The sequence below is a fragment of the Phoenix dactylifera genome, chromosome 8, assembly GCF_051530095.1.
Source record: "Phoenix dactylifera cultivar Ajwa chromosome 8, Ajwa_hap1_PhDact_Kaust_v1.1, whole genome shotgun sequence".
Lineage (NCBI taxonomy): Eukaryota > Viridiplantae > Streptophyta > Magnoliopsida > Arecales > Arecaceae > Phoenix > Phoenix dactylifera.
In genome coordinates, this window is record NC_143197.1 from 15,140,712 (window position 1) to 15,212,800 (window position 72,089).

The following is a 72,089-nucleotide window of genomic DNA, read 5'->3' on the forward strand; positions in this document are numbered from 1 at the left end:
ATTGTATTATATTACATTACATTATAATACATTAATATGTTATTTTAAATAATTTAATATTATGTTATATTATGAGAAATTAATTTATACTAATAATTATAATATTTTATACTTTTATTATTGTATTATACTATAAATATAATATACATTACATTTTATCATAATACATTAATATGTTATGTTAAATAATTTAATATTATGTTATATTACCAAATATTAATTTACTCTAATAATTACATTACTATTATGCTATATTAACATAATATTATTTTATATTAGAATAATATTATACTATATCATATATTTATGTATTAATTTATGTTATGTTTTATTATATTCTGTTGTATAATACTATGCATGTTCTTTATGGTAATTTTATCATATAAAAGTACTTTCTCAGTTTGTTTATCAAACACAAAACAAAGTACCACAGCACTTTACGAATGTAGTTACTAAACAGCAAACAGCTTTTTATAATAGCTCGACTTCCAACAGCTCTACTTCCAACAGCTCTACTGCCAACAGCTCCCCCAAACAGGGTTGGGGAAGCTTTTGGAAGGCCAAAAAGCACTTTCTAGCACTCCAAAAGTACTTTTAGATAAAAAATGATGTTTGGTAAAATTTTTAGAAAGCTGTTTCGGCTTTTGCGGGAAGCTGAAAACAGCTTTTGGGGAGAAGCTCAAATTTGGAGCTTTCCGAAAATACTGTTGTCAGTTTTGTCGAGAAGCTGTTTTTTGAACTGAAATATCCCCATTTAAATCACACTTTTTTCTCCCAAAACCCTTATCCCGCCTCTTCCTTTCTCCCTTTCCCTCTCAATCTTCTTCTTCCTTTCTCTCTATTTGTTAGAGAGATAAATGGTCATTAAAAGGATGAAAAATTAATTTATACTAATAATTATAATATTTTATATATTTATTATTATATTATACTATAAATATAATATTATATTACATTATATCATAATACATTGATATGTTATTTAAATAATTTAATATTATATTAAATTATTATTCTATAATATATAATGTTATAATATTATATTATAATAATATTATACTACATTACATTAATATTATACTATATCATATATTTATATATTAATACATATTATATTTTATTATATTTGTTATATAATACTGGTAATGTCCTTTATGGTCATTTTGTCACACAAAAGTACTTTCTCAAATTGTTTACCAAACACATATTAAAGTGCTGCAGCACTTTACAAATGTAATTACCAAACAGCAAACAACTTTTTATAAATGCTCTACTTCAAATAGCTCTACTTGTAACAGCTCTACTTCGAAAAGCTCTACTACTAACAGCTCCCCAAACAGGGTCTAAGCAATCTCCAAGTGAGATGAGATAAAATATAAGAGAAAAATATTAGCTTAATGTTGTTGAATTGTATAGATGGACATTTATAACTCTTGCAAGCAATTTGTGTTGAATTATAATTGCCAACTCATTAGGATTAGAGCGGCAAACATGCTATCATCATGGAAATTGAAAAGTTGAGAAAGTCAGACACTTTTAGATTTGGGATAATTTAATAATAATTTTAATTCTAAAAAATAAAACAATTAATTTATAATTAACCTTTTCTTATATCATTTTCTCCTCATTTAAAAGATTTTAGAAGTTTCTAATTTCTTTTTTTCTTTCTTGCTAATCATATTTTTCAAAGTCCAAATACAGTTATACTAAATACAGTTATACTCTCTTTTCCAATGAAAGTGAACTTCGATGGGTGTGTCTTGGATAGTGGTAGGAGAAATGGCACTGGCTCTGTCATCATAGACCTGGATTTTAGATAGGTCGCTACGAGCGAGTGCCAGATGTTCGCATGTTCAGATCCTGAGGCAAAGTTGAGGGCTAGTTGGGCTAGCCTCAGTCATGCACGGAGCAAGATCAACTCTGTGACAGTGATTGGCTAGTTCTAGGGTCGAGTTAGGGAAGCAAGGCCCCCCCCCCCCCCCCCCCCCGAACCAAGATATCTGGCGCTTGGTTAGCGGTCGTACCTCTTTTTGAAGCGAGGCCCGTTTTTCGTGAGGCAAAATAGAGCTGTAGGTTGGATGGCTTTGTATATGGCAGATCATTCCAGTGGACTTTTTTGGTCTTCTGAGGGTCATGTTCTTGCACTTTTTAGAGTCATCTTATTTTTTGATTTTTTTTTGGCTATATTCATACTTGGATGGTACAGTTCGCCATCACAGCCCAACAAAAAAAAAAAAAGTCTCAGCACGTTTTAAACCAGTTAAGAGATAATTTTAATTAAAGTTACTATAATAATATTGTAAATCTTAATAAAATAATCTAATTAGGGCTATTTTTAAATTTAAAAATTAAGAGATTAAGTCACTATTATGTGTCTAATTTGATTAGTTTAATTAATACTAATTTTAATATAAATATTTGTAATAAATACAAATCAGAAACAAGCTGTGAGTTCTCTGGGCGCACCATCTGTTTCTTATATAAGCAAAGATGCTCCGCTCCTGGCCCCATGGAATGTTTAGGTGAGTAGTCTCTGGGCGCACCATCTGTTTCTTATATAAGCAAAGATGCTCCGCTCCTGGCCCCATGGAATGTTTAGGTGATAGTTGAGTTGTGATCCCGTGAAGAAGGGTTTGGTGTGGGCTCTGGGTTTGCAGGTCTGGTGACGAGAGGTTAGGACGGTGGCAGCCGGCAACCACTCTTTTATGAGAACTGGCTCTAGATTTTAAAGGGCAACTTGTCTTTTTTTTTTTGATGAAGTTTAAAGGGCAACCTGTCAAAAGGTTTTCTTCTTAGTGATTTCAGCGTTTGGAAGTCCAACGGAATTATATTATAAAAAACATGATTTGAGTGATGGACTGTCCTCAATCAGCTCAACGTAGCATGGACAAAGGGATTAATTAGCATAGAAGAAATCTGAATAAAATAATCTTAATAAAATAATCTAATTAGGGCTATTTTTAAATTTAAAAATTAAGAGATTAAGTCACTATTATGTGTCTAATTTGATTAGTTTAATTAATACTAATTTTAATATAAATATTTGTAATAAATACAAGGTCTCATCCAAAATGACTAGTTAAAAAGTATTATTTGGATTTCTTGATCCATAGAAGCATCCAAGATATATCCAAAGAATAACTGATATGGGATTAAACACACGCATGCATGAGTCCATCTATTCAAATCTAATCATAAGCACCACGATCGTGGTTAGCCCCAGTAAATTTGTGCTGCAGTATCTTCTAGTCTATATAAATTATAGGCCGGATTCGCTCTAATACCATTTGTAACAATACATAACTTCATTCAAAATGGCTAGTCAAAAAGTATTATTTGATTTTCTTGATCTTATATAAGTATTAAGATCTATCCGACGAATAATTGACATGGGACTAAATATATCTCCGTACGAGTTCTTATAAAATTAATGTAGTGTCTCTTCTCCTTCGTAGCAAAAAAAGAAAAAAAATAAAAAAATAAAGAAGTATTCAGGACCCACGTGGGGTCCATCAATTTGAACGGGGCGATACCAGTCCGGACGCATGTGGGCCTGGTCCGACTTTTGCAGCAGTTCCGTGAGATGTGCATACACCGGATTCCAGGACCAACGATACCTGGCGCCATCAGCCGGCTCGGATGGTTTCGGAGACAATATGGCCCACGCTGCATGCACCATGTGCACATCATCAGCTACAGCCGCTCGTTTCTAAAACGGTGCATTAGGATGCGCGCTTGATGATGGGTCTACAGAAACTAACGGTTGTGATTGGTAGCGTGTACGGCAACGTGATGCAGAATATAATTTCTCGTCGGGTTCGGGTGGGCGAGCCGGGAGCGCCGCTCCGTAACCTAATGAAAGCCCTAAATAGCCTTTTACCAAAAAAAAAAAAAAAAGCCCTAAATAGCCCCCGACGCCTCCCCTATATAAGCGCTCGCGAGCCCTCCAAACCCTCTCCAAAGCCCTAATTCCTCTTCGACTAGGGTTTTGCCGTCCCCTCTCCATTCTCCCCTCTCTTCTTCTCTTCGACCTTTTCTCTCAAGAGAAACCCTAAGCCGCTCAAGGTAAGAGAAACCCTAAGTGTTAGTTTTCTCCTTGTGGCTTTTTCGTATCCCTGGCAAATCTTATCTCTTGCTCTTCTTCTTTCGGTTATGTATTGTTGATTTCGATTTAGTTTTTGTTTCATTTTTCTTTGTCTCCGGTATCGAATTTCTGGGTTCAACTGATTGCACTAGAGGTGTAGTTAAATTTCAAGAGGTTTAGTTTAGCGGTTGAGAAAGAATATTTTCTAGTGGTATTGCTCCGCAGCATAAAAGATCGTCTCATTATGTCGATGTTTTTTATTTTTTTAAGAATATTTTGTGCCAGTTGAAGATAATATTTGCTTTTTTAATTTTTTCTAATAACCGGATTAGCAGGATCATGCATATTTTATGTTTGTTTGAGTGTCTATTAAAATATTGATCATATATTTTATTTGAAGGCTGGTTCGCATCTTCTCCATGAAGGTGGAACTCTGGATACGACTTTGTGAGAAAGTTACAGTTTTCATATTGTATAGTTGTATTTTTTTTAATACTTATGTTGATTTCTACGACGAGCAAACAGCATCACTATTACATTTTTTTTTGTTAATGGTAGATTTTTTTTGCTTTTTTTCTCTCTCACTAGAAAATGTTTTTTCTTTCTTTTTTTAGCCAGTAACTTGATGATGCATGAAAGAAAAATATATTTTCAATTTCTCATGTATCTTCTTTGTTTTGTTTCTCAGGGTGGTTCATCTACATTCTAATATCATTAAAATGGGCAAGTCAAGCAAGAAATCCAACGTTGAGGTATTGACAACCATCATTCAGAGCTATTCTCTACGTAGGCAATATTTGATTCTGCTCGAGTTTCTAAGAATGCATTTCTGTCATGCAGGTTGCTGCAGCTCATGCGTCGGTTCCTCCTGCAAAATCTGCCAAAAAAGGTGTTTTTCTTCTTTCATAATGTATCTATATATTTATCTTACCAGGTTTTGTTGTTTTGGTTATCTTTGTTCTTTTTGAATTCTTAAGAGATCTGTTGTTCTTGACAATCAGGCAAGAGGGATGCTGAGGAAGCAATAGAAAAACCAGTTAGCTCAAAGAAGCAAAAAAGAGAAGTTGAGGAGGTGGTTCTGAAGAAGGGGGACAATAAGAAGTCAAAGAAAGTCTCACAAAAGCCTCTGCGAAAGAAGAAAGCTGAAAGCAGCAGTTCTGAGGATCAGACTTCTTCAGAATCTGAAGAAGAGGTAATTTATTTTATTGACCTTTTTTCTGTTGTTAACCAGTAGGTTGAGGAAATTGATTGTACTGACGTTCTTGCGCCTGTTAAATATTTTCCATGGTAATATTTAATGATCCACAACTTGTAGGGCAAATAGTAATCTTGCTGACCGATAGAGTTGCTGTTTGATGCTTCAAAGCTTGCTGCAGTTTTAAATAGCTATTGTTAGTAATGGTTGTGTAAGTGAAGAATCTGTAGTTGTAGTGTCCTGGTAACGTCAGAGCAGATCAATAGAGTTTAGCAATCATACTAACTTTCAGTAAATCTGTAGTTGTAGTGTCCTGGTAATGTCAGAGCAGATCAATAGAGTTTAGCAATCGTACTAACTTTCAGTAAATTTGACTATCTTGGCCTGTCTGAGCTTTCAGAGCTTGACTCTATGTGGAAGGGTGGTTGTTATTATTGTTATGCAAACATGCTATAAAATTTGCATGATAGTAAAAGTAACATGTTAATATCAAGGTAGGGCTGCGCCCTAGGGTTTACCAATTGTTCTAGTTAACGATTATCATATGCGATCATACGGGCGTCTGCTTTTGCTTAGATGGGGCTTGGATCATCTCTCATGAGCTTGTTGTACATGAAACTTCTTCTGCAAATTAGCAAGAACCATGCCAACATAATAATTTTTGAGTTTTATCATCTATGTTTGATATAAATTTATGGATCCTTTTTGTTTATTCATAGTTCATGCCTGTTAAGATCTAATTGCTTTAGCCAAAGCAAGCCTGACAAATATCTATTCACATCCATTAAATTTTGTGTTTTGCCTATTTTTCTCCGTCACTGATTCTTTCAAGCATTCATAATATCCTATATTGATAAAAGATTATGAAATATCTTCTGTTGTCTTTCTAATTAGTTTGAGGGTTACTGGTTCATTTCAATGCTTCGTGATATTTTGAAACCTTTTACTGTTGCTACTTCCCCCCCTCGTGGTCTTTGTAATGTGATCATTCTGTTTTGATGATGTGCATTTGTTTGTTATTAACGCTTATGCATGTGCTGGATGCTAGACATTTCTGAAACTTGAATATGGAATAATTGTGTTGCAGGTTAAAGTTCCACTTAAGAAGACCATTAAACCTGTCAAAGCGCCTGCAAAGGAATCTAGCAGCAGCAGCAGTGAAGAATCATCTTCTGATGATGTAAGGAGGATTTGCATCTTCTACGTTGGCTGTTGAAAGTCCCTTTCTTGTTGCTTTCTAGATACCTCATAGTGGTCTGATGGTTGTCTGTTTTCTTATTCTGGATGCATTTTACTATATACCTCATACTGGTGACAGGAACCTGTAAAAAAAGCTGCCGCTCCTGCTAAAAAGATCGCACCTACTGTTACTAAGAACGGTTTAGATGGTGTGTTAGCTAAGAAAGGAAAGCCAGAGAGCAGTTCTGGAAGTGATTCTGATGATGAAGATGTGAGTCTGCACTCTGATCTTCTGTGTTTCTTTTCAAATCCTTGGTACCTTCTATTTTTCAATATAAATAAAGTTCAACATTGGAAACCATTTTCTATTTGAACATGAGCAGCAATTACTTATCTCAGATGAACTCCTTTACCTATTTCCATTGTAGTTTTAATTAAATTTTGTCAACAACATTTATCACAAGTTTCAAAAAAATGTGGCATATTTAGTTGATGAAATCCCTGATGATGCAATTTCAGGAACCTACTAAGGTGATTGCCCCATCAAAGAAGTTGCCAGCAACTGGAGCTAAGAATGGCGCACCTGCAAGATCTAAAGAGGAAGAATCAAGTGACAGTTCAGATTCAGATAGCAGTTCAGATGAGGATGCTGTAAGTAACTCGATTGCTCACTGATTCTATGTTATCTGAAGGCTAGAAGGGATTTTAGGCTTGTCATTCCCAATTCTACTTTTGCAGCTCTTTTGATGAAACTTGCTGCTTCAATAAAGAACCTCGTATAGCTTGATCTTTCTCCTTGAGGAAGAAGAAATACCTAAAAATAGAGTAGCAAGATAGGAGGAAGAAGCAACAAGAAAGAACTCTCATAGAAATATGGAGACTAGAACTAGAAATCAATCAATTCAAGATGCTCTTTACAATGGCTAGACATCCTTATTTACAGTTGTAGGACCCTTGAATTTTCCTAAAAATGTGTCCACATTCATTTCTTGTAAATAGGAAACAATATTCTCTATAATATGCCTCTAGATGAGATTTATGACTCATCTTGACATACCTGATTGGAGATGATCTCTGACTTATCTTAATATCGCTTGATTGGATAAGATCTCTAGGCTTATATTCTATAGTAGCAGCCTTATATAACTGATTTAGGCTTGTACCCAATGTAAACCCTTTTTTCCTTTGGTAGCCTTTGACATATATTAGTTCATGTATATGTCAGCCAAGTCCATGACATGTGCATCAGAGAGGAGATTACTAAGCTCTATAGTGGATATGAGCATTGGGGTGGCTAGATTTAAGCAGTATTTGCTAGATCGAAGTCTCTAGTTTCCCTTCCTCTCTTTCTCCTTTATATCTTTCCCCTCACATGCAAAAAAAAAAAAGAGAGCCACTTGGGACTCTTCTTTCACTCTTCTTTCTCACTTGTCTAATATTGGTGGATGGTGGCTCACCTCGTCCCTAGCTTTTTCATACTGGCCTGTAACAACCAAGGCAACTAAATTTTACATGTAGTAAAGCCCTAGACCTATCCCAGTACTTGCTATCTTACTGGTCTGATCCAGGACAAGCTAGATGGACCAATACCAATCAAAATATTAACCCATGGTTAGCATTGATACTTTTAATGAATATGAAAATATATTTATGCTTCCTGGAGATATTAGTCATCCTACTTTCCTCTAGACAATTCAATTTGAAGATAATTTCCTCCGTGTCCAAGAAGAAACCTGAATCAAGTGATAGCTCTTCCGAGAGTGATTCTGACAAGGATGATGAGGTACACAAGCTATTGTTTTAAAATAATTTTAGAATAAATTTGTTGACCCTAAAGGCAGCATTTGGTGAGGTAGTAAAGCCCTTATGCTTGTCAAACAGCATCCTACAAACTGGCATAAACAAGGAATAGGTATTGCTGGTCAAACTTGCTTACTCCAGGCCTATTATGTTTCAAAGGGCTATTACTGTCATACAATCATACCTTGTGCTTGCCCCTCCTATTTGTTTCTTCTGGACAAAACCACCATCAACCAAATGCTATTCCAGACATTGGAGGCAAGTGAAAAATAGAATTAGGTTATGACATAACTTTTAGCTGTTCCAGTGTGCATAACTCTCAGTCCCTTCCTACTCCCTCGTCCATATTCTGGAGCTAAATTCATCTGAAGTGTGCTGTCTATTTCCAATTGTCATTATTTGATGAGTGTTATCACTCAATTTTTGCAGGGAGTCACAGCCAAAGCTGGTGCACCTGCAAACAAACCACTTGCATCATCAAAGAATGGAACTCTTGGTGCCTTAAATACTGAAGAAACATCCAGTGAGACATCAGAGAGTGAATCTGATGGTGAAGAGGTAATGGTCTATCCTTTTCTGTAAAGGGAATATAAATCATTTCCTAAATCAAGTGTCTGACGTTGGAGAGAGTTCCTGATAAATGACAATCTTATAATTCAAATAAGTCCTGCAACTAAATTACCATCTAAGAACTTTTAGTATTTACCACACATTAACAATTTTTTTCTTATGATGTATATTTTTCGACATAGTAGAAACATCCCACTTCTAGCTGGAGATATGATTTTTCGGTTTTAAGATCCGATGGAATTCTTGTGTTATTGCTTCCTTCAATTTCTGTTCTACTTTGTAAATCTGAATCTCATTCTAAATGTATATTTGATGCAGGAAACACCGGCAAAGGTTCCTGCCAAAAAGCAGGCTGTCACTGTGAAGAAAGATGTTCAGCCAGTAATGTTCATCTATCCTGTCTTGCCATTTTATATATTTGGCCTTGTTTATTGCATTATGATATGGATCTTCTCGTTGCTGGATAGGGCGTTCTCTTTTCTTTTATAGTCAAATCATAACCCTTCTGCAACAGCTGGTTACCCAACTTGTTCTTGAAGTTCCTGTTTAATATTGTCTTGCGCAACAATCTGGAAAAATTAGGACTCGGTCGCGATGTCTATTTATGCAATTCTTGTGAACATAATTTATTTTTAACCTGTCTATCAGGTTATTATATGTGCAAGTGAAATCAAATGAGATACGGAAGGATGGAGAGAAAATTGGCTGTTTGAAAAGTGAGAACCACAATGCATGAAACACTGTTTGAATGTTAGGGTGTGGATGTAGGAATGCTGTTGTCATCAGTCATCCCTTGCCTAAAGGACGCTGATATATTAAGATTAAGACATTTCCTTGTTATTTCCCACTTTTATGTCTTTTGTTCCATAATTTTTTTTGCAACCTTTTCAGATTAATGTAATTTGATTTCCTGTGAATTGCTTCCTGTGGTCCTCGAGTCCATAGATGTTTGGTGGTGACATCTATGATTTGTCCTACTTATAGTTTTGTTCTTTAAATGACCATATTTGTCATTGTATGTTCATGTAAATATCATGCTTTTTATGTTTACTTTTCTGATTTTATTCTATTTTACTTGATGCAAGCATCTGTTTCTAGATTGAGAACTTGTGGTGAAAATTTTTCTGGTACTACTTAAATTGAAGCCTTGGTTTACCTTTTCATAATTAGTAGTTCTTAGACATGTTTTTTACATTCTACTCCAGTTCAGTTGCTTCTACATGACATAAATTGAACTCTGTGGTAATTCACATATATTATCATATTCAGTTGCCTCTACATGACATAAAATCTTAACATTATTTTTAACCATCTGGATCCAGAAATCACAGCATAAAACCAAAGTAGATCAAAGATCTGAAGAGAGTTCCGATGAGAGTTCTGATGAGAGCGGTGAAGAACCACAAAAAAAGAAGCTGAAGGTTCCGGTAGTGTTTAGTTTTTGATTGGTCGTGATCTATTCTTTTGTAGCAGCTCTGGCTTTCCATGCGCATTCTTGTTATCCTGACTATTATTCATATTTAGGGTACCGTTCCTGGAAATGTCAACAAGCCAACTGCAAAGCCTGTTAAAAAAGAAAGTAGCAGTGATGAAGATGAGGATGACAGCTCTGAAGAAATTTCAGATGAGGAGCCTTCAAAACCAGAACAAAATAAAAAGGTAATTGCCATAAAACTGTTGTTGCAATTGAAAAATAAAAAAGAGATTTTTAGTACTTGTTTCCTGATTATTTGTTGTCTGTTGCCTGTATCTCTGGATGCTAGGCAATGAAAGCATCTGCAGAGAGCAGCAGTTCTGAAGAGGAGGATTCTTCTGATGAGGAGAGTGAAGATGAACAGCCGATGAAGACTCTGCAGAAGAAGGTAATATTGTTATGTTATGTGATCTGTTGATCAATATTTGTTGCTTTATGTGAAGGTAATATGTTCATATTATATTTGTTGCAAAATGAATATATTTGAAGTACTTGTTTGCTTATAATTTGTTGTCTGTTGCCTGTATCTCTTTGAATGCTAGCCAACCAAAGCATCTGCAGATAGCAGTAGTTCTGAGGAGGAGGATTCTTCCGATGAGGAGAGTGAAGATGAACAGCCGATGAAGACTCCACAGAAGAAGGTAATGTTGTTGTTTTATGTGAAGTCTTGGTTAATATTTAATGTGAAGTGAAACTATGAGAAGTTGGTGCACTGGTCAGAGAACCTATTGGTTTGGTTTTTTCATTAAGTAAAAGATAAAGATTGATTGATGATGGTTGCAGGTTTTTTCCCTGTACTGAGCTGGTTCAGTTGGATTGTTAACACATGATGTTTGGGTGGGTCATGTATTTAGTTAATCTGAGTAATTATTTTATGGCCATTATGAAGTGACAGGCAACAAATGTCATACCTGTCTAGGTGCTCGCTTTCAATGTAAGAAGGTTTTTATTTGTAGACTAGCATGCTTTATCTTTTTGGGAAAAAATATTTGAAAAATCTTGACCAGTTTTAAAATTTTGATATCAGTTAGTCTAAATCTATAGCAAAATTTTTGTTTTGTAACTTGGAAATCATTAACATTCTCTTCACATGATTCTGGTGCACTTATCACTCTTCTTTGATGAAATCATATTGCATTCTGCAGTCTGTAATCATTCTCATGAGAGCCTGTTGTATACCTAGAGACTAGAGTAGAAAAATTTAAGTGTGCCACCATTTGATAATTCCCAGGTCTTTCACTCAGACAATGGCAAAACGCCGTCCAAATTGATTCTCTTATAGTATTTGTTTATTTCAACACTAATATCAATGCTTGACTATCAGTTGCTAGTGTACTTTGGGATTTCTGTTCTTGGTTGTTGACATTTGGTTAAATTTTGTTTTGCAACGTGGGTCTTAAATTCTATCTTTTTGTGCAGCACAAGCATAATCCATTTGTACTGCTTAATTCTGTATGTTGAGCAATTTCTTATCCTGATTTTGAATGGATGGCAAGAGGTGTTGGACAATCTCAATGCTGTCATATAATATTTTTCAAGCAGAGTGCTCTCCCATTTATTTGGCATTGCAAATTATTAGTGTTGTTTTTTCCTTTTGGGCTTGCCAATTTTTGTTGGTGTCAACATTTAATATTTCACTTGGAGTTACTGGATTTGAACTTCTTTTACCCCTTCTTTCATGTATGCTTTTTTAATTAATCCAAGGTATGCTTCCAACAATATGGACTTTAATTAGATTATTAAAGTTTGATCAATGGCTGCAATAACAGTCATCAAGCCCTTTTTCGTTTAATTTGGGTTTAGCATTATTTTTGTGTCTATATTTTCTGTATCGTGCGCTTCAACATCTGTGAAGTACTGTCTTTTATTTATTTATTATTTTCTCTAAATGTTAAAACATGCAGGACTCGGATGTGAAGATGAAAGATGTACCATCAGCAAATGCAACAGCAAAACTGACGGCTACAAAATCTGACAAGAAGGCGGTAATTTACTCATCCAAGTTGTTTTAGTGGTGTGTTGGTTTTCCAAATGTGCAAAACTGATTTTAATGCTATTCAATGTAGCCTAAAACTCCTAGCAGTCAGATATCTGGATCAAAAACAATATTTGTTGGAAACCTGTCCTATGATGCTGGACAAGATGATGTGTATGTATCACCTTTGAGTCATTTGCATATTTTTACTTGTGCACATGTTTGATATACTTTTTTCATTTCAGGGCTGAATTCTTCAAAGAGGCAGGGGAGATTGCTGAAGTTCGTTTGGCTGTCGCTGATGATGGACGCTTCAGAGGATTTGGTCATGTTGAATTCACCACTGAAGATGGAGCTCAGAAAGTAATCTTTTTTTGTTCTATTTTTGTAGTAGTGAATTAATTCTTTAGCACCTAATGTAGATTGCATGGATTTTCTTCTTTAACCTGCTATGTTTAAATTTTTCACAATTCACATATTTTTTTTAAATAATCGCCTTCAGAAAGTTCTTGTTAAAAAGCTTTGCCGTTAGGAGATTACCTCAATTTTTTCCCTTCATCTGGAAATTATTTGATGTCAGGTTCTCCAAATTTTGTCTCTGAACCAGGGCCATCATGAGTACATGAAGTTGTTCATTGTCTTCTACATTTAGCACTAATAAAACTCATCTCTGATCCTTTTATAGGCACTTGAAATGAATGGCATGGAACTATTGGGACGTGCAGTAAGACTTGATGTGGCCAATGGAAGGGGCGCATATACCCCTTACAGCGGGTATTGGTCTTTCCTTATTTTCTTTAGGATTTTTTTGTTCTTATACTGCTGATTGTCATATGGGTCATGTGAAGAAAAACCTGTTTATTGGTAAATGTAATATAACCCTGTAAATAAGTTGGGTTACATTATCTTTAACTGCTTCATGTTTTGAAACATTTATGCAGATGAGTTTTATGCTTACTCTAATTAACCTATTCAAGCCTTTTGTTTTTTTCCTGGTGTTTTAGAGGTCAAAAGTTTCTAGGTGAATTGACGTCTATTGAGATGATTAATAATCCTATCTCTTATAGTCAGACAAAAAGTCAATCATGTGTGCTAGTGCATGCATGTTCATATGCATGTCTACTGATACACACTATTCCTTTGCACTTATGACTATTAACTAATTGTTAGGTGCCCTATTTTTTCAAGGCATGGCATAGAAGTTTATGTTTTGGCACCTACTCTTCTTATAGCTCAATGTCTGAAAAAAGGACTTCCAGAAAAAAAATGCACAGTATATGCCCCACTTTTTTTATTATTGCAGATGCCAACTTGTTGCATTCTTTTGTGTGTATTTGCAGGAAGGATGGTAATTCTTACGAAAAAGCTGGGAAAGGTCCAAGCTATACTATATTCGTAAAGGGTTTTGATAAATCCCCTGAAGAGGATCAGGTTTTGTTTTAATTTAATCAATCTAATCTTGAATCTCTGTGTGCTGTATTTAATTTTTGAACTTATTGCAGATCCGGAGCTCCCTTCAAGAGCATTTTGGGTCTTGTGGAGAGATTACTCGTGTTTCCTTACCAAAGGACTACGAAACTGGTGCTTTCAAGGGGTCCGTTTATATTGTATTTAGTTTTGAAATCTGCTTGTATCTTTATATGTTTGGACTGCAAAGTTTTCTTCTTTTTGAAAATATATTTCTTTTATTTGGTTAGAGATATGTGCATCTATTTGCAAGCTCTTTTGCTTCTGCTAAATTTCTCTCATGTAATCCATGCCAAGGCATATCAGCTGATCATTTCTTTTATTCTCTTTGTTTTTTTAGCTTTCTATCTTACTGAAGAGTGGCGAGGGCTACGGGGTTCAGGAGAGTTTATTATTTTTATGTTTTTGTAAAATGAATATGACACTTCACTAAAAATTCAATCTACAATTTACATCTTCAGCTGGCCCTCTAATACAAGGTATAGTTTAGTTGGGCACTCCAGAGTGTATAATGTGGTGGGTATAAAACGATAAATTTTAGAATGGGAGCTGTATCTTCATGCAGAAATCAGATGTCTATTTTTGTACTTTGTCAATCATTTCTGTATGCTCATATTTGTTGATACTCCAACTATATGGAACTTGTGAAATGTCATTGGACAAATAGCCAAACTTGTATCGGGTAAGAGATAAGAAGTGTTGGAGAGTGGGGAGGCCTTTTTTTCTGTTCTGCTGCATCCTTTGGCTCTTTGATTTGTAGTTGCTTTGCCTGATTATCTTGCTTGTATTAAGGGGCAGCTTTTGGTTGCAGGATGGCATACATGGATTTTGGGGAGCAAGATGCCTTTTCGAAGGCTCTGGAACTCGATGGGTCTGAACTTGGGGGCTACTCATTAACAGTGGATGAAGCTAAGCCAAGAGGTGACAGCCGTGATGGTAGCTGGAGTGGTGGCAGGGATAGCTCAGGAAGGGGTGGTGGCAGATTTGGAGGCCAACGTGGTGGACGTGGTGGTAGAGGTGGCAGTGGCAGGGGACGGTTTGGAGGTGGCGGTGGCAGGGGACGGTTTGGAGGTGGTGGTGGCAGGGGACGAGGAGGAACCCCTAACAAGCAAAGTTTTGCTGCAGCCAGTACAGGTTAGTGATCCTGCTCTTAATAGCTATTACTTCTATGTCAGAAAAATTGTTGACAATCAGCACCAGCAATAGCAGAAGCATTATATTGATGCGGTTACTTTTTTACAGGGAAGAAGACGACCTTCAGTGATGACTAGAGGGAGCACTTCTTCGTGAATTTTCCGCTAGTGCAGATCCCAGTTTCATCCCCTACCTAGTGAAATATAGCTTTAGCGGAGTATCGTTATTCTGTCTTTAAGATTTGTCTGTTGAATTGGTTTTGTAACTCACCGGCAACTTTTGACATTGGTGGTTGTCTACTTTTTGTGATTTTGAAACTTGGAATTCAACTGTGGGAAGTAGTTAATATTTTGGATTCAGTTTTGTGGCTTTCCTGCGATTTGATTTTACCAAAGTGATATCGACATTTGTGACTCCATCTTCGTGTTTATTTGGTCGACAGGAGACCACCATTTAGAGGGATGTCATGTGCTTTTTCCATTACCAGTGTGATCGGTGCATGGAGTTAGTTGATATATTTCTAATAGTTAAAGAAAAGTAGATAGTAATTTGGAGTTGTTTGATAAAAATATATACTTTTACTATGGTGCTCCCTATATATGGTATAATAATGCTTGCCTAACAATTGATGTCTAATTATTAGGCAAGCATAATTGCACTCATCTACCTGTATTCTCACATTGTCTCTATGGATGTAAGTCTTATCTTGCTATCCATGTAATATGTGATTTCTTGGTGGTTTATCGGCAAAGAGGTACAATATGTATTGCCGCATCACGGTTTTGGTCTTGAATAGTGTATGAACAGGAGGTTGACGTTTGATCAATGCAGTACTCTCTAATCTGCCTGCATGCTCCACTTATTGGATGTTAGGATGCCCTATCAAGAGGATAGATAATTTTCAATGGTTTTTTCTGGGGAAAGTACGGAAAGATGGATGGACACCCAGCTTAGCAGAAATTTTGGGGTTCAAACGGGCCCAGCTGATCCGTCACTGCCCCTGATCTCGCCCCGAACCTGAAGAGAACTAAATTTTTTAAGTTGGGATGGGGTTATACATGGATTGACTTCCATTGGCTCCGAAGGGTCGGGGTCCAAAATTAGAACTAGAACAACAAATTGGGTTAGATTGGGATCATTTATGATCCGGTTTGATCTAACCCATTTATATCTCCAAGTATGATGACAAGAAAGTAGATATGATAGGAGACAAAAGTCAAGCTATTCATTCATTTGAGCTTATAAAATAGGAGCATGAGAATGATAAATGCTTCTGGTTCTTTATATGACACCTTTATGAGAGTATGTGAGGGGGCAAAAGCCAGTTGAAGATGGTTATGCTACCTTGTATAGTACAATGAAAGAAGCTAGGATGGCAGGTGGGGAAGGAAGAAAACAGACAGGAGACAAAGTAAGATCAAATATGCGGAGGATTCGAAAAGAATCGAATGCTCGGGTGTTAATTTTGAAGCAAAATACGCCATTTGTTATTTTCGAAGATTGTTAATTGCTGTCCTATTTAGATGCATGTTATTTTAAGTCTACTTGCTAGACCTTATTTCATGAGTCAATGTAGTGGGGCAACACGAATCCTCTGAAATTTTCACAGGAGGGTTAGCTGGCGACAATAAAAATAAATCTATGTTGACCGTGATGCCTTACTAAAAATGAGTTTTAATGGGAACTTAATTGTGAGAAGATCCATGCGTATACCCTCTCATTAAGTGATGGTTTGGGTGTAAAGAAGGGTGTTTATTGAATTCCCATTAAAAATATAAAAAGAATGTCTCGACTCCGTTGCAACTGAAACTCTCCCCTCTCCAAACAACCTTAACTACAGTGCATGGTTTCTATGGCTTCTAACATGAAGCATGGTGAGGTAGTATGGCTTGAGGAAAAAGCAGATGGCAGGTCCTTCCACCGATAAGACTACTATTGTGTGATTTGTTGACATGCGCCTCTCATGTTAAAATGACAATCTTAGCTAAAATTTTCTCGCTTTTCGTTTAAGTCAGCCTGACCTAATGTACAGGGAGGGCTTGGTTTGGCTAACATGGGTTTAGCTTAAGTCGATAGGTTTTAATATCGAAGCAGCTAACTTACTTACCTTTTCGAGGCTTGTGTTTTTCGACCTAACACAAATTCAAATTAGTTACCTAATCTTATTTGAACTCGTATCTCTATCTATTCTAACTTAATTTCCAACAAATATCTAATTGAGTATGCCAAGGTGGCACAAAAGATGAAATGCTTTTTTATCTTATTTGAAAAGTTTCCAAAGAAGCGCTGCTAGATTCCGATTTGATAGAATATACCTAGAATCTTCCTCTCTCAAAAGCATATTAAAAAAAGGGTATATATGGAATATAATCAAATTAAGAATTTGGTGCAGCCAGCAGAGAAGAGAAGGGTGACGTAATATATACATAATCACGGTAATCAATTCGTTAAAGACTATAATAACTTGGATGTGTACATTGACTCATCCTCGATAAAGCTTGTGTTTCCTTCCCTTTCTAGCGCTCCCGGGGTAAAAAAAAGTCCAATACGTGCACAGGCAGAGAGAGAAAAAGATGATCTTGATCTTAAGAAAGGAAAGGAAGGGAAACAGACAGGCGCCAGCAGCACGTTGCCCTCGGCTTCCCCTACTCAGCGACCCTACTACTCTGTCCAAAGCCCATCCGGCAATTCCGACGACCATGGCGCGGGAAGGCAACCAGGAAGCCCGTCTACTTTGACCCCGGTCGACCTCCGGGTTCCTACAGTGGAGAAGAGGGGACAGACTCGTGGTGCCCCACTCCCCCAACCCGTTGTGCCATGGGCGACCGATCCCTTTCCCACTCCTCGGTGGGGAGCAACTCGTCGGTGTGGTCTCCAAGGTGGAGGACCAACCGATTCCAAGATGATGAAGACGACGCTTACGACGATGATGATGAAAATTAAGAAGGGTGCTCCTTACAGGCGCTACTTTATATGGATCTTAGTTTTCCTTATCGCCATTGGCGTAGCAGCCTTGGTTTATTGGAGCATAAGTCTCTCTCACGGTCCCAAGATTACCATGAAGGTGAATTCCCTATCCTCTTCAGCATGTTTGTTCCCTCTTTTTGCTTCAACCGGAAATAACATAATAAACTTCTATGTTTTTTTCCCTTTATCTTAGAAAATTTTTGAAACAAGTATATATTCATGGTTTGTTACTTTCGTTGTTGTGTTTGAGATATAACCATTCTCCGAGTTGTGTTTTTATGGATGGTTCATTATGGATTTTTCTGTTCTCTTCGTATATGGACCATCACGTACGTTTGAAGACTTCCTCGTCCATACCGGATTGCATGCAACTTCTGGGCCGACCATGATGTTGGTGCTGAACTCCACGGTGGAGTTGCCTGCGCCATCGACGCCAATGGATCTCAAATTCCTTGAACTCACATTGGCCAGAGGGAAAGTATGCACCATCGCTCCATATTCAATCTCTCCAAAGTTTTCTTCCTCCTAGATGTTGGATGAATTCCTTGTTCTGTGACTGATTTGGCACTCCTTTATATATTATGATTCTTTTATAGATGGATGATATCTACCTATCTAAGGGGAGCCAGAGGAACGTCAACGTGGCAGCGACAACAAACGACATCTCTGTCTATGGTGCTACGACAACGTGGCCGGATAACATTTTTCTCATATTTGTGAGGTAAGCATTTGTCAATCTAAATTTAAAATTTAAACCAGGCTGATTTGCACACCGTGAAGTAGGCACTTCAGAGCCTTTTGCACTTGTTCTCGTGCCTTTATGAGGTGCCAGCGCGGTAGACATTTAAGACCTTCATGAAATAGCCATTAAGGCCAATATGGGCCTACCTAGACCGAGCCTATAAAAAGGCTCGAAAGTCCAGGGTCTCGGCCATAAGAGACAGGTCAAACCTCTGCTAGTTGTGCTTAGACTAGTTTTGCTTTTCTTCTAAAGGAGGTGTTTCAAACCCTTACACGCGTGTTGCTGAGCCTTTATGAAGCGCCAGTCTAAGGCCTTTATGAGAGCTGGTGTAATTATTATGGGCCTCGCCGAGAGTTACCAGGGCTGGTGCCCCAAATCCTATTCTTAGACAAAACAGATAGATCAGGCCTGTGCTAGTTGTGTGAATTCTACTTTTATTCTCATTCCTCTTTAGAGCTTTGTTACTCTTCTCCTCTCTCGACCATTGCGTTTTAGAGATTTTTGCATGTATTATTGGGCCTTTTTGAGGTGCCAGTGCAGGCAGCATGGCTTTAAGGATTCTAGGAGACAGCTATTCAAGCTGTTATGGGCCTCTCCTACGGTTATCTAGACCAAATCTCTAAAATGGCCCTAGGGTTAGAGCTGATCAAAATTCGGGCCGGGCTCGGGCCGGGCTCTACAACAGAAATTAGGCCCGATGGCTATGCCCAGGTTCGGCCCGGCCCGACTGTCAGGCTTAAATTTTTGTCCAAGCCCGACCCGACTTTATAAATCTGGTCCTAGGCCCGTCTAGCCCGGCCCGACCCGATAGGCCCGACACGACATGCCCGATTTTTTCTTTGTTTGGAATCTAAAAATGGGCCAGAATGGCCCGACCAGGCCCGGCCCGATTTTTTTGGTCGGGCCGCTTTTCCTGCCCAGGCCCGACCCATGGGTCTTTTTTTAATGCCCAAGCCCGAAAAATTTCGGGCCGGGCTGGGCGGGCCAGAAGACCCATGATCAGCTCTACCTAGGGTCTAGTATCTTGAATATAAGAGACTGAACAAACAAGTTGGTTCTGTTGTAATTGAGGCAATGAACAAAGACTTTCTTTCTCAGTCCGCCCCTTTGTTGCTTTTATTTCTTTCATCTTCATGGTGCATGTGTAAGTTGTGGCCATATCCTCCATTGCACGATTCTTTCGTTTTTTGCAGGGGATGAAACTCTGTGCTCGGCATCGAAAATGACTATTAGCAGAATCCACGTATCGCCATCATCAGGAAAGCCACTAACTCGGCTGGGGAAAGCTGCTAGTAAGGTTGGCGCCTCAGTATCGGTAGTTTGATGGAAACCTCTGGAGATACTATAGGGATTGGCATTTCTGCTTGAATTATTTCGACCAAGAGATCGGTTAGCTCATCATGCCTTTAGCGCTAGGGCTGATATTGTTCCTCTAAGAAGGAAGTTCAGGCTAGTGAAGGCAAAATAGAGTATAAGTTTGTCATATGGGAGAAGATGAATTAATTATGAGCCTTTTGTAGCTGCCGAACTTTGTTATATGTCCTTATCAAAATTATATTCCTTATCTTGGCCCATGTATGCTTTTCCAGTAGTATGTTTAGAAAAATAGTAGTTGATGTATTCTAACAAATTTATGAGATATCACTGCTGAATAAAAAGGATTAGTATAGATGTAATTCTTTTCTACTAAAAAAATTTAAAAAAGTACTGCATACATGAACAGAAAATTTTTCTTATAGCTAATAAAATTGTGCCTATCATTATTAGGTTAGTTTGTAATAGTATTAATTTTTAATGCTTAGGCACTTTTACTTGTACAGTCTTGCATAACTTGCTTTTTGTAGTTTTCATTCATTGCAAAAGAAACCAAGTACAGAGATCCAACCCAATCCTGATCTAGACTTGACTAGGGCTCGACCAAATCTGAATTTTTTGGTTTGGGGCCAGATTACACATGGACCTAAGAATGATCAATTGAGATAGAAATTTTAACCATGGATCCAATTTGATCCGACTTGATCTTCTATTAAGTTAAGTTTGGGTCCAACATTAGGACCCGAACAAGGAACCAGGTTGGGTCGGAATCACTTATGATCCGATCCAACCCGACCCATTCACACCCCTTTGGCTACCAAAGGGGGTATATAAGGTCGATATACGACCTGAATTAAGAGCCATTTGATGTTTAATCTGACCTGATCATTAAGAATTTTATTTTCACTAGCGATTTTATTGACACAATCATGTGTAACTGCGCGTAAAATTTATCATTATGCATAGTGTGTAACTATGTCCAACTCATTGGCCTGACTGCATGGAGGACTACGCAAAAAGTGTACAGTGGTAGTCATAGGACCACCTGTTATGTTTGTCATGACGAAAAACAGCCCCTTAGGGGCCGTAGTGGAGTTGATTGGAGTCGAGATGCCTTCAAAGTATTACTGCCATATTTAGATGTGTGAAATATATGAGAGATAGAACAACAAAAGTTCACAACCATCAAATAATCTTGATTCATGAAATACGGAATAAACATTAAACTGGATTTGCAATCCACCCAACCACCCCTTCTCCCATCAAAAAGGGGGGTGGCAACAATAAATTCAAATATGCAACTCCTTTTCAAAGTATTACTGCCACACTTTGTCCCCCCTTTTTGATGGGAGTTGCATATTTGAATTTATTAGTTTAGCTTATGATACATGCATAATAAAGTGTGGCAACAATAAATATCTGAGTTGCAAAGGGTTTTTGTGTTCATGTAAAATGGAGATAGATGTTTGCATGGGAGTTCATGTAATTGAATTGTTAATGACTTGGAATTTTCATGGTTAGTCAGTGATCATGTTGCATGAGAAAAGTAAATGGCCACGATTGCTACCTAACTGGGAATCGTTGTCCTATATAGAAGTAGAGATGTGGTTTTGATTGTTTCGATAAATCATATGTGCACAGAGATGGTTGCGGACAAGTGGATGCTAACAATTAGATGATGAATTGATGACCTCGCTAGGGGGATGAAGTGGTTACAAAGATGGAGACATTACTTCCATGCCTAATGTCTAATGTAATTTGATAATGAATTCCCAGCCATATTTGGTTTACATCTCAACTTGTGGCATATAATTGTGTGTATTTATGTCCATTGTACACATTTAAGCCTATTTGGCTACTCTTGTCCAATTTCTCCACATTTGCATCTTGTTCGGTATATAGATTATTACTTACAAACCAGATAGGTAATTAAATAGTTTACAAAGTTATGCTTAGCCCCATGTAAGGTTGCCAAGTCCATCTATCACATTGATCCTATTCTAAATAGGTCCCTTACTTCTAGGCAAAAGGCTTATGAGTCAAAATTCATGGTGGACCATTTAAAATGAATTTCTAAACATATGAATATTATCTAAACTGCAAAATTCTTTTATTTTGGAGGTCTTCAATGTAAGCATCAATTCGAAGCCTAAATGAATACTTTAATAGCATGACAGAATGATTTACTATGATCTAACAATCAAAACTTAATGATATTACATCTAGCGATATTTTAAAATATCTAAAGAATGAAGCTGATTTTTAATTTTTATATTCTATGATATGTATTTAGCACACTACTGTTGAAAATGCGCGTATGTCCTAAAAACCATTTGTATATTTAACACAAAGAATAGTTAATTGGAGGGTATCATTAGTTTTGGATGCCTTCAATCAGATGTTGAAATCATCTGATATGAAGCCCAATGATGCAACTCCTTTTATGGCATTGTCTGTCTGCTGTAGGTTGGGGCTCTCAATTGGGGAAGATGGGCTCATGTCTATGCTGAAGAAAATGGCTTCAAAGAAAATGTATATATAGGAAATGGACTTATCAATATGGATGCAAAACGAGGTTGCATAGAGGATGCAGTCTCCATGTTTGATGGCATGCAAACAAGGGATCTCATTACTTGGAATTCAATGATTGGAGACTTGGCGGTGCATGGATGCAGCATGGAGACATAGGAGCTTTTTGATAGGATGAAGGATATGGGAGAAAGACCCAACAGTGTCACACTTGTTGGAGTGCCACCTGCATGGATTGAACATTATGGATGCAAGGCGGACCTCCTTGGCCGGGATGGCTTAATGAGGCATTGGATTTTGTAAGGAAGATGCCAACTGAACCTGGTTGTGTAATATGAAATGCTTTGCTTGGAGCATGTCAGGTTTTCAGAAATGCTGGGTTGGGTGAGCTTGCAATGAATCAGCTTGTAGGCCTTTGGCCACAAGATGCAACTAATTATGTGGTTCTCTCCAACAATCATGGAAATATCTAATTAGAGAAGGTAAGAGGAGAGAAGCAGATTGTCACGCCCCCGACCTAAGATCGCAAACCAATGGTCACGGCACCGTATACTCATAGAGGACTCTCTCTACAAGCATCAAGACATCTCAACATGATATCATAAAGCAAACAGTGAAATAAATTTAAATAACTAATGTTCAAATTTTAATTTAAATAATTAGAATCAAATTTTATATTTTAAAGAATCAATAATATTTAGAAGATTTTACATCAAAATTTAGTCAAAACCTGATCTAAATTTAAGGATATCAAATTTCGCCTCTAGTCATTCTCTCGTTCATAACACCATGCAATCTTAATGCTCAGAATCTAAAAGAAGAAATAATTAGCTCAACAGGCTAATAAGTAATGAATATCTTAACTAAATAATTTATGTAATAATATAAGATACAATAGTAAAATATAAATCACCATGAATTAGTATAAAGACAGCCAATTCTGCTTTAAAACATAAATCCATTAAAATCCATATCTTTCAAATATTAAGATATATAATCATAAGTATGATTCGAAACAAACACATTCAACTCAACAGTTTTTAATTATGGCCATATTTATATTATGTGGCTAGATTAGAAACAGAATTGCACTTATATCCGACGAAATAGGTTGAAATATCGCACTTATACCTTGTGGAGTGGGCCATAATACCGCACTAATATTCTGCAGAGTGGGCCGGAATACCATATTTATACCTTGTGACAGGGCTAAATAAAGAATCAATGAGCTCAATAATAGTCAGAGTGCCAATGTATAAGCTCCAATTGGCAGAGTCCAGTACATAGTCAGGCTGAGAATTCAAATCTGATACATGTCAAATTTTTTTTTACAAAATAATATATTATCATAATTCAATCAAAATATGCATATACGATGTACAATCAGTAAACAATATAACAATAGTTTGAAAAATATTACTCCAAATAACATATATATTTTTTATTCAAAACATCATCTTATAAAATATATAAATCACATATAAATTGATTAATAATTTCTTCGATGTAAAAATAATATTATATAAGTGAAGAATCTAGAAAATGCAAATTATTACTTACCTTGCGAGCGAAACTAAACTACAAATTCAAATAATTTCGAAAATATCTCTCAGAATCTAAGACTTTGGCGAGCGCTCAACTGAAAGCTTTAGTGAGCACTATGAACCAAGACCGTTGGAAGTTAAAAAAAGGAGAAAGAACTAATAATGGTCTAGTGGTGGTGATCGACAAAACTTATTGGCGGTGAGGTGACAGTGGGCATGAGAGTTTTTAAATAGCCGTTGGAGACTAGGTTCCCTAGCTTTCATACGAAATTAAGATGGAGGAGTCTGTCTCCTAGTCAAAGTCAAACAGGGCTCTATCTTCTTTTTTTTTTTTTTTCATCTCCTACTCCAAGCTAAACAGGGCTCTATCTTTTTTTTTTCTTTTTTCCATATCCTACTCTAACTCTTATATCTGTGCTGGTCAAGTGAACTAGGCCTAGTTTCTTATTAGTTGGGCCGGGTATTACACAGATGATGAAAAGAAAGGACTAGAGGAATTTTCCTGGCTGCAGCTTGACTGAAATTGATTCTGTGGTGGCTGAGTTCTTTTCATCAGATACAAGGCATTCAAAAACATAGAAGACATAAGGATTATTGGAGGCATTAAGAAAGCTATCGACATCAAAAGGATATGAGCTTGATGATCCATGTGAAGTACCAGGGTATGAGACTGAGCTTGATGATCTATGTTAAGTAATTATGCTTGAACAACTTATCAAGCTCTAGAAAATAATTCTGGTCATGCAATCTGATTCTATTTTACCCTCTATACTAAAATTAGTCATGGAGCTGACTCTGATTCTATTGGGTTCTAGATGCCATCACTTGGCTATAATCCTCAGTAAATCCTCATGTGAAATTCTATGGGTCAGAAAATCGCTCGCTAGGATGATTGAAGAAATCAGTGTGTACTTCTAGAGCTAATATGTTTTCGATGAAATAGAGCAGTGTGTATATGATTGAGGAGATAATTTTAATGTTAATTTTCTTTTCTCCTCCCTCCAAGGACCTCTAAAATAGTGGGGCGGGATTAGCTTCTTGTGAAACATTGATTTGAGATTGAAGAGCTGTAGCTAGATTGGAATAGATATTAAGGTGGTTGAGTTCTTTTCATCAAATATGGAAGATCTATGCTATGTTGAATGGATGAAGAAAGGTCTCAAAGTTAACTGAGTATAAAAGCCATGAAAGGAAACCACCATGATAAATTGTAAGAACCAGGAGATTGTTTAAGTCATGCAATCCTTTTTTTTTTTGTGTTAACTCTTTACATTCAAACAATTCAGAGTAGATTCCGATTTTATCAGAATTCCTGATGTTACAAGTTATTTACGGATGCTCAAGCGATTTTCAACATATTTTTCACATGATGCTGGGGTAATCAACCTTTGCCTTCTCAAACCTAGTCTTTCTCCATAACATATATTCAAGGGTTACCCAATAGGCAGGTGCTTGCAGATCAATTTTCATGGAGAAATCAAAAGCAATGACAAGGGAGGTTAGCACTCAAACCAGCAGGCGCCTTGCCTTCTCGACTGTTGATAAAACATGGCCTTGGTGGAGTTACTGGGAGCTTGGCGGGAGTACCGTTTGCAATCAGAGTCCTTCAGGCTGATTCTATATTGCTCAAGGGGGATTCCTCGACGATCATAGCTTGGATTAACAACAGTTTTGTATCCCACCTTCCTTGGTTATGTAATTGAAAAGACCTGGCCATCTGGACTCAAATAGTTCAAATGTTCCCGTATTTGCCGTCGTTGCAAGTAACAGGGCATACATTGCAAACTGTTTTGCAGCAACCTATTTTACAGACAGCAGCATTTCCTAATGGAATGCATTTTGGCTGTAGCAGACGCAATAGGTTCTGCTCGTGAGTGCATCGAACAATCATGTTTACAGTAGTGCTGTGCACCCAAAAAATAAAAGAAATAAAAGAATGATACCACAGTCATGATGGGGCTATATAAAACAATAGTTCCATTTATTCCATATAAAAATGATTTGTTCAGAAATTGGATGTAAGAATTTAGAAATCAAAAAAGCCAGCAGCATTTAAAGTTTTATCTTGCATTACCAGAACCCCTGTAAGCTCCAATACAAGTTTGTCGAAGGAATATATGTTGAAATGGTTTGATAAAATTATCAAAGGAAAAAAAAATGAAAATTTAATATGGTACATGATTTGAACTTGTCGATGTACCTTCAGAATCTAGCAACTGACTCGCAAATGCTAGTTCCTGTTTCTCTTCAAAACAACCAAAATTAGAATCATCATCTTCTACTTCCTGATAATTAGGATCTAAGTCACTTGACATGCTGGAATTTAGTTCTGTGGGTTCACCAGCGCCTAGTTTTGTTTCAAAAGATTTTGGCTCTGCACCAGACAACTCATCATCGTCCTCAATTTCACTGTCAGACTCAGCAAAGTCACTAGCCTTTGGTTCAGCAGTGTCCGGGAGACTACCAACAACGTTACCTACCAGCTCATTAGCTTCTTTCTGTTCCTCAGGCCTCTTAGCCAGAGACAGAAGAATATTCTTTGCCTTCTGATCAGGTGGATATCCACGAGCACCCATCTCTTTAAACCAAATAACAGCACTTCCAAAATCCGAGTTCTTACCATGGGCATCCATGATGGTGGTATAGATGGTTTGGTTGGCTTCAACACCTTGCATCTGCATTCTCTCATAAACCCGCATTACTTTCTCAAGATTATTTAATTTTGCATACCCTTTCATCAGTGTTCCATAGACAACAGCATTAGGTTTCAAACCATCTTCTTTCAGGCGTCTGAAGAATCTCTCTGCACCGTCCATATCAGATGCATTGACATAAGCAGATACCATTGTTGCATAAGAGCATAGGTCAGGTTGACACCTGTGAAAGGAAAACAACATATATTTTATGACAACCTTGATAACTATTTTCCGGCATAAATTTAGATGGACAAAGGAAAAGATTATACTTGTCCCTTCTCATACTCTTGAACACTGTCCGAGCTTCCTCCACCATTCCAGAAATTGCAAAGGCATCGAGCAAAATATTATAAGCTTTGCGTGTTGGTCTGAGAACATAATAAATCAATGATGTCAAATCCACAGGTTGGAAGAGTATTTACAATTTACTACAATAAAGAATAAAATAGGCCAGTGTGCATAACAAACACAAAGTGACACTTTATGTTAGCATAATGACAAAGAGACATGGCCACTCGTACCCAGAAATGTTACCACCTCTCTCTCAAGGATATGGAGGAAAGAAGATATCTGGACGTAATGTTTTCCACAACTTTTTTCCCTTGATGTCAACCAAACATTTTGCTTAATCCCCTCCCCTCCCCACCCAATCATCTGTCAAATCATTCAAATCATTTTTCATAATCTCAAATATTCTTCTATATAAAGTTAGTGCAATTGCATTTCCATTAATAGGAAATAAAACTGAAATTATCTCCTTCGATTACATATATAATGTTCATTGTCTTTAAAATCTACTTCTGGAGTCTTCCTGCATTGGTCCCTGAGTAAGCTTTGATGCCTCCATATTGTCCTCCATTGTGTGGGAGATCCAGGATAGCCAACTAAGAAATTATTACAATTATTTCTCTTCTGTGGGCCCCTGTTTGTTTGATCTTTGGTCCTGGTAGCTCTTTATTTTATCATAGCAAATGTTTGGTTAACTATTTTGGCAGTGGGAAGAGTTCCGAAAGCCCTATCTAATCATAGACTGAGTTGTAGGGGTCCTAGAATAGTTAGGATTATCTCCTAAGAATAGTTTGGGCCTTTGTAGTTTCTTTATGTAGGGAACTTGATCCAAAGTTTGAAACTAAAATATATTATAGCATAAAAAACAACCTTGATTTGTATAGGGCTTAGTTTAAACTTCCTCTATTTTACAACAAAAAACATCTACAAATAACAAAGGTTGCATATAGTTCAGGCATAAAGTGGGCATAAAGGCTTGGAATAAGCCTTCTGTCTACGAGTGAGGAGGCATAACCACAGAATGTTTAGGCTGGTTCAACCTGCATATGTCCAGCACAAACATTGCAAGGGGAAGCTGCCGTAAGCAATTTCTTGGCATAAAGGCAACTCTTATGCCTACTTTTTACTTTTTTTATGCATAAAAAGGTCATCATTCAAAAGTTATTCCAAAAAGGTGCCCTTTGCATTCAAAAGTGGAGCCAAATAAAAGCTGACAACTATTTCCACAGGCATAACTTTACTATTCTCAATTTTCTTATTCCTGAATCAAATTCAGCCAAAGTATTCGTACGAAAAGATAACATGAACATTCTTGATAAAATGGACCTTTTTTTCAGCAAAAATTTCACTGAAGTCATGTTTCCTTTTTTAATTTGGAATTATCATTCCTCTCTTTATCCCTCTCTTTACACCATGAAGTAGGATGTGTTTGGTCATTGTACTGATTCAAAGAGTTACCAACTGGAGAAACACTCAATCTAACCAATTCTATAGTATGCTGTTTGCAAAAGACAGATATTACAGAACCAAGAGTATTTTCACTTCCAATAATTATGAGAGATCTATAAGATGATTGAATTAAAAAACAGTTTGCAATTAAATATAATAAATCATATATTGCATAGGCAAAATATTCAATAAGGAACAATAACCACCCACCTGACACCAGCATCAAGCATCTCCTCAAAAACTGCCAGTGCTTCATCTTCTCTCCTCGCTTTCCCATAAGCACTGATGAGCAGTGCATAGCTCACAACATCTGGTTTATGTCCAGCTCTTTGCATCTATAAGGGCGTTCATTTCAGAATTTCAAAGTTACCAAAAGATTAAGAAAAGTTTAAACAGATCTGCAGAGCCCACTCTCTCCCATCTCTGTAATTACATTACAATATATCCACTTCAAATTTGTGAATGTGCATGGGTTGTCAATTTTGGATTCCAATATAAAGTATCACTTATTCTTCCAATTTCAAATTATGTTAAGTAACCACACTCTAAAAGTTTCTTCTTTAGCAATAATATAGACGATTAAAACAGAAACAATAGTGTACCCAAAGATATTGCGGACAACCACCCATAAATTTGTTCCAAAGGTGCAGAACCAAATGCATATGAATATGCCTAGAATATGAAGATTGATTATTGTTTAATTTTTCTTGTTTGAGCTATTCCTGCTAAATCCTTTTCATATTTAATCCACATAAGGATGTTCTAACACAAGAATTTTGCATGCTACTCCTTAAGAATTGTTGCATGAAACCAGATGTTTTCATTTAACAATCTAAATAATCAGTAAAATGCAAGTTGTAACGATATCTTTTTTTATCACACAGAAAACAATCTTGAAAGATTAATTATGATTTACCTGGTCATAGATACTCGAAACCTCCTTGTAATTTGTTTCAAAGGACATTAGGCTATTAAACGTGACAGTGGATTGAGGGATTCCCCTCTTAGCCATCTGTGCAAATATTTTACGAGCCTGATCATAATTGTTGGCTTTCTTGTACATATAAATCATCATATGGAATGTTTTCTGATCTGCCTTGAACGGAGCTCTCTCTTCTTTCAAAAGGCTCTCAAAAACTTCCTCGGCTTCCTTAAATTTGTCTCCCTGCCATATGCTATTAGTATGAGTTATGAACAGAAATTTAGCAGAGAAATGATCAAAGGTATCTGTAGCAGAAAGAAGACTTCTTGAGGTGCGGTGTGCTAGTTGCATGGAAGTAAATAAGGAATATGACAATGACACTATACAGATAAACTGATACAGCAAAACTTGAAAATAGGATATGATACAGCTTGGATTATACTATATATATGTGCAAATTTTATTAAACATACATGTAAAAAAGAATCCAGAAATCTTAATGGACTATTGCAATAGTCCATACTACATATGACAATATCACACCAACATTTTGTCATTATTAAATCCACAGACCACACTCCATATTTTGGATTTATCTGCAACATATCCCAGCTATACTTGGGAAGTATCAATATCCTTCTTTTTAATTTTATAAATTAGGAGATTTTGGAATAAGTATTCATGCTTCCTAGGTAGTGTGTGGGGCAAAATGCAAGTAAAATAATATCTATTTAGAAGCTTGCTCCATGGAAGTCTCATCTCAAACAGATGACTCAAGTGAGCTGGTTAAAAGAATCAAATGAAAGCATTTTTGATTGATGGTCTCTAGTCCATTGATGTGGTTTTATTTTCCCAGGAGTGATTACATTGTAACCATTTTTTTGATGGCTTTTGGAAAAGACATATAGATGCAAAATTTATCACATACCTACTTAAGTTGTTTCAATATTTACTTTCTATTGGATTGTACAACTGCTCTTTCATTAGTATTCATGCCATAAAAAACACAATCCATAATATTAAACTTTGTGCTATTATCTTTTCATCTAACATTTTGCAACCTCGGGTAGGGGTGTACATGAGTCCGGTGGATTCGTGTTCGAGGCTAACCTAGAACTAACCCACTCTCAATTGGTTCTCAATTTTTGAACCGGAACCAAACCAATCAATGTCAAAACCAACCCAACCCAATCCAATCAAAATCGGGTAGGTTCTCAGGTAATCCAAAATTTTTAGAAAAAGTAAATGAACTATTGATATTATTCAAGAAAACATATCAAAAAAATTAGCAAATGAAAACAAATTCCATGCCCATCAAGTTAACTACAAATTTGTATTTGGTATACCAAATCATATAAAGAGAACCTACATCAAGTTTTATGTTTCTAGTTTTAATGAAGTCTTAGATGATCATAATTTTTGGAACCGCACTACTAGTTAAGGTAGGAAAGTAATCAACATAGAGGACAACACTCACAGGAGCGAGGAAGAAGTGTAGAGGTGGGAGCCACTTATATGGTGAGAGGACTGCAAGGTACAGTATGTGTGGGTGATGGGGGCTGAGTTGGATGAGTGGCATGTACCGGTTGGGGGATGTGTTGAGCTGGGTGGTGGTGGACATGTATAACATACCAAATATATATATGTATATACAGTACATATGAGATACATACTATTTATAAATTGGTTCGAGTCAAGTTAGGTTACCCGAACCCCTAACATAGAGTTGAACGAATCTATTCAGTTTCGAAAAATCAAAACCATGACCGTTTGAATCCTCTTTGGAACCCAGACTAAACCAACTCAACCATTCAGCAAGATTCTTAGGTTGACCCAAACCCATGTGCACCTTAAATTATGAACCCTCATTGCACGAACACATCATCCAAGAATAAGGAGAGTTTTCCCTCAAACTGATTGGCCTTCTATGTTTCATGGCATCTTTCTAGATTTTCTTTGGATAGGAACTCTACATCAATTTTTTTAGGCTTGATATTTTATTGCACCATCTATTCTATTTTATAATGCAAACTCCCGATGTGCCTGTGTGTAAGGCATGTCTAACTATCCATGTTTGCTCACCATTTCCCACCTTACATTTTTCTTATCCCGTGAGATTAGTTGCTTACAATGTGTGGTTAACCATAAGTCGAAGGTTCAAGTCCTTTCTCTAGACATTTGTGGTTTATTCGGATAAATTTTATTATTTTATTAAAATTTTAGAAAACACATGCATCACACATGTCACACTAGTGAAATATTTAACTCAACTCTATGAAGATGGAAGAAGATTTGTAGGTGAAGGTTTTCGACACCCATTCCTTACCACCCAATTAGATGGCGAAAACAGTCTCTTGTATCTTGCATACTATTTTTCTTCATTAGTCTTGCTATAATGAAACAATATTACAACCCCTCAGAACTTGAAAACTTAGATCTCCAACACTCATCAACAAGACATAAAGTTTGTTTCCTTTTTTATTTTTATTCCTAGTTTTGCAAGGTAAAAGAAAAAGGTTTTTACAGCCCGTCAATATTCTCGGCCATTAAAATCACCTCCATTTGTTGATAATAGCATAATCTGTATTGGAAAAGAATAGCTAGGAATGGTCATTTACTCATTTCTTTTATTTAATCTATTTCATCCAAAAAGTAAAATTGTCTAAAATCTCTAGCATATACACAATACTGGAAGTATTTTATGCACTGGGTTAAATTTCTTCAAAACCTACAAAGATCTTCAACCAGGACATGCTAATTGGTTGGAACTAAATATAACTTCTTGAGGACTTGGTAGGATTCCTTGAACAATGAGCCTAAAAATGCTGGCACTATGATATATGGCAGTTATTCTTCCATCTGTCACATTCTCTATATCTTCTTGTTGCACAAATTGGAGAAAGTGCTGTATTAGTGTAATTCGTCCTCATATTGGATCCTATTTTTGCGCACTATTTATAATTATTTTGCCTAAATCACTATCTTTATTCTCCATCTTACTACTCTTTTTTCTATTAGTTGAGAGCTAAAGAGAGTAAAAAGCCTTCCATTTAAAGTAGAATTAGTATTCATGTTCCAAGAGGAGGGTTTCTTCTCCCCTTATAGGGTGAAAGGCAATAATGAAAATGGAAAGTGCAAACAAACCTTTCTTGGTAGTTTCAAAACATGTGTTTTTCAAAATTACCTGTTCTAGGACCTGGTGGATCAAAAACAAACTTGATCATCTCAGTGAGTAGTTGAAAACATGTTACCAACAAGTAAAATTGTGAAGAACACATCAAGAAGGATTTAAGTGTTAACATAAAACTTTAAAACAAAACATGAAGCCTTCTTGAATTGATTCTCAAAGTTTTCCATTTTGTATTTTTTTGATCCTGATCATGGGTCTTGATATGTTTCAAAATAACTGAAGTTTGTATTTAGGTAACTAAGTAAGGTAACATTACATTTTTGAAACAGATTTCTGTTGAGATAATCAACCAAATTAGTCAAATTTATATCAGGATAAAAATCAGTATAAGAAAACCACTGATCTCCTTTATCATCCATAACTAAGAGGTAATGATGCATAAAGCACAGATTTGACTGGTCGAGATGATAAGTTTCTCCAAATAATCATATAAGTAGAAATGCACATCCTTGATTAAAATGAGAGGTATAAGTAGTAAAATTGAGATCATGTATAAAGGCACCATAGGAAGGGACTACTGGTGATATTGGTTTTGTAATACAAAAAGAATTCATGCCAAATCTTAACTCGAATTATGGGAGATAGAGGTGGTTGGAGATTCGAAATTAAGGTGTCTAGACACCAACAAGGAAGTTATTGCTTCAGCATCAGATTAATGTTTATGGGGAAAAGAGAGAGCATGAAAAATGTGGATAGATATTTAGCATGGGGACCAGCTCTAAAATTAGAACCTTCATTTTCCAGTTTTTTCACTATGATTTTAGACATTGAAGTAGAACAAGATTTCCTTTAATAAGGTAGATGTTAATTGTTGGACGTGTGACAAGGAGGTGATACATTTAGTTGTAGATTCATTCTTTGATATTTGAAATAGGTGTTTCTTGCCTTATGCTAAAAAGGTATTTAATAATATATTGCCACCAAGACTTAACCATTTTGTTGGATTGCATTACATAGCAAAGTCATGATTAAGGATATCTTTTGATGTATGTGACCATGAACTCTCTTAAAGATTATTTGTTCATATAATTGATATTAGAACCATAGAACTCCACTCATATCTAGTCAGGTCTATGTTAGACAATGGGCATCCCACATTGATAATCAGAACCATTAGATATGACTACCTTTAAACTGCTTATATACCAAAATTCTTGTGATTTGGAGACTCCAAGCCTATACATTAAGTGGTCAAAAAATTGGATAGCTAAAAAACATGAAACTATATATGTTTTTTTGAGTACTTGGTGAATAGAATAGAAGTCTCCAAATCGCATGATTTTTGGTGTGCAAGTAGTTTAGAGCTAGTAAACCATATTCAATGGCTTGGATCATCGACATGGGACCTATCATCCAATGTATGCCTAGCCGGATCTGAGTGGAGATCCACTCTAGTATAGCCAAGTCAAGCTCTCTCTCTCTCTCTCTCTCTCTCTCTCTCTCTCTCTCTATATATATATATATATATATATATATATATATATATTGGTTGAACTCGTTCAATATATTGTCATCCAAACATCCTAGTAGTTTTAAGGATTTTAGCAAAATGATAACTTCTAAACTTATTTTAGTATGTACATTCTTAACCAATCCCTAAAAAACTACTAGGATGTACCAAACTAATTATGGAAGAAGTCAGCTCTTTAACAATTCCTAAAAATTAAAATTAACAAATTTTGATAAGTATCCAAGTGTCCAATGCATGTCCAACTCATATGCATAACTAGGATGGATTCTAGGAGCTAGATGCAAGTGTCCAGATAACAAAGTTCTTATCTTTTCTTAGAGAAATAATAAATCAAAATTCCAGTCCTTGAGTATTCAACACGCTCTAATAGCTCAAAGATTTCCTTTTTCCTTTTCCCATCTTCTTCATATATTTACATAGCACTTTTATGTTATTAAACGTTGCCTGTTTTGCCCAAGAGTATGAGCTAGTTGTTTGTCAAAACATTATTTTGAACCACTATTTGTTAACCATGATGTATGTGAGTTGTTGAGTTAAAATTTGCCTTGGTTTATAGGAGGCTAGGAACCCTTCAATTTGTTAATAATTACCATAACTTTTATTAGCAAATTCCAAGATTCAAATTAAGGTTTTTTTAGATCTTCAAAGCAAGAAACACCCATAGGGCATTATACCTGAATTGAAATTTGTTTGCAAACTCACTCTAAATTTGCTTCCCAAGAACTTGTTCTTGGAAAGATCTGCTTTCCTACACCTACAACAGAACCAGCTCCTGATTTAGGTAACTAATCTTTGGATGAACAAGGAAACCCATAATTGCAATTTGCTAGACAATTTTTAAGTGTTGGCATACTTGCATCTTGAGTCTTTAGATTGGTTAGTTGAGATTTATCTTTATATGCTCTTAGAGATTCATGCCTTACATTCTCCACAATCACTGGAAGACAAAAGCTATTTTCTTTCTCCACCTCATGAAAATAATCAATATCCCTAGAATTATAAAGTAATATCTAACACTTCAACCAGTATTTATAAAGTAACATCCAACACTTCACCTAGTACTGCCAAAGAAATTCCAACATAATATGTTCTTCATGAAATGGATGATAAGCTGATATGTAGAAAGTTTACCAAAACAAAACCAAAATGAGGAATTATTGAAAGCCATTGAACTTATTTGAAATGATCTAAGAGGACCCCCCAACTCGATGTGAACCACTTTGGCCACTACAGGGAGGACTAGTGAGATCCAAGAGCAAAATCTGCAATATCGGAAAGCCCACTTATGCACCAAACTTTCAAAGTCTTAACTTGCCCGTAAAGCATCCAATTGAGGTGATCTTTTTTATTTTTTGAAATTAAGTAACTTTTCGAGCTTTACGTCGTTGCATCATCCATTAAGGGTGCAATCCACAAAAAGATCAAAGCCAAATTCCATCATTGGGCCCAAAAACAGGCTAGTCTATGCAAAAATTTTCTTTTCGGTAAAACTTTGATTGGGCATATCTCCCAAATTGGAAAGAATTAGGCAAATATGCTAAAGACAAGGCTGATATAGAAGTCAAGATCTACCTTCTATAGGATTTTAGCATTTCATAATTATTTTTACTAGTCATATCTATTTTTGTATCTCCAATTCTAATTTAGTAGGAGCCAAATCCTCTAAGCAAGAAAAGTCCTGATGCAGGAAGATCACAAGACTCGATGTAAATCACTTTGACCACTACAGAGGAAATTGGATTGGGTCTAGAATCGAGATCCATCATATCAAGAAGCCGAATCGCATGTCAAATTTTCGAAGGCTATAACTTGATCATATGACATCCAATTGAGATGGTTTTATTCTTAAAATAGATAATTTTTCAAGCTTTACAATCGCACCACGCTTTAAGGATGCGATGCATCATGCGATTTGGATCAAATCCTATCATTTAAGCCTCAAAACGGCCTAGTGCAAAAGTTTCTTTTTTGAAAAAGACTTTAATCGGGCATATCTCCCAAACTAGAAAAAAATTAGATGAAGCAACTGAAGACAAGGTTGATGTAGAACTCAAAATCTATTGCATATAAGATTTTAGCTTTTCCATGATTATTTCTACTAGTCATATCTACTTTGGGAAAGACGTATCCTCTTTGAAATGGAGAAGAAATCTGACCTAAATTATGAAATGACTGACCTTACTAATATAAATAGAGAATATGCAACTCAGTTTATTAATAGTTAATGAAAAAAAGGAACCTAAACCCTATTTTCACTATTTTTTTTCTTAATTTTTTTTAAGAGATTCAAGTTGAGCATGTTGAGGAAATTACTGCCTTTCTCCCCAATCAGATCATACAGACTTGGCAATGATTGCAAATATTAATATCCAATGAAAGATAGTAAAAGTAGAAAGGTATAATGACAACTACATAAGCAACCTTGGGTTGTCATTTGTATAGTTTCTATAAGGAGGAAGGCCCTCAATTTATGCTCATATATCTCAAAGTAACAAAGTAATATGCATGAATGGAAGATAAAATGACATGTTTTATTATCTACATACAAACTCTTTGAAATAAATCACCCATAGGAGTGATGCAACTTAACTTAAATACTTGATGATCATATATTCTTAATTTAATATACATTTTCGGATTGCACCTACTTTTATAGCTAATATAAGCTTTGAATTGTTATGATCATGGTCAATTTGTACCAAAATTCACCACCCTTAAGCTTACTAATCAGGAGATTGCTCTTGATACATGAATTATTTCTTTATGATAAAGCATCAAGTACTCAAGCACTGACAAGCAAAAGATTCACCAAAGTATCATTTAAATCGTAATCAATACCTATTTAGAGTAAGTCAATTCAATGAAATCTTGGGCCACAAGCTCCAATTTAAAACAAACACATAGAGCAAAAGGTTTGCTTATACTCAAGATTGGAGATCTAATATGATATCAAACAATATGTGTTGATCAAGAGGACAAACTATAATGTGACAACTAAAAATATATAAATGAAGAAAAGATGATTACCTCAACAAAAGTTTTAAGGATAATCTGATATGTTAGTGGCGATGGTTCCGGGCCTGATGATTGCATCCTATGGAATATTGTTTTGGCCTTGCTGTACTGCCGAGCTCTTCCATATGCTTCCATAAGGGCAGTATGAGATATTACACTTGGAGTGTAACCTTTCTTGTTCATATACCTTAACACTCTCTCTGCCTTGTTGAAATCTCCTAGCTTCCCATAGGCTGTAATAAGCATCAAAAAATCCATCTCGCTAAAGTCCCACCAGTGCTGGGTTCTAAGCCATTCAAGAATCTGACCAATAATAATAACAATAACTATCATTATTTCTATAATAAATATTCTACAATCAACAAAGTTTGCAGACATCACACACTGATTTTATCATGAATCAGAAAGGTCATATAAATAGCAGTGCTCCCTCAAACCACTCCCAAAGCATAAGAATTCCCTCAATGATGATGATGATTGTTCATATGTTTGATAGATACACAATCAATGCAACCACATAGCAGAATCTAGTCTTGTTAGTAATCAAGCAATTGTCAAAATTATTTTCAACATCTTCAAAGATCAGTGATATGTCATCTTTTTCTCTTTCAGCCAAAAAGAAAGAGTTAGGATTTAATACTTACAAATGGAAGTGAAGTAGTGGAGTTACCTCGCTAACAATTTTCCATTTCTTTAGGTGCTTAAACCTCACTAAGGTACCCAGAACTAAATCTCTTGAAAGTGCCTCCCCTTCCGCTCTTTGGGTTCTCAGAGCTGACACTGCTGAACCCGACTGTTCGATGTCTGTCATTAACCTCCGCCATTTCTTCTGCTCAGCTTCGTCCGCAGCATCCTTAAAAACCACCACTTTCTTCCTCCTCTGCATGAACTTTCTTGGTGCTAACATGCCACGACAAACTATTTCCAATGTTCCATTGATTTTTACTCTCTGAGAATAAGAATTTCGAAGAAACTTTGTTTTGCTGAAAGAAAAAGGACAATGAAAGAAAACATAAATCTTCTTTGGATCATAACAAGATATCACTCGGGGTAAAAAACTGTCTGAGATATTTCTTGGGTAACAAAATGAGAAACTACACTTGAATTATTGAGAATAGACCGATATCTGAGGGAAAAAAATCAAGGCAGGAAAACATCATAAATCACCCAATTACCATGAAATGTCAACTGAAAGACATATACAACATAACAATTTTAAATAAAAAAGATGTTGTGGAAATTTTAGTAAAATATGTGTATGCTGACAAATTAAGATATGTTGCTATCCTCATTGACCAATGACTGAAATCAGCAAACTAAATTTACCTTCAAAATTTTTAAACATAAAATAATTTGTTAAAGAAAAACCTAGCACTCCTATATTCCTCGCCATCGAAAAGCTCGGTTACGATCATACTCAAAATAGCACTTACCCAAACAACCCAAAAAAAATACATTCAACTAATGCCTACTCCATCAGTCGCTCAAATCAATTACTAATTTCATGAATCAGAGAATTCGTGAACAGCACCCCCACCCCCACCCCCACCCCCACCCCCAACTGTTTTAAGAGAGAGACCGGTGAGCAGGAGCTTACCAGAAACTGGATGAGAAGGAGAGCAGAGACTGCGACCCAATTGCTTCCATAGAGGGGGAGAAAGAGAAGGCCTTATCAGCTTCAGCTGAGACCCTCCCGCTCTAAAACCCCAGAGTCCCTCAATTTTGCCACTGATGCCAGAGGTAAAAAACCCCAGAGCCCCTCAATTTGGCCACTGATGCCAGAGGATATCGCGTATCCGAAACCAGATATAAAATATCTGGTACCCGGTCCAACCCGTTTTGGAGGGCGGGTTACCGGTTCATGGTTCTCCCGCGGGAGAGGACAATCTGAGAGATTTCCTTCCCCATCTCAAACCGCTCATTCTTCTCCTCAAATCCCCGGTCCCTTTCCTCCATCTCTTCCTCGGCAATAACGGCCTTTCCCTGCTCGTCGATGATAACGATGATGGTGAAGAAGAAGAGGAAGAGGTAGAGTCTCTCACGGGATGCAGACGCAGCCTTCTTTGCGAACGGCGGCGTTGAAGATCAAGGGAAGAGAAGAGGAATAAAGCAGGAAAGGGATCACGAAAAGTTTGACCGGACGATTCAAACGTTTGAACCGCCCGATTCGAAAGGTTGAGCGGTTTTTTCGAGAAATTTCAAGTATAACTGACCCGACCAGTATTAGGTATCGGCTGACGGGTCAGGCCAGTCGACCTGCCCGAGTGTCCTAACAAATCTTTAAGCCAAGCTTGTTTCTTTCCGAATGGAAGGTGCGGCTTGAGCCTTGTTGCCTTGTTTTCGCCAACTCTTGGATGTAACCTTGGTGTGTCGTTACTTATACATGTTTTCCGGGGAAAAAATTTCTCAAATAATACTAAAAAAGATATTTATTGATTATACTTATTATATAATTTTTTACTTTAAAACATATTATCATATTATATTATTTATTATATAAAATTATATTATGCTATGTACTTTAAAAAAATAAAAATATTTAATAAAAAAATTATATATAAATTATCTATCATAATATATATTGTGTTAGAAACTTTTCTTTGGTAAAAATTGTATAAAGAAATAGATAACTACAAATACATATGATGTGGCATCAAATAAGCATGGCTAGTGGCACTATGAGAATTGATCAAAACATAGCCAAGGTGGCTCCTCGACGGTCCCAACACCTCAGCATGATCACATCAAGTCAACTCTTGCCAACCATCTAGATGGTCAAGCCAAGCAAAGCAGAAGCAAGCAACCTTCAAGTTCGAGTTCCTTGCTCGACCAAATAACCGCTCATCTCAATGCCAAGCCGACCAAAACCCTCTCACCTCAAACAACGGCTAGAGATGCGAATTACAGCTGGCACCCACTCCTCAGATAGTTACAACACATTTTGCTATAATTACTATACAATCTCAGGCCATTACAACGTATCCTAGGTAGTTGTAGTTGGATCTCATGCAATTATACCGGAATCTTCAATGGTTGCAGCATGACCCCAAGTTGTTACAATGTGATCTTCAGGGATTTCATATCCCTCAACTACAAATAGATCTCAAGATCCTCCATAGAATGTAAACCAATCAATCCCTAGCTAAACGAGACTCTATCTCTCCGATTCCTCCTTCATTCCCACTCAAACACCCTCTTAGGCTTCAGCATTGGAGATCCCAGCCAAAGCAAAGCTCCGGTGAGTTCTCTAACCTTGTTGTTGCCTTGCAAATTGATGGAAGTAGCTTATATCAGCGATCCAATGATTGCTCACAATAGATTGGCACCATCTGTAGGAAGGTGAATGAAAAGTCATGCCACTCAGAAGGAGGATCGAGTCTGAGATATCTCCATCAAATCTTAGGGTTCCCTAAGAGAGGACACCTTAAGAGAATCCCATCTCACTTGCATTTGTCAACTCCACCACCCCAATATCTTCTAAAACACCGGCGACTATGGAGCAGTTCAACCGGCTTCAGCAACAAGTCTAAGCCCTAACTAATCTAGTTAGGGGCTTGATCCCGAAGAATAAGCCCTAGCTGGCAGAACAACCTCGAGATCGGTCGAATTAGAGATGAGGGCCTAGCTAGAGAAACGATTGGCCTCACCACTGCCAGTCTCTAGAAAATAGTAGAGAGAGCTCCTACTCGGAGAATAAGTTGTGGGAGCCTGGAGGAAGCTCTAATACTGAGTGAGACACTCTCGCTCGTAGATCAGGAGACTAATCCGACTTCCTGGATTGATGAAATGAACGAGTGCCTCACTCGGGTCATGGAGGAGGTGAAAGAGAAGAAGGCTGGCACCTCGATCAAGCCACTCCTCAACACCTCGATCAAGACACTCCTCAAAAGCATGTGATAGCAGAACCTCTTCCCCCTAGATTCATGATGCCCTAGGTGAGTTGTATGATGGCACGATGAACCCTGTCAACCATCTGGAGTCTTTCAAGGCACTTGTGCTCCTGCATGGAGCTTCCAATGCTATCATATGTCGTATCTTTGTAGCCACGCTGAATAAGGTTGGCCAAGTGTGATCTTCCAGCCTTCAGCCATGTCTGATCGACTTATTCAGCTAGCTAAGCCAGAGGTTTATGGGATACTTCATCAACGGCTGTAGCCACCGAAAAATCTCTGCAACCTTGATGAATATCAAGAAGAGAAAAGATGAGACCCTCCGCAAGGTCGTCAACTGCTTCAACTTCAAAATGCTGCAGGTTTGTGACCTCGATTAGGCCATTGCTGTAGCAAATTTGATGAACGGTCTGAGGAATTCCTAGTTCAACTTCTCTCTTTCCAAAAGGCTCCCCAAGGGCCTTACAAAACTCCTCGGGTGAGTAGAAAAGTATATCAATACTGAGGAGACTATGAATGCTCAGAGACAGACAAGTGATGGTCGAGCAAAGAAGAAGAGGAAGGGTTAAGATGATGAGACGACATGCCACAAGAAGAAAATATCTACGGAATGGAGGGAGACCCCACATCATCTAAAGACTCCACTACAAAGGTATGAGGACCAGACTCCCTTAAATACTTCGTAGAGTAATGTTCTTATGAGTATCCAGGGAGAAAGATATGTTTAGAGGCCAAAGAGGATGAGGTTAGATCCACCTAAAATAGATTATAATAAGTTCTACCTTTTATACCATGACCACAGGCATGACACAGAGGAGTGCTGGCAGTTGAAGGATGAGATCGGGAAGCTCACACGATGTGGCTATCTTGACTAGTTCATTTAGCATGGCCAAAGAGATGGCACAAGAAGAGTTCGATGCTCACTTGTGAAGCACCCCCCTGGCCCAACACTCTCCCAACAATAGAACCATCGCTAGAGTCATCAAAGTCATTGTAGGCAAACTTTCCAGTGGAGGAGAATGTAGCTCAACTGGACAGCCTATGTTAGGACAAAGGACCACCTCCCCAAAAAGCCGCGAATAGAAGAAGTGATCTCTTTCTCTGACGAAGACCTGCAAGGCATCGAACCCCCCATGATGACGCTTTGGTTGCTTAGATGACCATTACGAATTTTGAAGTAAAGAGGATTCTCATAGACAATGATAGCTCGGTTGACATCTTGTATCATGAGGCATTGGAAAAGATGAAGATCCTGAAGAACTAGCTTAAGCTGATCAAGTCTCCTTTGGTCGGCTTTACTGGAAACTCACTTTGGTAGGTGACGGTGATGGTAGACTTCTTAATTGTCTAAATTCGCTTTACCTACAATGCTATCATCGAACAACCAACCCTCAATGCAATGAAGGCAATCACCTCCACTTACCACCTGGTGATGAAGTTCCCAACGAAGCATGGGATTGGAAAAGTTTAAGGAGAGCAAGTAGTTGTCAGATAATGTTACATGACTTCCCTCAAAGTAAAAAAATAAAGAAGCATTCCCTATTGAAGGCCTAAATGCCCGAGATGAGCTAAGGGAGCAGAGGGGGCTATGAGACACAAGTTGGCTACATTGTGAGTTTCCTCATCCGATCTTAAATCATTGCTATCGCTTCATGAAGCCATCATTGCCTTCTTTCTTGGCTTCTTAGGAGCTTTCTTTAGTAGTGGGCAGTTCGCTTTAAAATGATTGTGCTTCTTACATTCATTTTTTTTTACTAGCCTCCCCTTAGCCATTGGCCTCTTCTTCATTCTTTGTTTCTTCTCCTCATGAATCTCCTAAATCTTCTAGTGATTAACATCATTTCTTCATCAACATCTCCATTTTTAGATTGGTTCATTTCTTCCACTTCTTGTTTTGTGGACTTGAGAGCAATGATCTTTTTCTTTGACTCTTCTTCATGATGTTGCTTCATGGTCAGTTCATGCATCATTAGCAAGGCAAGAAGCTTTTTCAATGGTATCTTGTTAAGGTTCTTTGTTTCTTGAATCACCTTGACCTTTGCCGCCCACAATTTTGGCAATGATGTGAGCACTTTTCTCATGAGTTCACTATTAGAGTAAGACTTGCCAAGACTTTTAAAAATATTAATAATACTAGTAAAATGAGTAACATTTTAGTAATAGACTCATTAGATTTCACTTTGAAAAGCTCATATTTATGTACAAGTATGTTAATTTTGGATTCTTTGACTTGATTAATGCCTTCATAAATTACCTCCATCTTATCCTAAATCTTTTCAGCAGAATTACAAGTTAAAATTCTATTAAATTTATTTGCATCCAAAGAACAATATAAGAGATTCATTGCTTTAACATTGAGCTGAGTTATTTTCTTATCAAACTAATCCAATTCGCTTTCAAGCTTGAGAGAGTGCACACTATTAATCAATTTTGTTGGTGTGTCTAGTCCATTGATTATATTACTTCACATATCATAATCAAGTGCTTGAATAAATATTTTCATGCATGTTTTGCAGTAAGCAGTGTCATTAAAAAAAGGAGGTCCTTATATAGATTGCCCTAAGCAAGACAAGAATAATTTGGGTTACCATCGATCTTTTAACTCTTTAGGGTAGGTCATGAGGGGCTAGAGTATTAAGCTTTGATACCATCTGTTGCTCAATAAAGCAACCCAAGAGAGGGGTGAATTGGATTTTTCAAAATTTTTTATAGATTATGTGTAACTGAAAATTAACTTTTGAAAGTGTATATAATGTGCAAAGATATGTATAAGTAGTAAATAGTTTATAGAATAAAATGCATAAGATAAATAATTAAGGTACCACAAACACAAGAAATTTATAACGGTTCAATGCTAAACCTAGCACCTACATCTACTCTCCAAGCTCCATTCTTGAAAATTTTAATCCACTAATCATCCATAAATGATTACACGAGCTAGATACTATCGACCAAGAACCTTAGCTCAACCCAAGCTAGTCATTCATTTTCCAAGCACGAGCAAAGCCTATATACTCTATTTCAAGGTATGGATCAATCTTTTCCCAAGCTTATTACACTTGAAACATATCACCCACAAATACAAAGTGAAACAACAAATAAAAAATAAAATATAATGAATTCTCCTTAATGAGTAGAACAAATAAAGTCGTTTTTTGATTTGCCCGGAGAAGCTCTCTTTGACGTGCACTTTTGGTTAATATCTTTAATCAATACTCTTGAAGTGGTGGTTGTGCTTGTATTGATTGTTTTTCAACGAATGAGGCTCCTTGTCTTCCAATGTGCTAAATCTCTTCTCGCTTCTGTTAGAAGTATGCCTTAGAAGCCAACGTGGCTGACGCATATTTGTAATCTGAGGCATAAATTTATAATTTGACACTTATTAATAAATAAGATTGGGCAATTTATTTTTCATTCATGTTTGTATGTGTCCATGAATCGTCCAAAAAATTAATAGATGATGACGCATAATTTCAAGGAGTTGAGAATTTGAGGCATGTGTCATTAGGGATTAATTTCTAAATGCTCCTAATAGATGGATCCATCACGAGGGAGGGTGATCGATCCGCTGAGATTAGTGCACAAATCACTTAGTCAGATGGACGAGTCTCGAGTCCACGGTGTAGAGACACTGGAGTGATTATGCAAGTACTTGTTAGAGAACAAGGTACTGAGCGTGACCAAAGATAGTAGTCACATGGATGTCTATCCACTCGTCAGTGACTACTTATGCTGCAGTTGTATGACTGGTCCTTTGACCTGCGATGCCTCAGCTATTCACTGTGAGGTTGCTGTAGTTTGACGAGCATGTGAACTTGGGCTCTAGTCATTCGGGTCCTTGTAGTGCGAATTGGCTGCAGTAGGTTCATTTTAGAATAGGGTTACATCTAGATGGGATCTATCGACCTTGATAGATTAGGAGTGATCCTATGTGATTTATGAGACTGAGTTCGATAAATTTCTGGCCAGATATTTTGGAAAAAGAGTTTTCCATAACTCGAACTGAAAATCGTATAAATTTGATATATGACAGACGATGGGGTTTGACGAGATATCCATAACCTCCATCACGTCGGAATCCATGATAGAGGGACTGTATCATACGCTAACTGCACTAAGAGGTTCAGATATTCTATTCTGCTGGGTTGCCACCACATACTGCTAGGTGTCACTAGTAGATTGTGAGACTCAAAGGCATTCACTTGGTGGTCAGTGAACCCTAAGAGTAGAACTGAAATCGTTTCAGTCCACTGAAAGGAGTTTCAGTGATATTGAGATGGAGATCTCAATATTTCTCACTACCAGTCAGAATAGAACCTACGGGGTCACACACATAAAGGATTTAATTAGTCAGACTATCATAATTGTGATTTGGAATCATAATAGAAATCAATCATCAATATGATTGGTGATTGAATTAATCCACTAAGTGTTAGTAAGTTAATGGAAGAAGAATTAAGTAGAATTGATTGCAATTGGATTGCAATTGGGCTGATTTAATAAGCCAAATCAAATTAGGTTCGACCCAAATTGATTGGGGTTCATGATTGGGTCAATTTGATTAAACCAAGGTTTGTGCGGATTTTAAAGACCACATGTCGTTGTAGGATGAATATGACTTAAGTCATGTTCACACTATGCGGACTTTAAAGTCCACATGGCGTCGTAGGATGCATGCTCCCAAATCAATTAATCTCCTAATGAGATTAGGAATTCTAATATAATTAGAAAATTAATCAATTGATTAAATAGACACATGTCATGCATCTATGAGCACAAGGATTGGACACTTGGCATTAATCCAAGGGTGAGTTATAGTCCCATACTCCTAATAAGATTAGGAAGAGCCCTAAACCCAATCTATAAAAGGGTAGCAAGGGAGAAGTTATGAATAAAATTATCTTCTCTTCCTCTCCACGCCTCCTCTTCTTTCTTCCTCCTTCTCCACAGCAGCAAGGGGTCTTCATCCTCCTCTTCTTCTACGGTAGCAAGGCAAGGAAGATCCACGTGCAAGGTTTCTCCTTCCTCTTCCTCCATCGCGAGCAAGGTTGAAGAAGAAAGGGTTCTTCTTTAAGGAGGTATGTTGCAGATTTTTATCTTCTAATCTATATGATAGTCATGAGAGGTCTTTGCAAGGAGCTAGCACTCCGATAAGATCCTATCTCAGATGATTAGATCCTCGTGTGGATACCTGTAGAGGCCGGACAATTGTGTGGCTCAAACAGGAACCTAGATAGATCATCAGGCTGCGGTGTTCTTTACCTGCAGAATTTTTGAAGATTAGATCTTCAAATTAATTTTTTTTGATTTTAGTTTCAGTTTTATGAATCTTAATCAACCTTCCTCAGATCATAATCTCCCCTTCCTAATGAATTCAAAGATCTTCTGGATTTGGATCCAGAAAAATTTTTGAATTCTACGATCCGAGGCGCGTTCATGTGATGAACGACGTCCCGTTCGAATTCCGCTACGAACGTCGTATCGAACGGGACGTAACTCAGCAACTTCTACTATTTTCTTTTGATTTGGAGGCTCTTTTATGAAGGAGAGATGCTGGAGAGTGGATTCTAGCCATTGAAAATTGTTGGAGAGGAGTTGAAATGCGTTTAATACCATTTGTGTCTAGTCGTTATAGGCAAAAACTAGCTATTATATGCCTAACAATAAAGGGCTAACCCTAAGGTTGATTTCTAGCTTGGAGATCAATCCTATAATGGCCACAGAGACATGTTAAGTCATGAGAAGACTTCCATAGTGGCCACAACACCCAAAAATATAAACCAGGATGTTTTGGGTGCACATTGGATAAAAAGACCAGAATTACATGAAGTATTTGAGCTCAGCAAGAATACTACCAACCCAGAGGTATGTTAGAATTATTGCCTTGTCGAACTATAATATGGTCTCCTACAGGCTTTCAAACTTGTGATTGGTTGGGTTTTTTAGTCCACAATGCTTGATGTTAACCTACAAGGTTTGATTTTGATGATACAAAATATTTGAGCATAAATTTACTAATTGCATATTTTTAGAGTCCTTAAGGATGCATTATAGGAAGCAAAAATAATTCCAAAATGATCCAAACATTTGGAGAAGAAATTAACTTAAACTGCTCAAGTTAGAAAGAAATTTTCAAGTAAATTTAATGCTAAAGCTATGAATATATTATATTATTCATTAGATGCTAATAGGCTTAACAAAATTTCTACTTATATTTCTGCAAAAAAAAAATGAGATAGGTAAGAAATATCACAAAAAGATACACATCAAGTAAAATAAGTTAAAATAAATATGCTTGTACATAAATATAAACTTTTTAAAATGAAATCTAGTGAATCTAACTGAAATGCTCATTAGATTTACTATCATTATAAATGGATAAAAGAGTCTTAAAAAATTATATTCTAATAGTGATATTATAAGAAAAGTTTTCAGATCTCTACCAAGAATGTGGGAAGCTAAAATGATAGCGATCTAAGAAGCCAAGGACCTCAACAAACTTTTCTTGGAGGAGCTAATAGGATCTTTGATTACTCATGAGCTTACAACAAGGCAAAACAATGATGAGGAGTCAAGGAAGAAGAAGATGATATCCCTCAAGTTAGTGGCCATAAACAAGGATGAAGCAAAGAGTCGGAGGATGCCAACGAAGATGAAGAATTGATTCTGATTATAAGGGAGTTCAGGAGGTTCACAAAGAAGAAGAGAAAATGATTCAAGAAGAGGCCAATGACTAAGGAGGAAGCAAAAAAGGAGAAGAAGAAGGAGCAGTTAGTATGCTATAAGCGCAAAAAGCCAGGGCACTTCAAGGTCGACTGCCCACTCCTCAAGCATGCCCCAAGAAATTCAAGAAGAAGGTGATGTTACCGACTTGGAGCAATAGCAACAAGTCAAGCTCAGATGGTGAAATGCAAGAAGTTGCAAAATTTTGCCTCATGGCTGATGAGGATATGGTAATGTTCGAACCCTTTACTGATTTTACTTTTGAAGAGCTTCAAGATGCATTTCATGATTTTCTTGATGAATTAAAGAAGCCAAGCTAGAAAAATAAGACCTTAAAAGGATTAAACAAGGCTTCGCTAAAGAAAAAGAAAATTTTCTCAAAGAAAAGAAGCAATTAACTGATGAAAATCTGAACTTAAATGATGAAGTTAATAATCTAAAACCTATTGCTGATAAGTTCATCTTAAGTTTGGAAAAATTGTAAATAATTTTGAATAACCAAAGAACGGTGTATAACAAGGCGGGCCTTGGTTATAACTCATTAGAAAGACAATTTTTTTTAAAATATTTTTGTTAAAACTTTAAATGATGAATCTGCAAATATAACGTATTTTAGATATAGTAAAGTAGGTCATAAAACTTACGTTTGTAATGCTAGAAGAATAGGCAACACTATAATTATAAAAGTATGGATTCAAAAAAAATCCATGGCAATTAATTTGAAAGGACCCAAGAAAGCTTGGGTACCTAAATTAAAGATTTAAATTTCTATGGTATAGGTGTGTTTGCAGCCCATGGTATGAAATGGAGATGGTATTTGGATAATGGCTGCTCAAGGCACATGATAGGGGATGGGTCACAATTCATCACCCTAGCAAAAAATGGAGGGGTGGTTATCTTTCGCGACATGGACAAAGAAAAAAATCATCGGTATTAATAGTATTGGTATCACTCCTTATATTCTTATAGAAAATGTATTGCTTGTCGATAGTTTAAAGCATAATTTACTTAGCATAAGTCAATATTGTAATAAAAGTTTTAAAGTTGTTTTTGAAGCATCTATGTGCATTGTATCTAGTCTCAATTACAATGGTATAACCTTAACTAATACATTTATAGCTTTAACTAGACCCAACCTATTTGTAACCTTAACTACAGTACATATATTTCTAATACATTTTTAAGTACTATAAGATGAAATTTCCTTTAGAAGGAAAATTCCAACATTAACTATCTTGAAGCTTCTTCTGCTGAAATTTGAAAGTTGTGCAAGCATAGTCTCCTAGCTATGTTTGTGCACCATTAATCATTCATTATGAGTGCAACTTTTGATTGTCTTTGTTGCCACCAATCCTAGGATATCGAGGTGGACCGTGTCCATGGACTTGCGAGACAAAAAGCAAGGATGATAGCTTGCCATATTGTCTCTAACCAGATCCTTGGATACTTGAGTCAGAGAAGGTTTTTTGGTTGAAATGAAGGAAGAAGAAAGAACAACAGAGAGGTAGAGTCTCCCCAAGACTAGGTGATCACTTCTACTGGTCGATTTCTGTTCTAGGGGTCAACCCTAGAGGGAACCAGAAAAACTATTCCTCTATTTCTTGCTTGTGGCATGTCAGGGGCCGACCTGCAGGTTGACTCGTAGTTTGTGCCTAGTGTGCAACTTGACTCCTGATGCCCAAAGTACTAAATCATCATCATTTCATTCGATGGACATCCTGAAGTCGACTCTTGGCCACCTAAAGTCTATTTTTATGCTTCAGAATTCTCCAAACTTCTTCGAACTTATCTCCAATTTAAAAATTTTATCTTTTGAGCTTCTCCACTAAACATTCAAGCTTCTAAGGCTTTCCTGAAAAACAATTTACAATGCTCTAAAATATATGATCATTAGTAACATACTCAATTATTTTGTAATCATCAAAATAAATCCTTGGGTCAACACGTATCGGCCGAGGTACCCTCTTCGAACGAGGGGTTCAATTTTATCTTTTAATTGAAAACATTCTTCTATATCATGCTCATGATCTTTGTGGAATTTGTAGTACTTGCCCATGTTCCTTTTCTATGCAGAGGTTTGCAGCTTCTAAGGCTAGTGATCATAATCTCGATCCTGAATCTCCATTAGGATCTAAGCTCTCAGCATGTTGAGAGGGGCATACCTCTTGGACCTTTGTAATAGACTCCAAGGCTGCATAACACTTCATTCTTCTTTGCTACTTTTTCTCTTCAGATCAACTCTCTCACGATCTTTGTGCTTACCGCTTACTTTTCCCACCACCTCTTCTAAGCTGTGATCCACCTCCTTGGCATCGATATATTTATTTGCTCGAGTTAGGAGCTCTAACAGATCTTTCGAAGGCCTTTCCTCCAAGAAAACGCTGAAGCATGAGTTCCTCAATCCTTTCATCAGTGTAGCTATTGTGATGAAATTGTCTAGTTTGTGCACCTCCGGTGCCTTAGCATTGAATCAGCCGATGTAGTTTCAGAGGGACTCATCTTTTTCCTGCTCGATGGCAAACAGGTTGGTCAAAGTTTTCCTCTGCTTCTATTGCTGATGAAGCGGTGGGCGAACTGGCGACCAAGTCGGTCGAAGAAGCCAACTGAGCCCAATCGGAGGCTTGAATACCAAAGCCATGTCATCTTCCTGAGTGTGGCCAGGAAGGCATGGTACATCACAGCTTCTAAAGCTCCTTGCAACAACATAAGAGCTTTGAAGCTCTCAAGATGATCTGTTGGATCAATGGTATCATCGTAGAGCTCAAACTAGGGTATTTTGAACTTCTCTGGTAAGGACTCTTCCCTAATTTCTCTAGTGAAGTGAGGTTCATTCATCACCTCAAAATTATCGCCAATTTTGACCCTTTGTTCCTGCAGGGCTCTGCTTTGGTTGCCCATCTCCTCGATTCAACGATCGAGGTTCGTCTTCCACCTAGAAACTCTTCTTGGTCAGTGCGGAGAGAGATTGCTGGGGTTAGAGCTAGCTCTGAAACTGGAGTGAGAGTGGTCTTGCCTCTGACTGCTCTTATAACCTTCAGGGGAGAAGTAATTGCTACCATGGATCAGATCGTTTCGACGACTCGGTACGCTTGCTGAAGGAGGGATGATCCACTGTTACAGGTCCTGCACCATTGTTGTGAGAGCTTGCACTTTCTAAACTAATAGGTTGAGTTGGCTTGCATCAAGGACCTCTGTGCCTGGTCGAAGTGGTGGAGACCTTGGCAAGCTATGCAAGGAGCTGTCGAACTCCGGTTGGACAGCTCTTGGATAATTGTTCCTTTCAGGCTTCATGATTTTCTTCCTTAATTGCCGTAGACAGTGCCAATCTATTGCTGCCGACCTAAGACATCGAGATGGACCGCTTTTGTGGACCTATGAGACAACAAATAAAGGTGAGAGCTCATAGATTGGCGCCGGCCAGCTCTCCAATGCTCAAGCTAAAGAAAGTTTTTTTGGTAGAAATGAAGGAAGAAGAAAGAACAACAAAGAGACAGAGTCTCCCATAGTCCAGCTGATTACCTTCTTCCCCTTATGCGGGGGGGATCATCGGACTTATTTATAGCTGAAGCACCAAATCTTCTAGGATCATATCCCGGCAAACTTAGGATCATGCCACAACAAACTACTGGCGTAACAACCTTGGAGACGCACTATAACAACCTAGCATGTGATGGTATTGTGCATGCCTTTAAGACAGATGGATCGGGTTGCTTCTTTTGTAGTAAGAATTCTGCTTAGTTTGGATCAGTAGCCGAAGGTACTGAGCTGAGCTGCGAGGTGCTAGCCTTGGAGATTGGGCACTTCTTGTTTGCTCTACCCAAGCTCTAGGTTTGCTCGGGAAAGCCCGACCATAATGCCTTGGATAGTTTTCGGATGCATTGGATCCACTGCACGAGTCATGAGCCGGAAGAATCCTCATGCACCATAGCATCCCGATCATTTGTTGCCACAGCAGTCTTCAACGGTCATAATAACATAGTTTCTTGATTCAATAATTTGTATATGTTAAGATCCTCCAGTACTCTCGTATGCTTCTAAGATAACAAATCAGATATTGCTAATTTGGATATTTTAAGGTCCCCGAATCCCACCATATGCTCCTAAAATAACAAATCAGGAATTGCAGCATATGTCTTTACGCATTTCATACTTGGAAAGGGTACAAGCGAACTGGAGTTCCCTATATTCCAAATCTTCTCCTCTTTGATATGCTACAAGGAAAGCAAATAAAGTAGAATATAATCTTAAAGAGGGCAGTAAGCAACAGTAAGGGTACCAAGGTTGGATACAATTTAGGCCGCCATATATTGCTAGTGCAATATACGCATACAGACGTGGATTAAAATTCTAGGACTCTCAATCACAACTATCTTGTATTTGGCTAATCCCTCCTTTAAGCAAAGGTGCTTCTGGAGGTTTATTTATTTTGAACCTTGAATTTTCTTTTAAGTATAGGTGACCTAACCAGCCATAATGTTTTACACGGAGGATAGGAAAGAGATATTTCAGGACACCAGCCATATGCACGCAAGAAGTTGTTTTAGACCCATAAATATTTGGGGCAGGCAACTAAACAATCAACCACTCCCCTGTAGCAATATCAGCCTCTCAGCGCCAACTGAATGTTTCATGTTCACATAATCAGCTAGCTAATTAACACTACTTGGAAAGAAAGAAACCATCTAGCAACCTCATTTCCAAGAAGAACATCTATTTAGCAAAAAGAATAAAAAACTCATTAGGGATCAAATAAATATAAGATGAAAATTAAATTGTGAGGATGTGAAAATTCAAGGGCACGATTTGCTATATCATCTCAGATATCACCTCAGACTATTCTCATGAAGAGTATGGCCTCATAGGCCCACGCCCCTAGAGTAATTAACTACGCAATCAAACAAGGAGAATGTAGGAAAAATACACAATACAAACCACATTATAATTCTTAGATTAATAATCCACTAGAGTCAAATATGATATTATGTTTTATATCTACCTTGCCTTTAGCAAACTTAATAGGCAAGGCAACTTATTTCATCCTGTATTCGAATCCTTCTATCCGCATTACTATAGTCATCATGTTACACAGTAGCACATAAACACATGCCACAAGCCTGAAAAAACAACACAAGAAAACACTGATTTTCCTGTATTGTTTTCTCAAGGCAATTAATGGAATGGTTAGGGAACTAGCTGTGTTACAATCGGACACATCACATTCGGGAGATCAGTAGCGGAACAAAGACTGATTCAGCCTCTTCTCCCATTGCTGGCTGGAACATGGCCAAGTCCCCATATCTTTCTAGAACACGCATCCGGCACTCTTCTGCAGCCATCAACCCAGTCGAGAAGGCACCATGCACGGTGCCAGTGTATTTCATGCTTGCTGCCTCCCCTGCAAAGAAGAGGTTGTCTACAGGGATCCGCAGCCTTTCACAGAGTTCATGAGACTTCCCCACTGCATCATAGGTGTAGGAGCCCAGTGAGTTTTCATCTGTTCCCCAGTGTGACACCAGATACTGAATCTATAAAGAGCATGGAAAACAAGAGACAATAAGTAGATGAAACCAAATGAAGATCACCGAGCAAACAAGCATGATAAAACAAAAACATACAGGTTCAGATGCATCAGGGAGAATCCCCTTTAACTGCAGAAAGGCAAACTTGGCAGCAGCCTCGTCAGACATTTTTTCAATGTCACGGGCAAGCCGACCAGCAGGCATGTAAACAAGAACTGGATGACCTGTCGCCTTGTGAAGATTAAGAAAATAGCTGCAACCATACGAAGTAGATGCAACTACTCCCAGAAACTCCACATTTGGCCAGAAAACCTTGTCAAAATGCAACACAATCTTGTTCTCAGTTCCAACTGCAAGATTTGAAATTGCTTCTTCCTTCCACTCTGGAAGCTGAGGCTCAAACTTTATGGAATTGGCTTTTAGAACCCCCAGAGGAACTGTAATGATGGCGGCATCTGCAAAAAATGTTTCACCATTGTTGGCGGTGACTTCGACTCCCTTCTTTCCACGGGCAATTTTCGTTACCCTGAAAATAGAGATAAGAAACTAAATGACAAATGGCAGGCAATCAATTAGCTCATCCAGTCAATATTCAGCACATACCGGTGTCCAAGACGAATGTCGAGGCCTTTTGCAAGCGTGTTTATAACAGGACGATATCCCCGGACCATAAGGCCATGACCACCTGGGAGCAGAACTTCCTGCATTTAGTGCAGGTAAAATTGTAAGATGATCCCAGCCAATAAAGAAGTATGATTCACAAATCAAAGATGTCAACCAAGCATTAGTGCTATCACAGTAATTTCTCAGTCATACTTCCAGTATCTGTTGGTGATAGACTACCCACATCAAATAAACAATTCCATCTATGAAAACCTTTATCTTTTTTTTCTCTTTTTCTTTTGAGGGGAGGGGGAGGGGAGGAGGCCAAAAGTATGTTCATTATATAGGTCCTTGTACTTGCAATGCAACACCCAAGATTTGAACCTGTAACCTTCTTCGAGGATAGAAGTGTCTGACCACTGGAGCATTGCCCATTTCCAAGTTCTTCCATGAAAACTTTGAAAACACATTTATTTCCCACGAGGAAAAAAATTTGATCCTTAAAAAGTTTCTCACCTGATCCCAATGCCTCAGTGAGATTGTATCTGCATCTGCAGCAAACCAACCTTCCATCCGGCATAAGTACCATTGCAGTACATTGTACGCAAGCCCTTCTTGCCTGCAGTAAGAAAAAACATCTCATATACAAAATAAAGAATAACTTATACTACAGTTATGACAGAGAAAGCTCAAAAGGATAAGAATTGGCATTAATTTCAAGAAACCTGAGATCTGGACGTCTCTCCAGGACAATGTTAATAGCCCGTGCTATAGACATGTCTTTCCTGCATTCACGCCTCAGTTTGTCGGACTGTAAATTAAACAAGCTTATCAACAACTCATAAACTATAAAGAAATTAATCATTCTATAGCTGAAAGAAAGAAGAACCTACCTCTTTTAATATACTCTCAAAAACATCGCCAACCTTTTGGACCAGTTCTTGTGGAACCTGACACCCATCTGTGTCAAATAGCGCATAACTGTACATTCAAGAAAAAACAGGGAAAGAAGACAAGTGCTATAATCAGTGCATAATCGTAGTAAGTTCCTGTGGTCCTCTCCAAATATTATAAATTACGAACATCATACCCACAAATATAATGCCAATCATGGATACATAGAAGTACATTATTCTTAATAATCAGTGTTATCCAAAAGATTGACATCCAAAATTAAGCTTTCATTGAGGTGTACATACTGAATATGACCAAAATGATAATTACCTTTCCAGATCATGATCAAACAACACTGAGTTGTCACCACTCGTACGGTAAAGTGGCAGCCCCAGTCTTCCAATCAAAGGAGCCAAGGGATTTTCTTTGCAGACACCATGCAACCTTAGGCATCGTAAACAACAAGCAGCAAAAACATTACTATATTTCTAAAAGCCTACTATACAAAACTCGCACATAGTTGAAATGAAGCATCAACTGTGAAAAGCTTACCAAGATGCACCCAAGTCAACAGGGAAGCCAAATGAGTAGTCAGTATATATTCGGCCTCCAATCCTGTCCCGTGATTCCAACAGAACAACCTGAGAAAAACACATGCTGTTAGTACAACACATGGAACAGCAAGTTTAACACACCTTATTACTTAAGCTGATAATTTAAAATTTAGAAACAATAGCTTGGGAGAGCCAAATTACCTGGAAATTTGCATTTTTGAGTGCATGAGCAGCTGCAATGCCTGCAAAGCCAGCGCCTATGACAATAGCAGAAGGTGAGAGAGGCTTTCTTCTCTCAACATCCGAGAGGTACGAAACTGCAGTTTTTTTCCGGGAAAAAAGTCAGTACTCATTTGGTGAAAGAACACCAAAGATGCACATAGAAATGTGCTTGCATCAACAAGAAGCATAATGTAACATGAAAGCTACACATCAGAACAGCAAAGTAATCTCATAATATGCATGCAGGAAGTATATAAAGAAATATCATAAAAACACACTTTGCTCGCACCAAAAGTTAAAACCTTTGCAACCGCAATCTTAAATACATCGTGTAGCCATGCTCGAAGCTTTTAGCACATGATATTCAGAAATGGAAGTCAGAAACAAATCAAGATGCTTCCCATTGTAAATATTTTGCAATAAGATAATACAGTGCGATGGTTCACACGATGACTTTAAAGTATATTTTATTGATAAGAAGGATTTGATGGATATTTGAACCTGGGAACGATTTCTGTCAGTGCATACAATCCTATCAATCTTTTCTTTAAAGTATATTTTCTACGCGTGTAGAACCAGATGAGGCCAGCCCAAAATATAGCTATACTGGAAGGCTTAGGGGGAAGTACCTGACTTCATTTTTCTTTGAAAAAAAAACCTACACTGGAAGGCTGGGGCAGTCACAAGATGATTGACATGAAGATGAATGCATGAAGATGTTGAGCATATAAGATTCGCACTAAGGGGTTGCAGAAATGCACACAATGAAATCCTTATGATGTCCCCACATGAATGATGGATGTGGTCGAGAAAAGGATGCAAAGGAAGGGATAAGCTGAAGGAGACCAGAAAACTATTGTACCATTAATATCAAGATTTTATGTTTATTGGAGTCCATCTAAAGGTGATTTTCAGAATACTGAAAACCTTGAAATTGCAGGTAAAGATCCTTCCAATCCCTTCTACTTATCTGGGCATCTCCTCCCCTCATTGATTTCCATGGAGATATAACTTAAAGGCCTGAAAGACACGCTACCACACAGCCCCCAAAGGGGTGTTCAAATGCCCGGTGTGCCACACAACATCATACATATAGATGGTCTAACTAGCATCCCACAATTTTACCAAGCTAAATAGGCAGAGGAAACAACAAAGCACATGACTTTGAGAAGTATTAAACACACAATCATAAGATTCTCAGAATACTTTAAATCACCTTTTAAATGGATTGTGTACTCTATACATACAGGTGGGAAACTCCAACACCACCTCAATAACAATATAGCAATATGGGTACCAGTCCGTATATTAGGTACCACATATTACATAGCAGGGCTTCCAAACACCAGTAAATAGATCATGAAGCAACAGGTATGATCTAGATGTTTAATTTTTCTTCATTACAATCAAGAGTGACATTCCACAAACAGTTTCCCTCTTTGTGCTCCATATGAGGATTAAAGATTTTTAACACGTGCATAGAAGATAATAAGGCATCTACAAACAAAAATTTACAGAGGAAAAAGGGGCAAAAGACTGCAAAAGTTAGCTGAATTAATGCAATAATATGGTGCTATGCAAAATGTATAAAGAAACCAGACCATCTGAAAAATATGTGATGAAAGACGATAGAGTATCCACCTCCTTTGGTGAACAATATCCAAACCACATGTAGCATGACCACAAAATATATGAACCCATAAAATAATGCAAAAAAACATGATTCTAGTGCTACAGATTGTTGTCTAACAGTATAAGCTGTTAAAGCAGTCACCACAAAATAAGGCAACTTCTGAGGACCCAGGGAGTAATTCAACAGAAAACATCATTCTGATTGCTACAGGATGTCCTTTAGAAATTTCATTGCAAAGTTATCTGACTGTTCACGTTGCTAAATCAATGAACATGTATGCACCTTTTTGAGAGAAGAGAGATTGTAGAAAACCCTTTGTTTTCTAAGAGATTATATGATAGCTTAATTCCACCTCATTTTTGGCTAATCACACAACAAACCACAAAGACAAAGAATAATGAACACTTGGTTGACGCTCTTTTTTTTTTTTTTCCTTCTCTCTTTCTTGATAAAAACTACTACGGAAAATCTGAAGAGTCCAGTGGGACAGCTGATATCGCATGCACCATTCATTAACATTACACAAGCTGGATCCCATAAAAACATTATTTTTTAATAAACAACTTAAATCGTGCTACCAAGAAAGATATGATAGCAGTTGTTCCGTAAGACTAGTTCGATAAAATGGTCATACTTGAGCATATCCATGCCGCTGCATTAACACATCAGCACATGTATTCCCATAATTTACATTGAGACATCTGCATGTCCGAAGTACTGTAGAACTCATTCAGTTTATTGTCAAAAACAGTAGACATATGGACCAGCGATCCCATATAAAAAAACAGATCCACATGATACATACATCACCCATCCACATATTAATAATAATACGTCAAATCACACCAACTGGTGTCATTAATTTTTTTCTCGATTCCTTTTTTTTCCCATTTAGGATGAAAAGTAAAGATTTTGTCATCAAATCCACTTGTAGAAATTCTCACAACGTTTTAGAACAAATTTATTGATCTCGGTCAAAATTTAAACAAGAACCCCAGTGAATTACCAACAACAATAAAAAAACGAATTTTGAGCTACAACTATTCAAGGCCAGATCTAAAAACGCCGAACAAAAAAGTTCAGATCACAGTACCCTTAAAATGAACGTCACTGATGAAAAATTTAAAAAATAAAAAAAGAAAAGGGCTAAGAATTTCCGCAAAGGAGGTACCTTTCTTGAGGGGAAGATTATTACAACGGTTCTCCATATCTCTGAGATCGGTAATCCCCGTTCGAGCAACTCCTCGAATTTAATGGCGGTAATTGAGGGGAGTAATGGAGAAAAAACAGCAGAAGACAGGCGACGAAGTGGTTGGATTTCGAATTGAGACCAAGATTGACGAACCAGCTCATGCGGAATCCCAAGTAAACCCTAGATCGCCTCGGAAGCTCTCAATGGGTGAGGGGCGAGTTCTCGCCGGATGATGGGCGATCAGCCTAGTTCGGGCCGGCGAATTCGGGCACTCCCATGACAAATCCGGCGATCAGAGGTCGGAGTTCCGTTGAGACTGGATCGAAGGGAGGACGAAAGGAGGCGAAAGGGAGACGCAGAGGCAGACAGAAAATTTGGAAAGCCAAACGGGGCAAGGTAAGCTGGCTGTGTTTCCTTCCTGCGCATCCCTGGTCTCCATTTATAGCTTCATTTTTTGTGGTATGTCCGCTCACCTCCAGGTAGGCTTACCTTGTTCAATGAACTGTCATGCTGCCATAGCCCATAGTCCTTCTAATTATTATATAAGAGCATCATATCATCATTAACAAATTTTATAATTACTATTTTATTCTATAATAATTAATTAAATTTACTATTTTGCAATTAAATTTGTAGTAAAGTCAATTAAATATTTCAAAATTTCAAGAATATATTAATATGTTATTGTATGATATTTCACACTATATCAGTTTGTTTCAAGCAAAAAAGCAAAATAGGTGGTGCATGCCTAATAGAAATAAAAATCAAAATATAAATGTGCATATAAAAGATTCCTATTCTTTTTGCTTTTGTTGTTGGCCAAAAATATAACCAAGTGCTTAACTGCTTAAGCTCTTTAACTGCTTAAGCTCCTAGAACAAAATTATCCTAGATATAAGTAAGGATTTTTCTGATCTTGATAAACGCTAATACTCTCTATGATTATAATCGACAATCACTGTTATTTTTGTTTCAGACAGTGTGTTATCTTTTTTTTCTTTTTTTTTTGGATAGGAACTTTCTTTCAAGAATTCTTTCAGTTTTCCTTATACGCTCACCTGTGGTGCATGTAGCGGAGTTTCTTTGGTGTGCTTCACCGAAGCAGGGCCAGCGCCACAAGGGTAGGCGATTTACTACGTTACCGTCGAAGGGTATGTGCGAGCCCATGACAGGCTGACAATTACCTCATTCTACCTGCATAAGCGCTTGAATGGATCTGGACCGTCCATTATTGGCAACGCAGTCAAGATCACGAAATGGACAGTGGATATGGATTGCCAAGTATCGTGCGCAACGGCACGTGATCTTTATACAAAAAGACGCTTCCTATAAGACACACACGGCAACCATCACCGACCGCGTCGTAGCGTCGCGTGCCGATCTGCGCGACTCCTATTGGTTGGTAGAAGGACGAAGCAGAGCCGTTGGATGAAGTTAGCTGACGATCGATGTCGCGCGGGTGTAGCTCCGTTTTGGGCTGTTGCTTCGGTTGGACAGCTCCTATCTTTCGGTTCGTCTAATTTGTCTAATGCTATGGGCCCCAAACATGATACCCACACAAAGGAGGCGTGTACCATGTGGCACGAGAACATTCGACCTATTTACATAGGTCGGTGCAGTAGGGTAAAGATAATCGGTCAAAAACAAAAAAGATGTTTCAGCCGTAGTTGGTTTAAATTGACATATTCCAACCTACTAGTCAATAACATGTCCATATTTCAACCTAGATTTTCAAATCAGTATTAAAAAAGTAGGAATTAGATTTTAATAAATAATATTTAATCAATGAGTTAAAACGGAAGTGAACCTTATTCATACTGAATTAGCTTCAAATTGCAATGTCTTTATCAATTTTAAAATAATTGCCTTTATAATATTACAATACTCATTATCAAGATTTTTGAGGGGACCATTGCATATATATATATATATATATATATATATATATATATATATATATATATATATATATATTAATGTTGGATATTAAAAATAGCAGACATTATTTGACTGCCATTTCACTATATAACTGATATAGCAGAAACAATGGTCATTATCTACCATATGTAATATTTATTTAATAAAAATATATTTTAAATTCAAATTTAGTGAATGTTGATAGTATTTTTTAATTCATTCAATAGCTAAATAAGTTTTATCAGAAAGCACTTTGTCGGAATGATTATAATGGAATCTTGAGCCTAGTTTTTATAATATTAGTCGAGACCTTGATAAATCATGTGATAAACTATGTGTTGCAAGTGGATTAACAAATATTTTATTATAAATTAAAAAACCTCTTTTTGCATATGCATGTATGTATGTATGTATGTATGTATGTATAGCTTATTACATACATACCAAGTGAAAATCACCATTTGCATATATAGCCTCTTAAATCATCTTTTTTTTTACATAGATATCCATCCTATTAGATTTTTAACTGGTAGTATTAACAAATAATTATTCCAGAAAAACGGACTTCATTTCCCCTTTCCATTAATATATCTGAAAAGTGAATATAAAAATACATCTTTTTTCTATGCAAACTAAATATTAATTTTTCTGAGCTATTAACGTAAAAGAGTATTAATGTCAAATAATATATGTATATATATGTATATATGTATATATATATATATAGAAAATAGTAATTTTTGAAAGGTAAAAACGTAATAAACTATATCAGCCAATGCACATTAATTTTTAAAAAAAGAGAGTTATTCAAAGCATTCATCCCTTGCTTTGCAAAATAAGGTGGTTTGAAATCTACTACAAATAAAAGAATGCATTTAGTGTCAAGGAAATTGGAAACAAATTGGCCCAGGTGCTTATTGAATCATTCAATGGTTTGCTGGAGCACTGCCCTCGAGAAAGTATGGAGATACATAAAAATATAGGCCTGAAGTTATCTAGGTATATGCCCCACATGTTATCGTACTTTTTCATGCACTACACCAAAGTTCAATTAGCCGAATGAGCATATCTGATTCACCCCACTTCCCACATGAGCCAGTTGACAAAGCATCTGCTTACATGACCAAAAAAATGACATCCATAATACAATCGCGACAACTTTGTTGAATAAAGGAGACGCTATTTTCTGTTTTATAGTAGGACCCAATATTTACTCCAAAGCTATCCAAATATATTCACACCACATGGAATGATATACCTTAGAGATAACCATAGCCGACGTGGCAAACCAACCAACGAGGGCTCGTCACATAGCTGTAGGCCTGACCACTCGAACCTTAATTACCATATAGCTGAACCAAATGACATGTTTAGAATCCTTTATATTTCAAACTCTTTCTCCAACTGGCAACAGTTTGGCTATGATCATGATCTATTTCCCAAATAGATGTGATGCACGAAGAATCCGTATGGCCGAGAAGCACGAGCATGATTCTAGGATGAGATACATGAGTATGATTCACGAATGAGATATGCGGGCTATTACCATAACGGCTAACACTCTTGCCCAGATTACTCGGCAATGGGGGACCTTGCCTATATATATTGCTTTCCCAATGGCTCTCTAAGTAAGTTCTCTTTTGACACTCTTGCGCTGTCATTATGTCTCTATTAGGCCTCATTCTGTTTTCTAAAAGTCGCGTTTAACTTAGGCATCGGAGGGTCCCTACTGGATATGCTCCGGTCGATGAACTTTCTTATCTTTGTTGTTTCAGGTCAAATTCAATATTGGAGCAGCAGTCCAAGTGAGACCTCTGCCAACTATTGCCAACTAGAAGACATGTGGAGTCGGAGCCATCGCCACCCAAGTACAACATCCACTAGACTGTCACCATGGAAGTGTGCAATGACCCCTAGCCGACCTTCCCGATTTGGATGGCAAACGAGCCTAGCACTCCAGTAACCCTGTTGATTCCCATTGGCGGAGGCCGGGTTGGCCGAGTCAGTCCTGTCGCCTGCCAGCATGGATGCGCTGGTTAGTAGGTGGGTTATACCCCAGGTAGGATCTCTGAACCCATGGCTTGGTGTCGCCCAGTAGCCGACTCGAGGCACTGGCTGGTGCGGTTTAAGGAAATAAAGTAGCGCCTTCACTATCAGCGGTCGCTTTTGGTGTAATGGTCAGTGCTTGATCCTAACAACTGGTATCAGATCCAGAGGTCTCGAGTTTGAAACCCAAGCATCATGCTGGGGGGGGATTGTTGGCGAAGGCCTGAGGGGCCGAGTCAACATTGGCAGAAGCCGGGTTGGCCGAGTCAGTCCTGCCACCTGCCAGCGTGGATGCACCGGTTAGTAGGTGGGTTATACCCCAGGTGGGGTCCCTGAACCCATGGCTTGGTGTCGCCCAGTAGCTGACTCGAGGCGCTGGCTAGTGCAGTTTAAGGAAATAAAGTAGTGCCTTCACTATCAGCGGTCGCTTTTGGTGTAATGGTCGGCTCTTGATCTTAACAACATGTGTTAAATTACTTCGAAAGATGAGACAAGCTACAAAGAAGAATAAGGACAAGTTCTGTAAGTTTCACCAGGACTTCGGCCATGGCACCAAAGACTGCCTATAGCTTAACAATGAGATAGAGGCCCTCATCCAATGAGTGTACCTCGGTCTCTTCATCGACAATCCATGGGATCAGGATGAGGCGGCTTAAGTTTGAATTGACCCAGAACTTCTGGCTCCATCATCCGTGTCGACGGCAACAAGGTCCTCAAGTCTTAGCAAGCTAGGAGATGAATCTTTGGATCCTCCAAGCTTGCAGATATTCTTTTGAAAGAACCTAAGTCGCCCACCTCGGCTAAGGATGGTCGACAATAGGGGGCAAGGCCCCTACAACCTACTGGTAATGGTTGAGCATCTTGGCCTCCAAATGTATTGATCTAAGTGGTGATCAAGACAATCATGTGCGGTTCCAACCTATGCAACTTAGCGGGCTAATATGCATTCCTCACATGCAAGTTCAAGCAAAGATAAAGTGCAAAATAAAACCACTTTCATTCATTTTTGTGACAACAAAATAGCATCGGTTCGGCAGCTGAACAATTTTACAAAATAAGTGCAGGACTATGTGTGAGGACCCGTGCAGGCATGTGTTTAGTCCCACATCGGTTATTCGCTGGGTAGATCTTGGGTACTTATACAGGATCAAGGAATCCAAATAATACCTTCCGGCTAGCTATTTTGGGTGAGGTCCTGGGTTGTTACAAATGGTATCAGAGCAGACCCGGCTCATAACCTATGCAGACTAGGGGACACTGCAGCACGGATCCATTGGGGCTGACCACGGGCCAATCATGGTGTTTGTGATTTGATTTGAATAGATATGAACCCTTAGCCTGACGAAGACGTCAGGGCTTGAACGGGGGGAGTATGTGAGGACCTGTGCGGGCGTGTGTTTAGTCCCACATCGGTTATTTGCTGGGTAGATCTTGGGTACTTATACAGGATCAAGAAATCCAAATAATACCTTCCGGCTAGCCATTTTGGGTGAGGTCCTGGGTTGTTACACTATGACTCTACAAGACTCCATAAACCAAATAGATCGTTTTGTCCTCATCAGAAAGTAGCTCAAGATTAGCTAAACCTTCATCGACTACAAATTCTAGAAGGAGTCCAACCTTCACATCGCATTATGCCTCATTAGGAAGACCAAAGAAGTCAATGGGGAGTCCTCAACGGAGCTATCCCCTGTGTAGACTCAACAATGTCCCACTCATACTCAACTAAAAGCTCACACTCCATCACTTGGGAAGCATTCCTCTACCTTAGCAGCTCAATGGCGAATAACTTGCAGCTTCCTTTCGAGCTTGGAGACCCTGAGCTCTACCTCCTCCACCCTAACTTAGTCTCCTTTCAGTTCAATCTCCATCTCCTCCACTCTCCGACGGACATCAAACGCTTTTTCCATAGCTATCCTACTTCATAGAATCCCCAGCTCAGTCTAAACTTTAGGCACTCTCTCCATGGCCTGCTATAGAGCTAATTGGAGTGCCCTGAGGTGGTCTAAGAGGTAATCCGCCAACAAGGAATCCATGTGGTAGAAGAAAGGAAAAGGGCAGAAGAAGAACAAGAGAATGGGCTTTATCCCATCCCTGAGAGGAAAATCTCCTCCTTTTGTAAAGAACTTACAAATGTAAGTCCGAATTGCAACACTTAAACATCAAAATGGAATACCAAAGTAGAATACAGAAGAAGTTCTTTGCATTTAATGCCAGCAAAAGGATTATAGAAGGTTGAAAGAAGGAAATAAAGAATCTAAAAAAAAGCTTTACACATGGCTGAGCCAAAAAGAAGAGAAACCTATTCTATACTTTCCTTCTCCTTCCTCCTCTTCGGAGGAAGATTCCTCCTCTTCATAGCAGTCGGTCTTAGAAGAACAATACGATCAAGGTTTACCTGAGGATGCAGCTCACTGACCATTGCTCAGCAAGCCTCAAATTCCTTTTTAAAGGAGTCTATGGTAGGTTTCAGCATTCGCAATAGAAATCCTGTGAACCCTTGAAGTTCTCGATGACCTGCTAAAATTTTTTCTCACCTTGGATAGCTCTTTTCTCAGCTCGAGTGGCTATCTCTTTGGCCCCAATGGCATGCTCCTGAGCTTGAGCTGCCTTGCTGTTGACCCAAGCGAATTTCTCCTTGGCTCGAGCAATTCTTCCTTTTGCCTCCACAATTGCCTACTTATTCAGAGTGTTCTCCTCCTCGAGCTGAGCCTCCTTCTCCTCCAATTCGTTCTTCACCTCCTTGATCCTTTTCCACACCTCGAAGAGTGCAACCTTGAAGTGAAGCTTTTTCTCCTTGGCAAGACAAGGTGCCCCTCGACGTGCTCCCTTGCTTCATGGGTCGTTGCCTGCTTCGACACTGCCAAAGCCTTCCATGCTCAATCTTATAGACCTCACTCTCAGCTCCCTCGGCTATAATGGCTCAGATGTTGTAGGTGTTCTACAGTCAAAATGATAAAATCAGTTCCAATAACAAACATAAAGAGAATCGGATATGTTAAATTAAAATTTAGGAGCTTTGACACTTATCTCAACCACCTCGATGTAAGATGCATCAATGAGCTCCTTCGCTGTCATCATCCAGAGGCACCTCTCATCCACGAGAAGCATGAACCCCCAGATCGTCTCATCCCCAATGTAGGGAATATCGATGAACGAGTCAGTAGCTTTAATTGACCACCTTAGTTGGTAAATATCAGGCTCAACACCTTGAGGTGAAGATGGGGCAATTGAAAACTCGATGCTTTTGGAGCCTCGATGATAGGAATCGAACCAGGCATTAGAACATAGGTAGACTCAAGAATTGGTGCGGCTTCATCAATGGAGGCTAAGGTTAGAGTGGCCTCTAGAATGGCCACATAATTCAGCTCAGCCTCGGATGCGGCTATTGGTGCACCTTCAGCCGTGTACACAACCGTTGGTGCATCCTTGGAGGCCCTTTTGGGAACCACTTAGTGAGGAGCCTCAGGGAGTAGTAGACAAGCAGAAATTGGGGCCACCACCTTCACATCAGGTGACCCTGCCTCATCAAGCGACTCCTCAGCCCAAGTAGTACTCACCAAGCTAGGGGCTGCAAGAAGCTCGATTGTAAGGTTCTACGAGGTAGCGGATGCGTTCTTCTTGATCTTCGAAGAACCAGTCTCACCCTTGCTAGACTTTCTTTCATTGGGAGTCTCTTTGGTGGCCTCGGACATGAGCATGTTGAGATTGAACTTCATCCTTACAAAAACAAAAAAAGTAAGTAGGTCAGTGAAGCCGAGCATTAACACTTGAAAGAAAAGCAAGTTCAGTCTGGTAAAGGAGTTACCCTCGGCAGAGGCTAAACTAAGGCCAACATTCACTAAGGTGGCCTCAGAAAGTAGTTCGACAAGGACAGTGCCCCCATACCATGAAGGGTATGTTGACCGTTCTCTGCTCCTCGTCAGACAAAATACCAAACAAATTCATCACCTTCTCTCTCGTTATGGTTTATTGCGTCAAGAAGGCCGAACCTTTTTCTGAGGTCATATAAAAGAATTAATCCTTCCAGCCATGAATGAGGAAGGGCCGGATGGAAGTAGATGGCAACCCTTCTTGTTGGAGAGGTACCACCAATCCTTATTTCAGAGATGCTCTTTTGGCTAGAAAAAAACTCGGAACGTCCCATATAAGAAGTAAAGCCATGAAGGATGATGAAAGAAAAAAAAAAACCCAACGATCATCCTCTAGGTATTCTCAATGGCTAGGGTAAAGTCGACCATTGATAAGGGTCCCTCTGAGGCCTTAGAGGCTCAATCAGGAGAGCACCGAGCCATAGGCTCATCATTCAATGACCACTTTGCTATTTACCTCATCATTCCCTCCAATTAGAGCAAACAAATAACAAGATAGAAAGAAAGGGCAAAACAAGGGGCAAAAATCTTAAAACAACTGAATTGGGGCTGAGAACCAGGAGGATGTACCGAAAACTTAAACTTAGGAAGCTTTGATGGAGGGATGGAAAGACAAATACTAGTGGTGAGGATGACAAGGGATATAAGGCGAAAATAGAACGGAGAAAGGACTTTGAAGATGAAGCACTAACCCGCTCTCAACCTCTCTCTAGACAATTGACAACAGAAGGCTCAAAATGGAGACAAAATAAGTTGCCAGTATTTATATAAAGCCTCGGGCAGCCTGGATCAATACTACTGTTTGAGGGCCTAAGATGATTTCTGCCACATGTCCGCCAAGCATTCAATCCTAGATCATCACTCAAAGCGTTACCGACAAAGCATCTAATTTTCTTTCCCAAAATCCTGCTGCTAATTATACCACTTCGGAAAGGGTAGATGCCAGTATGCAATCATAAATGCATTCTCTAGAAGATTTCTGAAGCTGATAAGACAACCCCAACTGATCGGCTTCATGGTATGCCTCAATAGTCAGCCTGACTGGATGAAGGCTACTTCCTTCACTCAAGCCGATCAAGATAGCTTGGCCTCAGAAATAAAGGGCAAGTGATATACCTCGAAGCCTATCATAGTCAATGTGGCAAGCTAACCTCGCTACATAGTCGTACTCCCCCCCCTCCGACTAGCAACAGTTTGGCCATAATTGCAATCTATTTGCCAAACGGATGTGATGCGCGAACAATCCTCATGGTTGAGAAGCGTGAGCATGATTCATGGGCGAGATACACGGGCTATTACTATAACAACCTACATTCAAGCTTGGATTGCTTGGCTACAAGCTCCAACCCTCGCTTATATATATTACATCCTTGATGGCCCTCTAGATAAGTTTCTTTTTGACTTCCTAGGCTACCGCTCTAGCCTCCTTCTGTTTCCTAAGAGTCGTGCTAGACTTAGAGATAGAAGGATCCCTCGCCGGACATGCTCCGGTGGGTGGACTTCCTTATCTTTACTGTTTCAGATCAGATCCAATATCAGAGCCACAGTCGAGGCAAGACCTTCGCCATCCATCGCCAACTAGGAGATGCGCAATATCGGAGCCATCATCGTCCGAGCACAGCAGCCATTGGACCGTCACCATGGAAGTTCGCAATGATCCCTAGCTGGTCTTCCTGATTTGGATGGTAGATGAGCCGAACACATTAGCGACCCTGTCAGCTCGATGTCCTGGCCGGATTGGTTCCAAGCAGCAACATGAACTATCCATCAAAGTTTTCTATATTGTGATATCCAAGCTATGGTATGTATGCTAAGATTTTGCATTTAAATAAATTGTTGAATTCTTGCCTCACAACCCACGTGATCAATGTTGAAGTGCTACCTTTCTTGTAATGCTACAAATCCTTTCTAAACTCGTTAGCGAACCTCCTGAAGAGCTCTTGGAGCTGATTGGCATACCATCCCATGCCTCTGCCACATTCAGATGAATTTGTGTTTAAAGGAGTTGAGCAACTATCAACAGCTTGTGTCAATTTTTACAAAATTCAGGGACTTTCCATTACAAAAGCTTATACAGGATCATGATTAGGGTAGCAAATGGTTTTGTTTGGAGCTCATGATCCAATCCGGTCCGCTCTAATCACGCCGAGTCCATTTCAGTTTTTCAGATCATAAGTATATAAACTTCTTTGTAAATTCTTGGGAAGGTTATAGACTTTTGTTTAAATATGAGAAAGGAATTACCTATATTCCAAATGTCAGATAGACGTGGTACCCGAAGGCCTTTGGTTGTTACTGCATCTTTGGCAGCCATTCTTCGCCACGGATGCTTGCAAATTAGGACAATAAATTAGACGGAGATTAGTAAACCATTCACCTGGTGCAAACCGGCAGAATCTCCTTTAATAGTACATAGCATTAATGGTTAAATAAACTTCCTGCAATCTGTTTGAATAGTATATAGCAAATTAGATGATATTTTATGTGGACTATATTATAGAATTCTTCAATAAATCTTTTTTACTAAATTATTAAATATTTTATTTGCTGATTCTCATGATTGTTTCTATAATCAAATGGTTTAGTTTATTTAATTTACCAAAAAAATCCTTCCCATACTAATTCTCTACCATGGATCCAATGGGACCCACAGGATCTAGTAAAGATGGGGAGCACTTCATGTGGTGAAAGAAAGTTGATGCCGGTTGCTTTCACGCGTTTGCATTGTTGGGATCAGTGTTTGGTTGGTGGCTCTAAAAACAATGATAAATCTTTCCAGCACTACGGTAATGGTAGCTTTTCAAAACCTATAAAAAATAGCTTAATTCATATCTTATTCTTAAGATGGTGAGATGATATCCCTCGCATGACAACGCCACCAGCATGTCAGCGGTCCATGTGAAAGAAATTGTTTCCGATGAATATATATACTTGCAACGCACAGGTGCAACTCATGGGTCGTTCACCGTAGTAGGTTGGGAAGCTGTATTTTTTTTTTTTTTGCTTGCTACAATGAATGACGTATATAATTTTAGCGTGAATACATTTAAAAAAAATAATCAAAGAAGTAACAAGTCATGAAGCACCTAGGTAGCTCCCTCTCACTAGTTTAGAGACTTTTTAGAGTAATTTGCCGCAAACAAAGTCACCTAATCCGTAGCTCCATTAGTCTTCCTATAGACATGCTTAGTCTGGAAGACTACATTTTCACCTGTCATATCCTAAATGTCCCGAAGTAGGAGATGACACCCACTCCTGTCACTAGTGCATCTCTGAATCCAACCGATCACCGTACCCGAGTCACCTTCGAATATAATTACGTTGGCTAGCTGTACGCTCTGAGAATGACACAGACCCGCCCAAACTACCCTTAGCTCTGCCTTAGGGACAGAAATATTGAAGATAAGGCACCCACCGGCTGCCACCACCCTTAAGTCCGGGACACTGATCACAAAGCTCGCACCGCCCCTCTTGTCGACATCCAAAATATATCAATCGAAGTTGACTTTAGAAAAATTCGGAGGTGGGGCCTCCCAGGTGATGCACACCGTCTGTGGCTAGATGTAGAGCCCAAGGTACACCGAGCTGTCAATGGCCTGTCTGATGGACCTACATGGGTGATCTCCGCAGCTTGCACTCGGGCCCTCTCCCCGACAATCCTAGCCAGCCAAATATGGTAAGCAATATTTGTTGCCCTGATAGCCACATACTGGGTATGAAGTATGGCGATCCACCGTCTAAGCACTTGGGTGAAGGAGATGGATTGGCATCGAGCATCCGACGGGATATCAACAAGCCTCTATACACTCATGATTCGATCGCACTGGAACAAAATATGGTCCACAGACTTTTTCACCTTGCACTTAGGGCAGTGCGGCTGGATGCTCAATCCGCGCCTGTTCAGGACGGACCATTTCGGTAGCCGACCCAAACCACCTTTCAAGGGAACAGGGCAACCTTCGGGTGAAGACTGAACCTCTAGATCCAGGCGCAGTCCTGCCTTAGTTGTTGCTCACTCTATAGAAAGCCGTAGATATCTCTAACTTTGATCCTAGGATTGTAGGACATACATCAAACCATCACATCCGGATTAGCACACTTCGGAACTGCCGGTGACTGTACTCCATTGGTCGAGAATAATGAAGATCTTATCCACGAAATCTTAATGTCATGGGTACTAGCTGTTTATCATTGGATAAACTTTAAGTTGATGGTACAGTCAAGATTGCAACACATTGATTCAACTACCAGAAACCTAATTCATGCTAAGAGGAATCCTATGCAGAATTAGCACATCCAATTTTTGTTTTAATGATAGCCTGGAAGGATACGTGAGACTGATTCAGGGGTGCAACATGGTTTGGGTTCATGTGAATCCAATTTTTCAGCCAACCAGTATGGACGGAGTAAATTGAGTTGGGTAATATTGGATAAACCCATTTTCCATTCTTGATTGGATTGGCATCTAAGGCTTGGTAACTTGATCAGCTTGGAAGTCAACTTCTCTGATCCAAATTCCCCTCAAAAAACTTCTTTGACCCTATATCAATCAAATTCTAATTGAGGGAGCCAGAAACAATTTTTCAACCCAACGCAATGAGATATCGATGGAACCAGCCTTACCTAATCCAATCAGACATCAGTGGAACCAACTTGACCCAACCTGACATGACCTAAGCCAAGCCAACCCAATCCCAACTGAGTTGTGTTTGATTTGAAAATTTCTAGAGGGATTGGGTCTATCTCGGTCCAAGTTGGATTTGTGGTTCGGTTCCTAACGTTACCTATAATAATAGGAGCCTTGATTCTTGGACAAAGGTACAAACAGGTTCTGATCACCCTTGGTTCACCATATTTCAAGAATGTAGAGGAGAAGGTGTCACCCTTTGAAATGACTCTATGGTCCAAGTACTTGATATAGATTGCGTGGGCTTGAAGATAGTCTATGTAAGAACCTAATTCTTCATAATATATTACATATGCCCAGTGTTCAGAGAAAGCTTATTAGTTGATTTTTGTGATTCGAAAGCAGCAACAAGAATGTTCTAGAATCTAATAAAATTATTATATCTAGAAATAACAAATGCTGGTAAAGATTTTGTTAGTAGGGGTTTATTCAAACTCAATATGACAAAAATGAAAAATCAAAATGATGGAAATGCCGCTAGACTAGACAGACCTTCAGAGCATCTTCAAAACTCTATTCTGGCCGTTAGCAACTTTTATGGATTTACAAATGTTATTTTCCATCATTCTCTCTGGTTAGAGAAAACCCATCTCCGTGCAAGTTGTCATCTTTTGCAGCTTGGCACTTGTTGGCATCAATCTTCACAAATTTTTTTATCTATCCATAAGTCCTCATGATCTGGTTTATCTACTCACTTAACAAAGCAACGGTACGTATGTGCCGGCTCTCCTCGAGTTCTCACACCTGTAACATATTTTCAACCTCCTTTTCCTTGCTGCATATGTAATCTGATTTTTTACAGCCTGTGCTACTCAATTCAGCCCAAAAGTCACCATGTAGGCATGAAGATCTTAGATATTGAAGATAGAACATATGCTTAAACCATGGGGAAGCTCCACCTCATAAGCATTTCTCCAAACTCGCATAAAATTCAGCACGGACCCATATTTTTGCTCTTCAATTGATGATAAGTACCAACATGAAGCCTTTCTTTTCGGAGAAACATTGTGACATAGTCATCGACAAGAAGTCTTTAGATCTTTGTAATTCGTGCTGCAAATCGAATAAAGATGGTTTATGGAACAATCCAAGACCTCAATCAAAAAGCTTGAGTTCTTTGGCCCTTATAATTTATCCATTGTATAGCCGATGTAGGATTAAACAACCAATACGAAGCCTCACATTTTTTCACCATTTTAATCCTGACATTTTTACCAAGCTAAGGGCTAAAATTCATTGAAATCTAATTATAAGTACAAAAAATTCAATCGTACACATTAGATCGACTCATGGCTGGTCTAAATTGGCCCATTCCGTAGTGTCTTCTAGTAT

The 72,089-nt window shown here is 38.1% G+C and overlaps 3 protein-coding genes across 6 annotated transcripts; 1 reads left to right on the plus strand and 2 right to left on the minus strand.

The window, feature by feature from the left end:
- The first annotated feature begins 3,820 nt into the window (after positions 1–3,820).
- NUC-L1 (nucleolin like 1) lies at positions 3,821–15,237 on the plus strand. Of its 4 annotated transcripts, none has more exons than XM_088702893.2 (21): positions 3,821–4,065; positions 4,773–4,836; positions 4,925–4,973; positions 5,086–5,276; positions 6,367–6,459; positions 6,598–6,729; positions 6,978–7,109; positions 8,688–8,816; positions 9,147–9,209; positions 10,151–10,255; positions 10,353–10,487; positions 10,592–10,690; positions 10,845–10,943; positions 12,207–12,287; positions 12,369–12,451; positions 12,523–12,640; positions 12,963–13,051; positions 13,618–13,708; positions 13,780–13,871; positions 14,556–14,878; positions 14,987–15,237. In XM_088702893.2, the coding sequence occupies exons 2-21, from the start codon at positions 4,804–4,806 to the stop codon at positions 15,013–15,015; spliced, it is 2,166 nt and encodes a 721-aa protein (XP_088559019.2). In that variant the 5' UTR covers positions 3,821–4,065; positions 4,773–4,803; the 3' UTR covers positions 15,016–15,237. The 4 variants fall into 4 exon arrangements, with proteins under 4 accessions (XP_088559019.2, XP_088559020.2, XP_088559021.2 ...); XM_088702894.2 differs by having other exon boundaries at positions 10,151–10,249; XM_088702895.2 differs by lacking the exon at positions 8,688–8,816.
- A 10,697-nt stretch (positions 15,238–25,934) lies between these two features.
- LOC103705591 (Tetratricopeptide repeat (TPR)-like superfamily protein) lies at positions 25,935–39,176 on the minus strand. Its single transcript, XM_008789354.6, has 7 exons — positions 38,603–39,176; positions 37,676–37,988; positions 37,018–37,308; positions 29,324–29,572; positions 28,618–28,742; positions 26,940–27,038; positions 25,935–26,851 (listed from the first exon to the last, which is right to left on the minus strand). Exons 1-7 carry the CDS (start codon positions 38,650–38,652, stop codon positions 26,140–26,142), a joined length of 1,839 nt encoding a protein of 612 aa, XP_008787576.4. The 5' UTR covers positions 38,653–39,176; the 3' UTR covers positions 25,935–26,139.
- Positions 39,177–52,536: 13,360 nt separating this feature from the next.
- LOC103705589 (polyamine oxidase 3-like) lies at positions 52,537–58,693 on the minus strand. Its single transcript, XM_008789352.6, has 10 exons — positions 58,215–58,693; positions 55,390–55,505; positions 55,187–55,275; positions 54,965–55,078; positions 54,634–54,721; positions 54,466–54,551; positions 54,257–54,359; positions 53,741–53,838; positions 53,234–53,663; positions 52,537–53,143 (listed from the first exon to the last, which is right to left on the minus strand). The coding sequence occupies exons 1-10, from the start codon at positions 58,249–58,251 to the stop codon at positions 52,832–52,834; spliced, it is 1,473 nt and encodes a 490-aa protein (XP_008787574.1). The 5' UTR covers positions 58,252–58,693; the 3' UTR covers positions 52,537–52,831.
- Positions 58,694–72,089: the final 13,396 nt, after the last annotated feature.

Excerpts from the sequence above, each read along its gene's own strand:
- NUC-L1 (XM_088702893.2), top strand. The coding sequence starts at position 4,804 with ATGGGCAAGTCAAGCAAGAAATCCAACGTTGAG. Across the intron at positions 4,974-5,085 it reads TGCAAAATCTGCCAAAAAAG|GCAAGAGGGATGCTGAGGAA; the intron begins GTGTTTTTCTTC and ends CTTGACAATCAG. Across the intron at positions 14,879-14,986 it reads TTTTGCTGCAGCCAGTACAG|GGAAGAAGACGACCTTCAGT; the intron begins GTTAGTGATCCT and ends ACTTTTTTACAG.
- LOC103705591 (XM_008789354.6), bottom strand. The coding sequence starts at position 38,652 with ATGGAAGCAATTGGGTCGCAGTCTCTGCTCTCCTTCTCATCCAGTTTC. Across the intron at positions 37,309-37,675 it reads AATGGAAAATTGTTAGCGAG|ATTCTTGAATGGCTTAGAAC; the intron begins GTAACTCCACTA and ends ATTATTGGTCAG. Across the intron at positions 27,039-28,617 it reads ATGCTTGATGCTGGTGTCAG|ACCAACACGCAAAGCTTATA; the intron begins GTGGGTGGTTAT and ends TTATGTTCTCAG.
- LOC103705589 (XM_008789352.6), bottom strand. The coding sequence starts at position 58,251 with ATGGAGAACCGTTGTAATAATCTTCCCCTCAAGAAAG. Across the intron at positions 55,079-55,186 it reads GTTGACTTGGGTGCATCTTG|GTTGCATGGTGTCTGCAAAG; the intron begins GTAAGCTTTTCA and ends ACGATGCCTAAG. Across the intron at positions 53,664-53,740 it reads GACATTCGTCTTGGACACCG|GGTAACGAAAATTGCCCGTG; the intron begins GTATGTGCTGAA and ends CTCTATTTTCAG.